We start from the raw sequence: 72,089 nt of genomic DNA, 5'->3' as shown, positions 1-72,089 counted from the left end.
TTCCTCCAGAATCGGCCAATGGACCGATGTTACCACCAGGATCTCAGTTTCCACCAGCATCTGCAAATGGACCTGTAGAGAATTCAGAATACTATTTCCCACCATTGAACGACAGTGTCCTAGTAGAAGGAATCAAGGAAGTATTCCACCAATCGTCAGGAGGTGCAAACCAAAGAGTTTATCACAGGAATCAGAGAAATCCCGAACCATTAACAACATCGATTCCTCCAAACAATTTTTCAACTCCACCGGATCCCCAAGCTAGCAACGTCCCTGAATATCCACAAAACACTCAAGAATACAGACAAAGAAGAAATATTTCACCTCCTGCGGGAAATGAAATGAAAAGATTGGCCGCCTTGGTATTGGATGAACTCAAGAAAGTCAAGGTGAGTTTACCACTCTATGAGTTGCTCAAAGTGTCTGAAATTAAAGAGGCAGTAATCAATAGTTTGAGTGAACCTAGTGCAACGAGGTCAAATATTCAAGCCACTATCAATGTGACTCAAGAGGAAGCCGATTCTCAAGAACAACCCGAGCAAAACGAGTGCATGGTTCAAACTATAACCTTCCCAGCTAAAAAGGAAGATATGTTAGAAGGAAAAGTATTACTCAAAAAAGGCGAAACCAAGAAAGCTCAGCCTACAGTCAAAGAGAACCTCACCATTAACTTGGTTCTGCCCGAGAAGGAAGTTACAATCAAGAAAGATGTAGTTAAAAAAGGAAAATCTGCAAACCAAGCCAGTCACTCAAAAGAGGAGAGCCCAGCAAAGGAAGATCACTCAAAGATCAATCAAATTAAACATCAAGAACCAAGTGAAGAAAATTCAGTGCCTTCTCAAGGAAAGGACGAACCGGCCCCGTTCCTACTATCAGTCAGAATATTTGGAAAATTATTACACAATTGCCTTTATGATTCCGGAGCCTCAAGCAATGTCATGCCCTTAGCCGTTTGTCAAAGACTGGGAATAACTCCCGCACCTACCAAAAGAAAAGTCACTCAGCTTGACAAGACAGAAGTTCCAGTCATGGGAGAATTGAACAACATTCACATGCAATTGGCCGCAGATCCAAGGATCCAGAATTTTATAGATATATCAGTAGTGGATATTCCAGATTCATATGGAATGCTCCTGAGTCGAGATTGGTCCCGAAAATTGAATGGGTATGTATCGACCGATTTCGCACACATGTGGCTACCATGGAGAGGAGTCCCGAACCAGATTAAAATTGATAGCACCCCAAGGTTGAGATTGATGATAACTGAATATGGAGAGGACAATGAAGTCCTATTTTTAGAATCCGACCTAGGAACATATAAACCCAAAGTGGAGGAGATCTTGATGATACAAGATATACAAGATGAAGATACCCAGCAAGAGGTCATGGAGTCAACTGAGATCGTCATTGAAAGCGATCAAGGATCCGACCAAGAGGACGAAGGGATGTTTGAAAACTTCAGAAGGTTTGTACAAAGAAACATCCAGCAAAGTGTACAACTTGGCAATATAGCATCCGTCCGAGATCTGCTTCTTCCGAATTGGTGTAGAATCCACAATGCCGTCCACTCAGAATTATCTTGTGCTTTATGCCAGACTGCATTGGAACAAGTATACAAAAGGGTCCCACAGACACCAACTATAGAAGAAATTCAAGACTCAGAGAATGAAAGCTCTACAGACACCGAAAGTTCTGTGGAAGATGAAGTTTCGTCCGATACAACAGATGAAAGTCATGAAAGTCCAGAAACAGACAATCAAGAAAATCAAATATGGACACTAAGGTTCGACGGATCTAAGTCCAAACAAGGATCCGGAGCTGGATATGAATTAATTAGTCCAAAAGGAGAAACATACCTTGCCGCTCACAGATTGCAGTTCCCTTGCACCAACAACGTAGCAGAATATGAATCTTTGGTTCATGGATTACTATTAGCCATCCAAAAGGGGGCAAAGATACTGCAAGTATACGGAGACTCAGAAATCGCAATAAGACAAATCAGGAAGCAATATGTCTGCCATGACAAAAGGCTAACTAAGTATAGAAATCGAGTCTGGGATCTAATTGAAAGTTTTGAAGCTTTCAATATCAATTCAATTTATAGACATCAGAATCAAGTGGCCAATTCACTTGCACAGGCCGCGAGCTCATTGATTCCATTAGCAATGGAAGGAGTAAAGAAGTTTACAATCGAGTTAATATCAGTTCCTTCAGTCCCAGATAACATTACCAATTTCCAAGTTTTCGAAGACGACAAGCACATTCTAGACTTCCTAACCAGCACGGACGTTTTCTTAACACAGATCATAGATGAAGATGAAGTGGGTGAAGCTGAGTTCGATGCCGAAGGAGTCCTGAACTTAAAGACAAACACTATTCCGAAAGGAATGGTTGAATTAGAAAGGATTTTTGATCCTGACAAGTTGAAAGAAAAGAAGAATCACAGCGTAGAAGGCAATATGTGTGACGCGATCAATCTAGGTGATGAGACACAAGTTAAAAATGTTTTCATTGGAAAGTCCTGCACAGCGACTGAAAAAGATGGAATCCTAAAGAACATGAGGGACTTCCCAGATGTCATTGCATGGAGCTATGAAGATCTCAAGACCTACGACACCGCAATTATCACTCACACAATCCCGTTGAAGCCAGGAAGCAAACCGTTCAGGCAAAGACAGAGACCCGTCAATCCTTTGTTGGAACCATTGATATACCAAGAAGTGAAGAAGTTACTCACTGCTAAAATCATCTTCCCAGTAAGACACTCGACGTGGGTCGCCAACCTGGTACCTGTTAGAAAGAAAAATGGAGAGATCAGATTGTGTGTTGATTTTAGAAATCTCAACAGAGCATCAGAGAAAGATAACTATCCGCTCCCATCATTAGATGAAGTACTGCAGATCGTCAATGGATCACAGATGATGTCCTTCCTAGACGGATATTCAGGATACAATCAAGTCCTAGTCGAACCTGAAGATCGAATAAAGACTGCTTTCACCACCAAATGGGGGACATTTGCTTATAAGAGAATGCCTTTTGGACTCATAAACGCCGGAGCCACATTCCAGAGAGCTATGGATATCGCTTTCAGAGATTTAATTGGTAAAAGCATTATTATATATATGGATGATATCACAGTTTTCTCTAGACAGAGAGAAGATCATGTGGACGATTTGAGAAGAGTCTTCCAAAGATGTAGAAGATACGGTGTCTCCCTTAATCCGAAGAAATGCATATTTGGAGTCACAGAAGGAAAGCTTTTAGGACATGTCATCTCAGAGAAAGGAATATCTATTGATCCTGAAAGGGTGAGGGCCATATCTACTATCAATTTGCCAGCAAGTAAGAAAGAGCTCAAATCATTTTTTGGCAAAATCAACTTCGTCCGAAAATTCATTACCGGATTTGCCGAGATTGTCAGGCCATTGAATGAAATGTTAAAAAAAGATGCAAAGGTCGAGTGGACTCCACAAGCCAGAAGGGCATTTGAAGAAATAAAGACCGCAATTATGGAGGCGCCAGTTTTGATTAGTCCTGATTATCTCAAACCATTTTATTTATATTCCTTCGCTTCCGAATACACTTGTGCCGCCATTCTCACCCAAAGAAGTGAAGAGAGGGATGAAAATCCCATTGCTTTCATGAGCACCCCGTTGAAAGATGCAGAACTCAGATATCCAAACATTGAAAAGCAAGCATACGCATTAGTAAAGGCAGTAAAGAAATTCAGACATTACCTCCTGAGAGCCAAGATTTATGCAATAGTGCCTGATGCGGCAGTCAAGACTCTTCTCATGCAAAATGAATTAGGAGAGAAAAGAGGAAAGTGGGTCGCCATTATCCAAGAATTTGATATTGAGATACAGCCCATGAAACTTGTCCGAGGACAAGCTTTGGCACAGACATTAGCAATAGATGGGCCAGGATTAGTCCAACAAATTTATGATTTAGAAGATGTCACACCTGATGAATGGTACAAAGACATTATGACATATTTGCTTAATCACAGATGTCCTGCTCATATGACACCTACACAAAAGAGAGCATTAAGATTAAAGTGTCAACATTACGTACTTCAAGGATCTGTTCTATACCGAAAAAATTATGAAGGAGTATACCTGAGGTGTGTTGGCAAAGACGAAGCAAAGCAGATAATTGAACATTTCCATTCCAAGTTTGGAACCGGACATGGAGCCAACCTCGCCACAGCTCACCAGATCCTAAGAGCAGGATATTACTGGCCTACGCTTTTTAAAGATACATTCAATCACATTAAGACTTGCCACACATGTCAAGTCGCAGCTATAAGAGAGAGAAATCCTGCCATGCCACTGAATCCCGTGATCGAAGCCAGACCATTTGCGAAATGGGGAATGGACTTTATTGGTGTTATCAACCCCGCATCCTCAGCACAACACAAGTACATCATTACAGCTACAGATTATTGTACCAGATGGTCAGAGGCACAGGCACTTAAGGTTTGTTCTACTGAAGTTGTAATCAAGTTTCTAGAGGAGAACATAATCACGAGGTTTGGATGTCCCTATGCGTTGGTTTGCGACAATGGATCGGCATTCACATCATTGAGATTCTCAAATTGGGCTTTTGAGTACGGAATAACCCTCAAGTTTTCATCAAATTATTATCCTCAGGGTAATGGATTAGCCGAATCTACAAACAAAAATTTGCTCAGTGTTATCAAGAAATTAATAGAGAGAAGCCCCAGAGAATGGCACACCCAGTTGAGATTTGCTTTATGGGCAGACAGAATCAGAACAAAGAACGCATTAGGCATTTCGCCTTATTTTCTAGTCTATGGCCAAGACCCAGTCTTCCCTATGCAACTCAGGATTCCAACCTTGAGATTCATTCAGGAGTACATGGAAGACACTGATGCAGTGCAGGCCAGGTTGACACAGTTGATGAACTTAGAAGAGAAAAGAGATCAAGCACTGGATAACTTTGCTAAACATCAAGGAGTGGTGAAGAGATGGTTTGATCGACAAGCAAGAGTCAAGGCGTTCCGAATTTCGGATCTCGTCCTGTATTGGGACAAAGCGCATGAGAAAAGAGGAGAACATGATAAGTTTGATAAGCTTTGGAAAGGTCCTTATCAAATTTCAGAGATATTGGGAGAAAATGCATTTAGGTTGCAGACTTTAACTGGAGAGGACATTCCGTTGCCTGTCAATGGGAGATATCTCAAACACTATTTCCAATCCTAAAATGCCAAGGCCTTCCCTTGTACATAGCTAGTTTAGTTTGCTTTCGTCGTTTTCCGTTTGTTTGTTTTTCTCGCGTTGGTTTGCCTTTTGTTTTTCTTAGTTTAGGTGCTTTTGTTTTTTTTAGGTTAGTTGTTTTTGTCCTGAGGGGTATCCATTTGACATTGGGTGATTTTGTTATATAACGCTCTGACTTCCTGCTGGATTGTTGGATGCATTTGGAAAATCATGAGGTCTTTTGGAATTACTGAGGGAGTTTCTTTTAATGAAGCTTTGAGTCAGGACGTATTTGCATTGAAGTAGATTAGCTTATTGAACTCACGTATTTTGTCCTTCAGTTATTATATTTTCATATACTTATAATCTCCGAGTCATTATGGTTTACAGGCGAAGCTGTGATCAGTGAAAAATCTAAAGTCTAGCTTCAGCGCCACCGCAATCCTCAAACCCTAGTGAGTTTCATTACTCACGAGCCAAAGAATTGACAGAACTAAAAAGCAGTATCAAAAGAAAAGATGAAAAAAATGAGAAAAATCAAAAGAAAAGAAATGAGCTAAGAGGAAATATCAAATTGGCTAAAGGGAATATGCGAGTAACTCCATCGGGGCTATAGACGCCTGGCTGGCAATGGAGCAATGTTCGTGAGCTTGCGGCGATAACCTCGTCGGGACTATAGACGTCTGACTGGCAGCGAGGCTCTATCCAGGATGCTTTTGGAGTTTAGACGAACTATGTAGCTTATCACAGGGGAACCTGGAGATCATGATTGTCTTGTTGAGGGGAATTAATGCATTTGCACACACATGGGTAACTGTGGACTTAATACTTTGTCTCAATATGATGGTCTCTTCTTGTAAGTGTTTCTTAACTCCTGGATTTGTTGAGGGAGGTTTTCTGAGTCTTCCTTTAGAAAGATTGATTCCCAAATGTTTTGCAACATTTCTCAGTGGTGTCGCCAGATGTTGTGACCATTTCACACATCGCCCCATCGCAAATGGGGACCCCCTCTTTTTCGCTTGTTTTCGCTTTCGTTTTTAGGGTTTTGTTAGTTAGTTAGTTGTCTGGATTTAGGGCTAAGCCTTAGGGTTTTAAATATTGCCTTTTCAAGCCAAAATCCAGTCGCTTTTGAGAGTTTTTTTGAGCTTTCTTTTCTAGAATGCAAATTTTGAATGCAATGAATTCGCCAAAATGGTCTAATTTTCAATTGGAATGTTCATGCAGAGCTTAAACTTGTCTAAATGATGACCGTCAATGTGAATTTTTGTCTGATTGAATATTTTGACCAAATTTTGACTTTTTTGAAGTTTGATCCTGGGCATTGGAATTGATTGGTTTTCGCCTCGTGAAGTGTTAAAATGTGAAAAATCTTGTTATTTTGGCCTGTAGGAGCAAAATCGCTCCTGTCCCTCAGTGAAGGACGGGAGCTCAATTTCAAATATCTCATTGTCCTTGCAGAGTCCAGACGAAGTTTACGTTTGAAGTAATGGAGAACGACAAGATCTTTCATTTGAATATAAATTGAAGATTTTCATGAGCGCGGAAAGGCCTCCAGAAGGAAAATCGCTCCTGTCCCTCAGTGAAGGACCGGAGCTACAATTCAAATTTCGCCATGTCCATGCAAGATTTTGATGACTCAGCAATTGGAGGACGTCCGAAGGAAGATACTTTGCCAAATGAATATAATTTGAGATGCAAAAACGAAGGAGAATGACCTATATTGACCAAATCGCTCCTGTCCCTCTCCAAGGGACCAGGGCGAGGTACCTTGTAGCTCCTGTCCCTCTCCCAGGGACCAGAGCGATTCCCTCCATTTTGCAAAAACCAGACAAGGGTCAAGGCAAGTTTACGTTCAAAAACGAAGGAGAACATGAGATGAACGCATTGAATATAAATTGAAGATTTTTGGGACGTCCATACCAGTGCTAAATGCCTAGTTCGCTCCTGTCCCTCAGGAAGGGACCAGAGCGATTTTTAATATAATTCCTCTTTTTGCAAAATTCCAAACAATGTCAAGGCATGGACGGATAGAGTAAAGAAGGACGAATCCGTTGAATATAAACTTAGCACATGGCAAGGTGAGATGAAAGCCACAAGGAAAAAATCGCTCCTGTCCCTCTCCAAGGGACCAGGGCGATACAATGGTGAAGATACGTCCCTCTCAAGTTCAAGGTCGTCCCTCCAAGGTTCAAGACCGATCCAAGCCAGGACAAAAGGTGGCGAGGACATTTCAAGGCGCTTTCATCATGCGCAAACACTCAAAGGACGTTAAAATGAAGAAATTGACACCCTATAACATAGATCGCTCCTGTCCCTTAGGAAGGGACCAAGGCGATGTTAGATGCATTGGCCATTTCATGCAAAATTTACGTAAGGACAAGACATTGCAATGTTTTAGAGGGTCCATGGTATGGTAAAAGGATGATAAACAAGAGTTTTGAACGTGAAATGATCATTATTTTGAGCATGGAGACTATATCGCTCCTGTCCCTCTCCAAGGGACCAGGGCGATTTGCTTTGGATTCCTTGTTTTGCTTCAAGATCAAGCTAAGTCAAGACGTCTTAAGATAGCATATGGTCCAAGGCATCGTTTGAAGATAATTTGCAAAAGTGTTGAACGTCCAAACATTGCCAAATAATGTAAAAGCCTCACATCGCTCCTGTCCTTTGGACAAGGACCAGGGCGATATCATCAAAAGCACGCACGTTCCTTCAAAGATCAAAGCGAAGCAAGGTTAGGTAAGGTGAAGGACGACGTTTGAAGGGCATTACAATGAAGATCGAAGTGCAAAGTTGACAAGGTCAAGGAAAGGACATGGATCGCTCCTGTCCCTCTCCAAGGGACAAGGGCGATGATCCTTATAACATCGAAGGAACCTTGCCAAAGCAAGTGGAAATAAGCGCAAAGGACACAAGCAATGATATTTCGAAGGTCAAAAATGCAAGGTGAACGCAAAAACATGGAGATCGCTCCTGTCCCTCTCCAAGGGACCAGGGCGATAATGGTCATGGGACGCACTTGCTCGCACAAGAGAGGCATTCAAATTCGAAGGACCACCAGATGATCGATTTTTAACGTGGAGATGAAGGAGTTGGACATAAGAAATGCAAAAGTCAAGACAAAATGGTAAATCGCTCCTGTCCCTCTCCAAGGGACCAGAGCGATGAGGTACGTCCCTTTCATTTTCATATTTTTGGCGCCAAATTAAACAAATTTAAATTTCCTTAAATGCTAAATCGATTAAAAAAATTGAAAATCCATTTTTATTTAGCATTTAAAATGGCGTTATCTTTTATTAATTATTTTTGCCTTTATTAAAAATCAAAATTCTCATTTAAAAAAACGCAAGGCATTAATAATTAATTATTTAATTAATATAAAAATCGATTTGAAGCGCCCAATTAGGCAAGTCGGCCTTGTTATTTTATTGCAAATCATTTAAAAAATGGTTTTATTTGTCAAGTCGGCCTAAGAGGTGAAAGGGTATGAGCGCTATTTATAAGGGGAGTGAAACGTTCATTTTTACATAATCATTTTTACCTTTCTTCATGCGAATCAAGAAGAGGCGAATATAGTGCGAAGTGTGTTTAAAGATAGTGCGAATATTATCCAAGGTGGTGCGAGTTTCATTCATCCAAGGGTGGCGCGCTTAGCTATCAAAGGTGGTGCGATTCCAAACCAAAGGTGGTGCGAATTTGAAGATCCATTTGAGACCACGTCCAAGGCGATAAGTGAAGATCACATTCTATCCAGAGGTGGCGAAGTCAATCTTGAGGGGATCATATTGAAGATTATTTATACCCCAATTTTGCTTAGGCAAATTTTGTTTTTGCATTCTAGAGTTAGCTCTCTATCGAGGTATGGCGACCCCAAAGGCGGGAGCATCCACCAGTCGCTCGGCTCTCATGAAAGAAGATCAGAAGACTGAAGAGGTGGAGACCAAGATCGTGTCCAAGTGGAGTAACATTGGAGATACAAACTTGGGGAACTTTAGCACGAAGAAGTTCCGAGAGGTCCCTTACATCGGCAAGCCATCACCTGTCGCCCGGAGAATAATAGAAAGTGGCATCATTAAGGCGGCCGGTTTTCCTCCAGCCATTCAGTGTCACGAATTGATGATCGAGTGTGCCCGTCATTACAATCCACAGTCCAGGACAATTGTGTCCAATGAGGGAAACATTTTGGCGTACCTTTCAGAGGAGGCCATAAGTGAAGCCTTCCATCTTCCAGAGCACAGGGACATGATATACAAGAGCATTGAAGGAGCCAGATCAGTGTACGATGATGATCCAGATGCTTGTCTAAGCATAATCAACAAGAACTGGCTACTCAAGAGTCGTCCCCGTCTGAGCAAAGTACCGAACACACCACACCGGATCGATTTCCAAGAGGAGTACAGAGATTTGATTACCATGCTCAACAGAGTTACAGGAGCACCTCATGCCTTCTATTTTGAGAAATGGATGTTTTATTTCATCCAGGTGATTGTTCAAGGAAAGGGTACAATACATTGGGCTAGGATAATTAGCCATTGCTTAGACGTACAGTTGAGAAGACTCAGGGCTACTAAGTCCTTCCACATGAGTTCATATGTCATCTATGCCTTAATCAGGAGCGTTGAGTACGCAGGATTACCTCACAGAGGAGTGATTGGAAGAGGACCCGGTGAGGTCAGAGTTTGCGAATCCTATACCTACTTGCATCATCCACCAGGGAAGAACTACAAGTTAATCAATGATACTTTCACGATGAACATCACAAGGACGTTGCAAGGAGGGATTCACAACAGATTATCTCAAGATGCCCAGGAATTAATCAAGAGGTACGGTGCCTGGTTCATTCAGTTTCCTAAGTTCACTTACATTAGAGTGTATGGATGTCCTTTACCTCCATATATGTTGCCGAGATACCCGACAGACAGGATTGTGTTACTTGAAGTAACAAGGCAGTTGGCAGCATATGTGAAGGCATTCAGACACAGACATCAGAATGGAGTTCAGGTACCTATTATTTTGGGTAATTCAGTTGAGGTATGTCCCAATGTCTCAGCCATGGATGATGCAGAGAGGGAGTTAGCCTTGTATCCTTTTTCATCTTTTGCTTGGAGGAATAGTTTTGATCCTCATGGACATTTAGAGGAGACAGTCGGTAGAAGATTTAGACATGAGTACCAGATTGAAGATTTTATGATGAATCTCCTAGATGATCTCGAAGTGAAACGAAAGATACATTCTAGATTGCCTCTGGATTTCATCAGGAAATGTAAGATTTACAGAGTAGCCGACCAAGCTCAGGACAACGGCAGGCACATCCAATCTTCATATGATAGAGAAAGCAAAACAATAAGTTTGAATTGGAATGAGCCCGAGGCCGTGGATTTAGATGAATTGATGGCACCAGTCTTGTCTTGTACTCGCAGATGGGTAGACATTCAACATCAGAGGTTGAGAGAACAAGGCATAGCCATGTCTTTTACTTTGGAAGAAAAGCCAGCCGAAGGTGGAGCCAGTGTTAGTGAAGGCAATCCTAATCCTAGGAATTCAGGTGAAGGTAACCTTCGATGTGCCAGTGAGGGCAATCTCCATTCGAGAGGTTCAAAGAGAAAGGAAAGATCAGAAAAGAAAGAGCCTTCCAAGAAAAAGCAAGGTGCTAACAAAGATCAAACACCAGGTACTTCTTCCAGGCCAGAAGATAGAACAGTTCGAATGGAAGAATCCATGGAATCGATGGTACAGAATGATAGACAGGAGGAAGAACAGGCACAGCATGTTTCATCCGATGGATCTCTCCAAGACTATGATTTAGATAATGATAATGAAGTAACATCTCCTCCCAGACAAGAAGAAGTAGTACACAAAGAAATTCAAGTTCAAGAGACAAGATCAAATATCCCAGACTGGTTGAAGGAGAGATTGACTAAGGTGATCGTAATTGAGGACGAGGACAATGCAATCGATCTAGAGAGCCTTGTTGGACGCTCACATATGACAACAGAGAAGAAGAAGGCTACAAAGATGTCCAAGATGATTCGAGATGAGACTGGATCTAGAAAACTGCAGATAGCTACACCGGCAGCAGACAAATATGAGGGTGAGATCCTAGCAGAGGACTATCATATACAGACCATTGAGTTAGGACCATCCACAGCAGAGCAGACTTTAGATGATGCCACCGACACATTTGAGGCATTGAAGGACAAATTCAGAGAAGAAGTAGAAAAGAATAGAAAGCTTGAGAAAGAGGTCGGTGCATGGAGAACATATTTCAGTCATATCAATGAACCTTTGGGACGTCAGGATCCAGTTAGATCGCCATTGCAGGCATTGCCCCTTCAATCAATCAATGAAGCAGAAAGATTCAGGAATATGGTCCAGCGTACATGTAATTGGATGGATAGATCTCACACGGTGGCCATTGAGTTTATTACAAGGATGTCGAAGATCACCCATCAGGCTAACCAAGTCCTTGAGATAATCCACAGATTGATGACAACAGTAGCTGCATTTGCCCATACCAAGGACGTTGTCATTCCTGTCTTGAAAGTTATAAGACATACATCCAGAAGAATTTTAGCACAAGAGAAGATCTTGGAGGGCGATTCTCACAGTTTGTTTCAGTGGTCAACCTTACTCCATATAAAGAGTGTTCTCTTTGAGGACATCAGTATTAGATGTGGTCAAGTTGAGGAGGTGATCAATCCGATCCAGGACAGAGTATTTGAGGTACTTCGTACCATTCTTGGCAGAAGGATCGAGGTCGAGACAGATGTGGATTTACAAGAATTTGAAGATAGAATCAAGATCATCTTTCGCAAGGACGCAGATGTTACAGATGAGCAGTATGATCAGATGTATGCCACCATGCTCCTAATTGATAGAACTAAGGAACTTGAACCTACTTGGGACACAGCTCTTCTAGATGCATTTGATCAGGTTATCCACTTAGAAGAGAGTATCAAGAATCTTCCCGAGATTCCAAGCACAGAAATCGAAGGAATTGTGACAAAATTCATCGCATATGCTAAGAAAGAGAATTGGAAGGGGAATAAGATTCTAGATGAAAGGTTGTTACAGATGACATGACATCTTAATTCTCATTGGCTGATACCTCCTAGATTTTTGTGCCAAATTTGATATTTGGCTATGCATTTAATATTGTTCAGTAAAAAGGAGGTCATTTGTAACAAACCCTAATTAGGGTTTAGGTGTCATGATCTTGTCCGTTGATTTGCTTTCGATCTGGACCTTTCATTGTAATTGGGGATGCTATTTATACCCCCATTTTCATTTCATTTGTAACAGAATAGTCAATAGAAAAATAGAGAATAGAGTTGAGAGATTAGAATTGTAAGCAATTTTCATTTTGTAGCAAGATTGAGTCTTGAAGAGAGAAGTTCAAGCAATTGTTGTATATGATGACTTGGAAATCAATAAAATATTGAAGTTATGGTGTTTTGTTGCAAGTTTCTTGAGTTATCTTCATGGTTGTTGGATGTACTTGAATCACGATCAATCAAAGTAGTTTGTTAATTAGAAAGACTAAGTGTGAAATTTGATATTTGGTAGGATTCGCAATCCAAACCACTAGCTTCTTGCTGATTGTAAGAACGCCTTGCGTGGTCGACTGGAAAACACCTTGAGTCCTTAACCTTCAAGCATTTCCGTATCTAGGATATGTACCTTCGTAGTAGTGTCCTTGATCTTGGATGCATTGAACATCATTATTACCTTAGAAGATCGCACTAATTTCAGTTGAGTTGTTGTCTCATGGCAAAATTGAAATTGGTTGAGTCTTGCCAGATCTCATTCATGCTAAGTCGTTCATAGGGTTAGGCTAGATTAGACCTCTTAAGCCCTGTCCTTTTTCCTTTTTTTTTTTTTTTTTGAAAGTTCCTTTTAGATTAGTAAAACCTTCGAACTATTGAATCTGTAAGAAGCCTTGAAGGAAACAGCAAATCACATCATACCACTAAAAAAGCTTGTCCACACGTGGAGACCCCACTAAAAGAACCTTGGAGTCCACCTAACTGATCCTTTTTGCAGATCTTCAGCAGTTAGAGACTATTTTCTCAAGAGAGGATAAGATGCCTAATGGTATTTTATTCTGTGTATGATTGTGTACAAAATACACGTCAACACCGCCACAGGTAGACCAAGCAGCCGCACGATTGGAGGTGCCAGTGCTGTTGTTGACCGAACAGGAAGGTTGTATGGCCGGGGTGCCATCGGGGACATTACAGTGCCTAGAAAAAAAGAAAAGAAAAAACGATGACGGACCCCGCGAGGGGCGCTGCCCCTCGACCCCGCTGGGGGCGTTGCCCCCAGACCCCCAGTTTATTTTGAGCTACAAAAGACCACGGGAAGTGTTGTGGTTGTCCGTATTGTGCGAAAGAAGCCCACAGCTAAGCATTGGCAAGGAAGCCATAAGCCGTAGAGGGAGACGGATTTCGAGGTTGCGAACAAACAGAGTTTGAGGGAAGGCATTGCAGGTCCATGCAGTTGTATGACACCAGGGAGTTATTCAGTTCAGTTTTTAGCCTTTGGGCAGTGTGATGGAGGATTTGAGGTGGCTCCTAGCATTTGTGCCAGCGGATTGTGGCCACCTCCAGGCATGACTGGTACGCTTTGAGGAACTCGGAGTATGTCTCGGCTGGACGTGAGGTTGCCTTGGTGGATGCACAGAGGGCTCGGGAGGAGCTGACCACCAGGTTGGAGGCAATAGTCGCGTGAGACTTAGTTCAGCGTACCCAGGAGTTGGATGTCGAGAGAGCAGCACGAGTGGCTATCGAGGACAAATTGGCTAGGGAGACAGAATCATTTGAGTAGCAGTTGGTGGAAGCTGAGACTGAAAAACGTGTTTTGCAGACAAGTTTGGGTTAGGCCCAGGAGAACTGTGATGGCAAAGGAAGCAATATTGGTGAAATCCGCACTTGAGCATCAGATGGTAGCAGAAAAGGGTTTTCAGGCGAGGACGCAGCAAGTGTATAAGATCCGGGCCCGACTGGCGTCAGTAGTTCCTGCCGTTCATCTCTATTTTGTATTAAGTCGTCGGAGTCGACTTCTTTTCTTGGGGGGGATGATGTTGACGGGAATAATCATTATGTTATGTTGGTATATTATGTTTATGTTGTCGTCGGTAATAATGAGTTACGGCGGTCAGTTAGTTAGCCGACGGGTAGGTAGTTGGAGTCGCGACGGTTGTGTCGCACCCCTTTGGCTATCATATATTGTACCACCTTCGGGTGTTGGAGGACATGTAATGTGGACGACAGATTATAATATGAACATCTTTTGACATTAATGGAAAGCTTATTCTGGTACTTCTTTTGTATTTGCATTGTGCATTGCTGTTCGATTTCTGTATTCTTCCTGTTTACCCAGTGAGGTAAACAAAGATTACCTTAAATCTGCAAACCATGGAGCTGAAATTCGTGTCTGATGGGAAGAAGGTGGTGTTGAGAGGAATGTCAAATGGGGGTCTCAAAGTTGTCTCATTGAAGAGAATGGAGAGGCTGATCCGCCACAACCAAGTGGAGTGGGCACCAGAATGTTTGATAATGCCGTCAAATCCACTAGAAGACAAGGGCAGTTACTCTGCAGACATTCAAGCATTAATCACAGAAAAGAGTAAGGTCTTTGGGAAACCACCTCTTGGTAGATCTCTTGAGTGTATGGTCATACAATCTAACTTACTTGAAGAGAAGAGAAGTTATCCTGATGACATTCAAGCTTTGCTTAAAAAAAGGAGTAAGGTGTTTGAGAATCCGCCTCTTGGTAGACTACCTAAGTGTGGTACTGAACACATCATTGAGTTGGAAGAAGGCACCAAGCCTATTATGACTACTCCCTATCGACAGCCAAAGAAGCAAAAGGATAAGATTGAGAAAGCCATTAAGGAGTTGTTGGACATGGGTTACATTAGGCCAAGCAAGAGCCCTTATGCTTCAACTATTGTATTGGTGAAAAAGAAGGATGGGACCATGCGTATGTGCGTGGATTACCATGCATTGAATCAGAAAACCATCAATAATCAGTACCCTATTCCGAGGATTGATGAGCTCATTAACGAGCTACATGGTGCAGTGTTCTTCTCCAAGATTGACCTCAAATCGAACTACCATCAAATCAGAATGAGAGCATTTGATATTGAGAAGACGGCTTTCAGATGCCACTTTGGGCATTTCAAATTTTTAGTCATGCCTTTTGGCTTGACTAATGCTCCTGCCACATTCCAGTCTTGTATGAACAAGATCTTTCAGAAGCAGATGAGGAAGTTTGTGCTTATATTCTTTGATGACATCCTCATTTTCAGCAAGTCTTGGAAGGAGCACTTGCAGCACTTGGATGAAGTGCTCAGCATATTAGAATTTGAATCCCTGTTTGCTAAAAAGTCCAAATGTGAATTTGGAATGAGAGAGTTGCTCTATCTTGGTCACATCATCAGTGTTGAAGGCATGAAGGTGGATCCTGAAAAAATTAGAGCTATCATTGATTGGCCACCACTTGAGAACATAACTCACTTTAAGGTATTCTTGGGTCTATGTGGATTTTACAGAAGGTTTGTGAAGGGATATTCTCAGTTGGCTGCCCCCCTCACAGATCGCACCAGGAAAGGAGCCTTTGAGTGGTCAGAAAAGGCACAAACAGTGTTTGATCGGTTCAAGGAGATTATGAGCTCATGCCCTGTTTTGGCCTTACTAGATTTCACCAAGCCTTTCGAACTACAGTGTGATGCATCGGGAGAAGGTGTTGGTGTAGTCCTTATGCAGGACAAACATCCTATTGTCTTTGAAAGTAGGAAGATGAGAGGACTTGAAAGATTGTATTCAATTTATGATAAAGAGATGCTTGCCATAATGCATGTTGACTCCAAGGTTTCTATAATCAAGTCTTGACATATGAAAAGCTCAATTGGTTGATGTATTTGCTGCTCCTCCAAGGGGTCTTACGGATTTTCTCTTTCAGAGATGAGATTTCTTGATTTCAAGGAATGTTTTGATCTTCCAAATGATATGTGATGTTGCTCTCTTACTTACTACTACTAATGGATGATTGATAAAAAACTACAAAGAGGTTGAAAAGTTGAAGGATACTATACTAATCCTAAGAATGCATGGACGAAGGGCAACTTTGATGAAACTCAACTAATCTTTGTTTTGACATACAAAGAACAACTTCACAAAGGCTAGTGCAAACTCCCAAGGGAATCGGATGAATTTCAAATTACCATTAACAAACATAAACACCATCACTTGAATGCATATCAACGATTGAATAGTAATTGAAGTTTGGATGAAAATTCAGTTGACTACACAAAGCACTTAACAATCAGCCAAATATAAGTAGTATGAATTGAGAGTTTTACCATGAATCAATCACAACGTTCTATCATTAAACTAAAATACTTAAAAGAAAATTTAAAGTTTTGAATTTGAGAAGATGAATTACCATGCAAATGGTCCAAAGATAGAATATAAAATCACCACACTTCAATGTCTTATATTAATCCAGCAGCAATGTAGCAACAATTATCTAAGTCTCTCTCATTAGTTACAATGAAAAAAATGGCACCTTATATAGAGAAATAAAATAGAGGGCCAAGATTTGCCCTAAAATGGATGGCTTAACGAACCAACTAATTTCTAAAATAAGCCAATAGGAAATGAACATCTTCCTTGGCACAAAATACGATGAAAAGGAATGAATGACAAAATTTCAAGCCAACTAAGATTGTAACAAATTTTATTCTAGGCCATTACCTTTGTCTCTCTCCTTGATGGCAAACGCAATGAGCCTGGACATGACTATATCGAGCTCCCCCATGGATATACTAGGCATGACGTCAAGTTTGAACTCAATGACATCCAGCATTTCAACACAAGTGGCAAAGACCTTTTTCCATTCTACCTTTTGTTTTCGAAAACCTTCCATGAAGACCATGAATGAATAAACACCATTCAAGAGAGCAACAGAAAAGCTTGCGACTAGGAATAAATAGATTTCACTTTGCTTTGCAAGTCATCAATGTTGAAACCATCTTCATCAAGCATGTCTTGTACAAACATCTCCCTGATTGACACAATGAATTGATCTTGGATTCCTTTGAGTATCTCCTCCATCCTAACACAATCATCTTTTGCATTCTCAAGAGTCTCCTTCCTTGTCACCAAGACACAATACCATTGATTAAAATCATATATTGCTTTTGCCTCCATGACTCCTCCATCTATTAATACTTGCTTGGGAACTTCTTTCAATACTTGCAAACATGGTATGGTCTTGTCCTGAATGCTTTGAAATTCTTCCCATAACTCCATGGTGTTGTGAATCCAGCATAGAAATGTTGTAACCCTTTCATATGTTCGCAAGAACTCCTTGGTAAATATGCTTGCTTGTTTGAAGGTATCCTTAATCCACCCTTTGGTCGTTTGGGCTATCACTCTTGTTTCTTCTACCCCTTCAATTGCTTCCTTGGAAAGTATCTGAGGCGAGACAGATGTCTCATCCTCTTGCTAAAATGGAAAGCATTGTATATAATTTAAGAACTGTTTGTTCTCTTCCTTCAATTGTCTCCTCTTTTCAGTCTCTATCCTTAATTGCTCTTCCATAATAAAGATTGAACCTCTCAGCTATTCAACTTCTTGAACCTGAGTGATAGGACCAAGATCAACTTCTCTTATGTCATAGTCTTTTGTTGGGATCCGATCTCTTGGTTCGTCAACATTTGGGGTTGGAACTTGTATCATCTGAGAACCAAAAGCCTCCTTCACAATCCTAGAATACCTTTTGCATTTCTTCTTTTCTTTAGTTTGATTTACCCGTGCTAACAAAGCATCCAAATCTTTCACTTCATCAATCACCATTACAGGCTTCTTCTTCATTCTCTCTCTCAACCAATCTGGTTCTTGGCAGATCTGCTCATCATCTTCTTCCAATTCAGGTTGCTGCTGATTTTACTTTGAGGTTGCAAATGTATCCTCTTGAAGTTCTTCCCTATGAACATCAGTGTGCATCCCTAGCATTTCTCCAACAGTGTTTACTTGCTGATCGTGTGGAGGCTCTTTATTGCGAGGTGGAGAATTGACTTCTACATGACTCATTCATGCTCCTCCCATCTTGCAAATTTTGAGTGACTCCTTCCCCTTCTTGTGATGTATACCTTTATTTTGAAGCTGCATTGATATCCGCAAAGAGATCTACTTCTCTCACGAAAGAGGTACTAGTAGTGGACTGAGTGGTTGCAGATTTGTGTCTCTTTTCCTGCACTGGGTCATAATGAATTCCTTTTCTTTTCCTTCCCTCAGATTGTGAACTCTCGGGAACATCTTTCTCTACATTATGCCTCCCTTCCTCTTGTGTGTTTACTCCATTTTCCATGCTTTCATCTTCAGATTCTTCTGAATATTCATATTTGGAGGATGATGATTCTTCATTATTCATTCGTTCATAAGTCAAAGAAATGTGTTTCTCATGTAATTTGTCAGCTTGCTGAAGTATCCATCTCTTAGTGTTTTCTATCACTGGCTGATCAATTACCTCAAGTTGAGTAATCTCGGGGATGAACCAATCTAATGAAGGAAGAGGTCTACCATTCTCCTTATCAAAATTATGCAATACAATTCTTTCATCCTCTTCAAGTTGATCAAGGACACGCACCACTTTTGTAAGCCTAACCATCTTAGGTGATAATCTTGAATACATCCTTTTTCTTATCTCATAATCATCAGTCCATAGATGAAAAACTTTGCGGGTTTATCACAGACTCGCGAGTACTTGTGGGTCAAAACCCTAGCCAAGTCACTCACCATTAAACTCGGCTCCGAGTTCTATAAAAACACACAGCATTTTTTAGGAAATACTCGCGAAATCTCGCAGATCAAACCATATTTTTTCGAGAAAAACTCGTCAGGAATTACAAATTTGATTCTTATATAAATGTGTATCTCTAAAGAATATTTTAAAAAATATTTTTCAAATGTTAGATAAAGTTACCAAGTTATTGCCAAATTTTTTCCCGATTTTTTGCAAGTCCCGAGTTTTTTAAAAATTTTGGGCTTGTCAAGTTATTGTCGAGTCCGAGTTTTTCAACTATGATCAGTCGCATTATCCCAATGATCCTCAATATGCACGAAACAATGGAACCTCTCCTTATTCACTGTCTTGATGTTGTGGTATGGATAGAAATTACTCCTTGTTGTGTGTGTCTTGAGATCATAATATTGCAACTCTTCCTATGATCCTTGTGCTGCTGATAAGGTGGAACATGTCTCAAGTGACTTCACTATCATAAAGGGGAAAGTTGTTCTTCCTTTCTTCCTTTTCTTCTGAATTTGATCATACTCCAGCAATTGTCTTGATACTTCTAACAACACCACCATATCTGTAGGATATCTACAAAGATGGTAAGCATATGATGAGCATCCTTGTATTCTCAAGTAAGTAAATTTCGAGTACTGAATATACCACGAGCCATACTTTTTGATCAAGTTCATAGCTTCTTTGCATAATCTGATATGAGTGCCTCCTTGTAACATTCTTACAATGTGCATAGTGAAGGCATCATTCACTCTCTTGTAGTGAGCAATGCTACTCAGTGTAGTTGAGGAAAGGCATCATATACCAACATTTGCCCATTAGCATGCCCAACTAGTGCTCTACAAGTTAGCCCTTTGTATCTGCCATATCTAGCTAAAATATACACCACATAGGAGCTCATATAAAAAGTCTTTGTATGCTCTAAGTCCCTCAACTATTCATTCAAGTTGTCACTTACCAGTTTAGCCCAATTAATGATCTTGACCCCCTTTGCAACCTCTTCAATGTAGTACCACATCCAGTGTTCATATGAAGAAGCTTGTGGTGACCCCATGACTCGGTTCAGCATCATGACTAACTCTCCAAATCCCTCCTTGAAGTTGGATTTCAGGAGCCTCTTCGGTAACCTCTTGTAATGATGTCTAGGCTCTTTGATCCACTCATTATCGAGGATCTTGTTGTGATCTCATCACACATCGCCCCATCAAAATGGGGACCCCCTTTTTTTGCGTTTTTTGGTTACTTAGTCTTGTCTCTCTCTCTCTGCTTTTTTTGATGAAATGAGTGAGTTTGTAAAGTTTGCATTCCATGTCAGTCTATCAAAGGTCTAGTTAAGGAGTTCATTGAGTCGCCCTCTTCATGTTGAATGATTGATGAGTAAATTTTCCTTGAGTCTTTTGCTTGAGAATTAGTGAAGAATGAGTTTGAGCATTTGAATGGGTAATGAAGTGATCATTTGTAATCCAGCTCATCTCTAAGTCTATCTTAGGTTTCAACTTCATGACTTCACAATTTAGAGTGAACTTCAGCTTCAAGGAGATTGGAAGCAAACTTCATGAAGGACGAGATTGGAGCAAATTTTACCTTCAAGACTTCCTGAGTGAGATAAAGAGAAAATTTACTTCATGTTCAAGCATTCACAAATCAACTTCATGAGTTGAGCCTTTGAAGCAAAATTCATACTTCAGGAGTTGATACTTCAAGACGAACTTCATCCTTGAAGGATTTGGAGCGAATTTCTCCATGATGAAGATGGAAGAATGGAGAAAGATGTGAACACTCATTTCATGTTGGGGAAATCAAGAATCAACTTCATGAGTTGTATATGTGAGGCGAATTTTACAATTTCATCAAGATGTAAAATGATCATAACAAACTTCATGCTTGACTTAATAACTTGAAACAAACTTCATATTTGGGCAAGTTGAAGCAAATCACTTGACAACTTCGTGACTTCACATTTTGGAGCAAATTGTTGAGACATGGACCAGCTAGGACTCGAACCTAGGACCTTCCATAGGCTGCTGGAGTGCTCTACCACTGAGCTACTGGCCCCTCTTGGACCAGTCCATCGTCGGTCTGGGTGTGGCTTATTTCCAGCACCAACACACCCCCTTAAGCCACACCTCTCGTGTGCTTGGGGCTCCTAGCCTGGACCTGGCTCTGATACCATGTAAAGTTATTTCAATTTCAATTAAAGAACAAGTTATGAACTATGAATGCTATATATGGATATGAGGAATTATGTCAATGTCTAATAATTCTGATTTTTATCTGCAGGTCTGAAGGAGAGAGATCATTTAATATTTTCTATGTCTTCTCCAAATGAATTCAATTGGCATATATATCATTTAGGCAACCGGTCAATTGGTGTATTGACCAGTCATGCCTTTTAGGCATGACCGATCAATGCACCCATTGATCGGTGCCTTTACAATTATACCATTAACACAATGCTGATTATCGGTTCAAAAACCCCCGATAGCATATTGTAATATCATAATATAATGACTGATCAATATAATGAATCGGTTCATATAAACACCGATGATTCAAAGTGCACGATGTATATAATCCAACCGGTGCATTTGTTAACCAATGTTAATGCCAAATGAAGCGGTGTATTCATTAAACCCGATAACAAATATGCCCAATATAATTAAGCCCGATAACAGATGTGAATCGGTGCCAATGTTTATGCACCCGATTGCAAGTATGTATCGGCGAATTTAACCCGATAACTATAGCATTTAATATGCTATCGGGTTAATACCCCGATAGCATATTAATGCCAATTAACAATTGACATTAATATGCTATCGGGTTGTTAGCCCGATAGCATAATGATAAGCAATATTTGTACATTCCGATAATCATATGCAATATAAATCAGACATGAAGCATGTAGATAAATAACAGAACAAGGAAGGTTAGGAAGATCTTATCTTGCATAAGCTACCGTGCATTAACACAAATCACCTATTTCATGAGTCAAGGAAACGAAGCGAACTTCAGGAGTGACATATTTGAAGCGAACTTCATGCTTGAAACTTATAAGAGAATCAACTTCATGACTTGACCAAGAAGAGCAAAGTTGATGATTTATGAGTTTGAGCTTTGGAGTGAAGTTTGTTATTTCATGAATCATCATTTTGGAGCGAAATCCTCAATTTCAGAACTTGAACAAGAGGAGCAGACTTCCTACTTCATGAATCATCACTTTGGAGTGAAGTTTCTCACTTCATGAATTCAAGTTTAGCAGCGAGGTTGTTACTTCATGACCTAAGATTTTGGAGCAAAGTTCATAATCTTGCAAAGTGAGGCAATTTTTAAGAGTGAAGTTGGGAACAAATAGGTGAAACAAATTGGAATTTGACAACTTCATGAATCATCATTTTGGAGCGAATTGATAACTTCGGGAGTTGCAAGAGATGAGCGAAGTTTCTTTCTTCATGAGTTTGAGTTTATGAGCGAAGTTGATAACTTCAGTAGTTGAAGGAATGGAGCAAAGTGTGAACTTCATGATCTCACCAAAAGGAGCGACTTTCATCTATGAATAAGCACAAACATGAGCGAAGTTGAGTGAAAGAAGAAAGATAATCGCCTTGAGCAGATGTAATGCCAAATGAACTTCATGAGTTGCTGGTTTGAAGCGATTTTACAACTTCATGACTTGAAGGATTGGAGCGAACTTCAGGTTCAAGCGTTTTGGAGTGAACTCTATACTTCATGAGTTGCACTTCTCGAGCGAACTTCACCAATTGACTTAGGAGAGCAAACTTGAACAAAAGAATGAAACAAATTCAAGAATATCAACTTCATGATCTCTTAAACTTCATGAGTTGAGTGATAGGAGCGAAATTCAAAAACTTCATGAGTTGAGTGATAGGAGCAAAGTTCTTACTTCAGGAGTTGAGTGATAGGAGCGAAGTTCATGTATCAAGAAGGAGCGAAGTTTATACAAGGTGAACTTCATGACTTAAGAAAGAGGAACAAAGTTCATGTTTTCAAAAACCAAATTAATTTGAATGCCCGAAACAAATTCGAAATTGATTTAAAAACAAGTCGGCCAGAGTAAGTTTTGATTTTTTTTATTTCATGGCAAAGTCGGCCTTAGAAAAAAAGGATACAACCTTTCACTTGATCGCCTATAAAGGAGGGTTTGAGATAACCATTTCAACATCAAAACAAACAAACTGTTTCCTCTCTCTTAAGAGAATTTCATCAGCAGCTAGCAGATTTTATTAGCAGTCAGCAAGTTTCATTAATACAGATTGGCGAATTTACCAAAAGGGCGAATTTTCATTAAGGCGAATTCACATGAAGATCAGCAAATGCATTCTTTACAGGGCGAATTTATTCATCTATACTCAACTCTTGCAGACGTATTTATCATTATTTAGTCTTCAAATAAGGTGAAATCAGTAAAAAATAAACTGAGGTGAAATATAACATTTTGCTTGATAAAAGAGTCATCTGAGGTCTGACTATAGTTAAATTTTGATTAAATCTCATTGAATCAGATCTACATTAATCACAAAATCAATCTTTTTCAGTCATTAAAATCATATCCAAGATTGATTTCAAATTTTATCTCATCTACCTTTCATTATTAATCTAACTTGAACATCTCTCATAGGTGAAAGATACCAGCTCCCAAACCAAATAAGACTCTTTCCCGCCAAGCGCTCATCAAGGAAGATATGAAGGGGAGTGCATTCGAGAGTAGGATCACATCGAATTGGAGCAAAATTGGAGACACTCGTCTCGGCAAGTTCAACACCAAGAAGTTTCGCCACCCATCATTCATCAATGAACCTGCGGCAACAGCCAAGAAGATGATCAAAAGTGGACAAATAAACGCAGCTGGCTTTCCTCCTCTGGTGCAATGCTACGAACTCATCATGGAGTGTGCTCAACACTATGATCTTGAATCAAGAAGAATAGAGATATGATATGTTGAGAGCTGAAATAGAGAAGAATAGAAGATTGGAAAAAGAGATACGTGCATGGAGAAACTACGTTCAGCAGTTTCAGCAGCCTTTGACACATAAAAGTCCAGCAACTACACCACCTCCCTTGCTTCCTGTAGAGTCAATTGATCACATGGATAAACAGAGGAATTCGACGCAGTTGATGGATACATGGATAGAAGATTCATATACTAGAGTGAGCAAGTTCATGAAGCGCATCATGCAAACAATTGATACAGTCATAAGATTCCTTGGAAGAACTCATGTACTTATAGAGGCCTCCGAAGCTTTTACTCATGCTAGAGATGTTATCATCCCAGTGCTTCAAGTAATAAGGAAGACACCAAGAGAGGTCTTATCAAGGGAGAAAGTAAGAAAAGAAGGAACTACACCCAATCTTCTGCAGTGGAGTAGCTTGCTTCACACAAAGAAGATTATCATTGAGGAAATTGGAAACAAATGTGGCCAAGTCCAAGATGAAATACATCAAATCCATGATAAGATAGTAGGAGTGGCGCAAGATGTCTTGAGACGAAAGATTGATCCAGGAACAGTCATAGAATCTAAAGAGTTACAAGAAAGAATAAAGGTTATCTTCTACGGTACTGATGGCATGATAACCAAGGAGCAAATGAATGATATGCTAGAGTTCGTAGTCCTGGCAAGCAAAACTCAAGAGCTCGAACCTGAATGGGAGGATGCCATTGTCAAGGCTTTCGATGAAGTCATGCACATGGAAGAGTAGTTGAAGTCTCTACCTGAGATCCCGATGAAGGAGATAGAAGAGTCGGTGACTAGATTCATTGAATATGCTAGGAAGGAACGTGAAAAGGGAAACAAGGTTCTAGAAGATAGTTTGTTATGATCACATGTAGCGTATAACGTTCCTATTGGAGGATGCTTCCTTGATTTCCATGCTGACTCATCCTATTTTTCTATTGGCTGATTCATAGTGATAATTATCTGATAGGGTTTTTATTTGTGTCAAACCCTAATTAGGTTGTAGGTGGCAAAAATCTTGGCCCTTGATCTCCATTCGATCTCATCCTTTCATTGTATTTGGATGCTCTATATAAGCTCCATTCATTTCATTTGGAATGGCGAATAGTTGGAGAATAGTGATTTTGATAGCAATAGCAATAGAGTAGAAGAGAGAGTAATAGTGGAAAGAGAAAGACTTGAAGAATTGTTATTATTTGGCAATTGGATTAATGAAACATTGAAGTTATGGTGTTTTTGATCAATCCTTGAAGCTCATTGCATGGTTCTTCTATCTTCTATCTTCTCAAGCTAATCTTTTGATGATAGTTTTAGCATTAGATTACATGAAGGAATGTTGTACTTGATATATTGTGGAGCTCATTATCCATACCACTAGCTTTCTTGTTGATTGTAAGCAAGCCTTGTGTGGTCAACTGGAGCATTTAAAAGTGTTTAAGTTTGATTATTGCTCAATCATTGATATGCATTCAATTGATGGTGTCTATGGTTGGCAGTGATTTGAAAATCTTCAAACATCCTTAGAAGATTGCACTAGTTCTAGTGTTCTTCATGTATGGCGATGCTATGACTAGTTGAGTTTCACTTGTGTCATTTCTTCATCCATTCATTTTAGAGTAGCTTAGAATTCCTCTAAACCCGATCTTTTGCCCTTTTTTTTGATAATCATTTAGTAGTTTTAGGAAGGAATTTCATTGCATACCACCTACTAATCAATTGTTAAAATCTTTTCGAACCATAAATGCCCCTTGATGAAACAGCAATCACAACGACCAACTAGGCTTATCCACACGTAGTGACCCTACATATTTGAACCTTGGAGTCTTTTTAGGGTGATCCTTAAGCAAATCTTCAACATCCAAAAGCTTTTGTTCAAGAGAGGATAAGATACTTTTGGTATTTTATTCAGAGTTTGCATGTGCCTAGTGAACACATCAACAAATCTCAATACACTTCTCAGGCTTGCTTTCATATAAAGCTAAGGCATCTTTCTTACTCTTGTAAGCCGTGGAATCATATATAGGTAGATTGAACACTTTAGAGTTTAGCCATTGGTATCTCGGATAGGTGGGCTAACACTTTACTATTCGGTGCTATGATTTGCCTTTTTTCAGAGTTATAATGCTCGGCACACTCTACAATCAGCTTACTGCATTGAACAGCAGTGGGGAAGCCAGCAATATGGGAGATGTCGCTTCTTGTCAACTTTCTTGCCATCTTGGAAGTGTTGTACTTTCCCTTCCCAAATACTCAATCCCGAAAAGCAATGATGTCAATATGCCCAAGGTTGGTGCACCAACCTTTCACCACTCTAAGGAGAGCTTGGATTCGAAGAGCACACCCCTGAATTCGTCCTTCATTTGCACTTGCCTTCAGTCCCTCCAGTCCTTGCTCCAGACATCTATCTGCAAAACAAATAGCCTTTTGTCACAAAATTGATATAGCTAAGAGTTTTGGTGATTGATTGATATGAAAATCAGATTGTCCTTCATGCTATGATATCTCCAGCTAGGACAGCACTATCAACCTCCCCACGTACCTTGATGAAGCTGAGAAATCTAAACTTGCTTTGAAAATCAGAAATTATAGCGTCTGGACAAGTCGGTCGGACCTGGAAATGACACAAATAAATCAGACCCTTTGATCTTATAATAAAATCTCAGCCCTAGGGTCTCTTGAAATTGACAATAAATGATGACCTTTTCACACCAACCCTAAGACCATAGGGTTTATTGTCAATTTTTGAATGTTAGGATGATGTTGTATCCTTTTTGAAAAAGAAAAATTGGGATTGAAAGGTTGTGAAGCCTGAATAAAATCGTGAGTTGTGATTTTTAAAAACAAAGGTGATGCCCGTTTTCCTTTAAAAACAGAGGTGATGCCCCTTGACCCCAACTTGGGGGCGCTGCCCCCAAACCCCTGTTGAAAAATATAGGGGAAACCGCGCCGATAGAAGTAGGGAAAATCTAGCCTCCTAGTCTGATTAGGCTCCATATAACAACACAACTTAGAAATCTTGGTATTTAGATTTAGTATTTCAAATTTCCTATAGTCTCATTTGAAATGTAATTCTTATACTGTAATACTGTCATACATCTTTTCAAAACTAGTTTTTCAAGTTCTATATGTATATGTATAACTATATCAGCACCACCACCCCGCCACCACCCCGTCGTCGTCCCCCTGTCGTCCCCAAACTTAGGCCCTTGGTCCCCCCGTCCCGGAAACACGTCCCCCCATCCCCAACGCCCGTGGAACACTAATAAAAACAGAAAGAGAACAACCATCAAGATGCAAACACCATATTTCTTGTGGAAAACCATTTCAGGTAAAAAACCATGGCATACAATAGCTTTCATTAAAAAAAATGGGCACCAACCCAGAATACAAGAGTGAGCACCAACTCACAGATTCTAGCTCTAATGTAACTTCTCTCTTCACCCCCTCTTGAGATTCTAGCTCTAATGTATCCTTCATTGTTTCAGGTTTCATCATCTTGCGTTCTCTCTCTTTAAAAATGATTATTTTGGCTTCAATTCTCTACACCTTCTCCTCCTCTGGCATTTCTTATTTTCATATCATAATACTCCTCAAAAGACATGTCACAATAGACGGCAGGATCCAAGACAATATAATGAGTGTGATATCTCTCCATTTTGTCCTCTTGTTGCAGGTGTATAGGTTTTTCTTCTTGCTTCTTGGTCACTATCGTAGGCATCTCCTTTAGATCTGTTCTTTCTTCCTTCAAAACCATTCTCTTTGCCTCTTGATGCTCCATCCTTACGATAAAATCCTTCCAATATTCCTACAATTCTCATAATTTTTCTGACACTTCTAATATGGATTCTTGAATTGTCTTCATCTTCTTGGCCTGCTAACATCAAACTTCAATATGCCACTACAGAAGAATAACATACAAGTCTATCATAAAATAATAAACTTTTGATGATTCACAGGCTGGCATGATTCTGCTCTGATACCAGTGAAATATTCTCAGTGCAATACCAACCCTAGGGTAGTACTGTTCTTTCAATGGACTAATATTATTTTAAATGCATACTCAGAATTAACTACTCAAAATTGAAACCACAGTATTGAAATAACATCAACTTGTAACTGCCCACGACATGCCCACCCCTGCTGTGCATTATAGATTTAAACAATAGCGCAGAAAGTGGACATAGGAAAAAACCAATAATTATTTGATTATTGTCTAACCTTGATTAAATGTAATCAAATTGGAAGATCTCAATTCTAATCATTGTTCAATTTTCAGAATTTCAGGCCTGTGGCCTTTAACAATAATAATACCAATCAACACAATGTTTTTGGAGTGACTTGGGAGTTCATAGGCATTGCATCATTATACATCTAATCATGCCTTGTGTCAAAGACATCTCCCTTGCTTCTACTATGTAATGGCAGCGTCAATTAATGCAGTCCAGCACTTCTTGCCTGATGCAGACCTCTGAACTGAGCACCTCTAACTGATGGTGAAGCCAATGTGTAATGTTGGTCGCTTAGAATTAAGTTGGGCTGCACATTAAATATTGATCGGTGTGTATGACAATTTTCAACCTGGGCATGATAGGAATGCAGTTAGTTCTAGTACACTAATCTAAAATAAACTTAGCAGTAATACAACAATTTGAGCAGGGTTTTGGTCCTACCCAAGGGCACTATAGTGGGCTTCATCCCAATGCCTCAGGTTGCAGAGCAACTTCAAATTGTTAACCTCTTCAACCTAAAACAAAGAGGAATGAAGCTACTTATATACTACAGTCCAAACCAAAAGTAAGTCGGCCTGGGAGTTTGAATTTCCTGCTTTGGCGCCAATGCAAACAAGAAGTCGGCCCAAAACATATATTATTTTATAGCATAGTGTTAATAAACACTCAGTTAATAAAAAAAACAATATTTATTTTCAAGGTAAATTGATTGTGAGTTGTTTGGTGAATGTTGACATTGGCTTTTGGGCCTTTTAGTTTTGCCTGTTGTTTTTAAGTGATTTGTAGAGCTCCCTAGGTCTGGCCATACACTTCATTAAGCAGGTCGTACACCTCCTTTTTGGATGCCTAGAGTCATGGATTGAGTTAATGGCTTTGGGTATTGCTCAAACTGATTCCTCAGTGCTAGGCGCCCCCCTTGCAAATTTTTGAGAGTGGTTATCAGCTGGTATTTATTTTCTAGTGAAGTCGCCCCTTCCAACTAGGCTGTCCAGGTTGCCCTTTCATGCCATGAGGGCTCATGATGGAAGCAAAGGGGTTTGGTTGCTTTTTTCAGACGTCCATGTTAAAGCTTGGTCTTGGTGTATATTTGCAGGTTTTTCAGACTGTAAGTATTCTCCCTTGGTGGATTTTGAATGATTTCTGAGGGTTTAATATCTGTTTTAATGGCTTGCAGCAGGAGTTTAACGCCTTGGGAGTTGATAAGATGATTTCAGACTTGCGAAAAATCCTTTTCTCTGCCTTGCCAGACAACATCAAACTAACTAGGCATAATTCAGTCCAACATAGCTGGGAATGCTTGGTTGTTGATGGAACTATTGACATTGAAGTTGTTGTTGGTCCACCACACCTGTCATGTTGCAAAAGCAGACCTGCAATCTGATATTCTCTGATTTTTAAGGTATTTAATAGCATTTTTTGGTTGTATGTTCAGTTCGGAATTATTTAGATTTCTTTGGACATCTATTTTGCCTTCAAAACAAACAGCAGATGGTTAAACACATAGTAAACAACTCATCGGACATTTGTAACAGCAAAGTATTACGTAATGCCAGAATAGTAAACTTGTGTCAGCAGAATATACTTTTTTCACATGCTCATTTGTTTGATTCTTGTTGGGTTTCGTTGTTAATAAATTTCAAAAAAAACTTATGGGGTGATATTTCAGTTGCTTGTCAACTTTTACATGCTGTCAGAGCTTCTAAAATCATACTATAGAAAGGAAAGTTAATGAAATGCTAAGATCGAGTACACATTTTCAAAAAAATAACTTCGTAACAAAGCACATGATATATTTGTTAAAAAAACCAACAAAGAGATTCTTAAACATAAGGAACCTGCATGTAGGAATTATTTCACTCTCTACATCACGTGTCCACAAAGACCATTCAAGTTGAACAGCTGTTATGGGATGCACTGCATAAGCTCGTCTAATAGTGTCCACACTAGCTTCAGAGAGCCCAATATATTTGATCTTTCCTTCTTCTACTAGTTTCTTGAGTTCCCCTACCTATAACAAAGTCCAGCAATTATCTTGCAAATTGTAAATGACTACCGAAAAAATGAGCAAATATAAAATATAAAATATTTGATTATCATATCAACTGTTGTAGTCAATAAATCAATAACCCCCAACAATAGCTAGTTTTATTGCTTAAAAATTTAACTGGACATACAATTATTAATTATACATAAACTATCAAAGGCATGGGAGGATATCATTTATACTAATGGAAGAAAATATGATTCAAAGATAGCTAACAACAAACATTAAATAATCACAAGCCTTCTATCATAAAAAAAAAATTTACAGAAGCCCTCCAACAATACAAAAGCTAAGGCATAGTTCAAAAATCAAAAAGAACTTGCTGGTTGAAATGTCAACTGAGAAACTCGATCTCAAACTCTGCATGCCAAAAAATGAAATGGACTGACAAGGAGAGTCTAATGATGACTAAGAATCCCAATAAATTTTAAAATAGTGTTAAAAAAACAAACCCGTCCGTAGCAATTAATATGTGTCTCCAAGGCGAGGTCCTATTATTGCCTTGACAACACAACCCAGTTCTTTTCGGACTCGAAGCCACTACAAGCTCCAATGGGTCTTTTGTGCTTTAATTTTGGTTCACAATGTGTCCCAACTGCCCTCTGATGAGTGTTTGTAAGCCCTATTGATAACAAATCTAGAAGTGTATTTTGGTTTATGAGGACCTTCAATGTTTCCTGTGTTTTGTGTATTTCATAATAGCCTCTAATTTGTCCTATTAGCCATCCATGGCAATCTAGTTTGTTTCAAACCTGTGTGGAAGGCCTCAAATCTTTTATTTTTGCTTGTCTTGTTGCCTAACCTCAAGCCCGTGCACTTTTTGTCTAATCACATGTTGACTTGCTATACTTGATCCCCATCACAAAGTGATTTTCTTTTTCATGCAAGTTGACCAGCAACCAATTTTGCAGCTTGTAAGCAAAAAATTTGGTAGTTGTGGTGTGTTTGTGTCATGTCCCCTTCTTGCATCTAGCTCAACGTGAGTTTTCCATTAGCCTACTCTAGGGTTCCTCTAGGTTAAGTGGATGTGGTTAGGGACACAGTGTCCTGAGGTGAACTCTTACAGTGATTTTCAGTGTCTCCGGCAAGTTTAGTATTTTTGGCATACTGTTAATTTTAGTAAGCGCTATTTTTAGCGCTTGGCCATTGTCTCAATTCCTTCCTCAGTTCAGTGCCATGGGTTTGAGTTGGATTTGGTGAGTTTTTATTGTTTTCAAAAGAGTTGTATTTTATTTCATTCACTAAGTCTTATTAAGTGATTTTTAAAATATCCCCCCTTGGCCTAGTAACACGATGTTGTTTTTAAAAGAGGGGCCATCTTGTCATCCTAAAGGGACACCTAAGTGAAGGAAATCTATTTAATTTTTATGAGTTTATATTACATGCCTAATGGGACATCTAGGGGTTATAAGAAGACAAAAGAAAATTAAAATGTTTTATTTGTGAAATCATAAAAAGTTTGAATTTCTATGGGGATTTCAAATTTTGATTTTGGAAGGAAAAGGTTTCAAACTGAAGGATGGCCTATATATACATGTTTTGAGCTCTCATTTTTATATGCTCGCTTTGAAAACTTACCAATATGGTGTTGGATTTCTTCCAAAGTTCACTTCTGCTGGTTGGAGGATGAAAACCCTCTACTGGTTAGCTGGTGTTGATGGTGAAAGACCTACCCTGGCTGGTTTTCTTCTGTTTGGTGTGATTTTAAAAGTGATTTAAGTTGTTTCCTAACTGCTGGTGTGAGTTTTCTGATTTCTGGAGGTATGCTTTTCTGAGTGGCTGATTTCATATTTTGCTCATATCTTCTGAAGGAAAGCATATTTGGTTCTGGGTATTGATTTATACGGTATACCTCTTTCCTAACCTGGACGATTCAGTTCGATAGGTTATTTGTAGCCATTGGTGAAAATTCGAATTTTCTAGAACAAATCATCCCTCAAAGAGGCCATACCAATCTACCCTAGGGTGTTTCAGACTGAGTCCAAAATCAGACATTTTGGAGGTCTGAAATCTGCACATTGTGGCATCATTATGTGAGAAATCTGATTTCAGTACTTATCTCTAAGCTGGAAACAGTTTGGTAGTCTTTGGAGACTTCGAGGAACTCATACTAATTGCCTGAGTTCATTTTATGCCTTGCCGTGGAGCTGGAAATATGTAATAACCCTATTGCTTATAGGCCAAAGGCCACTAATCATTACAAAGACACAAATGTCGACTCCCATGAGAGCAACATTTCTTCTTGACTGCAGAAAGCAGATTTAATGAAGATGATAATAGTAGTATGTTAAAAGACTTTAAACAATGATACGATAACACAGACAGTGTTGTTAAAGCAGCTATCATAATGTATGCAAGAATACACAAGGCAGCGACTCTTTAGAAGTTTCATTAAATATTAGAGAGCAGTGATAAACATAAAGACAACAATCATTATTTTTCTACAGATAGCAAGTTTCTTTCAAAATAAATGATGACTTCATTAAGATAGCAGTGGTGAGAAGAATGTTATTCCAAACAGCAATTAAAGTTATGTTAATATCAGCAGCAACTATGTTTACAATCGCGCAAATTTGAGTTCCTCATGTATGCAGATCATGAGATTGTTGATACTAATTAGAGACTGCATGCAATCACTATATTAATAAGTGGCAAGTGGCAATCATGATGAGATATGAAAAATTCACCAATGACTACACATACATCAGCAATTATACTGAAGTTCAGAATAGATTATTTAGGAGATATTAAAGACAAACTGTTGATATATATATATATACACGTTGAGTATTTGTTTATCAGTGACCTGATTAAGAGATTTGTTTGATTAAGACGACATCAATTATATTTAGTAGAGAAGCAGTGATTAAGAAAGAATGTGATCTTAATTAAAAGTTTGCTAATAATAAACAAAAGGCAGCTAACTTCTATGGAGGAGATGTGACTATTCATAAAGGAGGACTATATTCTATGTTCAAGAACACTAACTAAAAGAAGTAGCAATTCAGAAAGTGAAAGGACGTGATCAATATGCTGATCAATTTTCATCCCCAAATGGTGCGATTCATAAAGAAAATAAGACAATTATGTTAAAGAAAGTTCTTCCATAAGGTTCAGTTTTGAAGTTGATTATGATCAAGAGACGTGTTCTAAGGAATACATCCTTTTGTCAAAGGACATAAGGAAAGGTATAAGAATAAGATCGTTGAGGAATGGAAAGGTGGAGAAGGAAACATATTTGATTGTCGTTTCCCAGTGAGGATCACTCTAGTAGAGCAAAATTTTACAAAGTGGAAGCATATGTTTCAAATACATAAATCAGGAAAGGCTTCAGAACAGAACTGCATGATTATAAGGATATCAATCAGGAAAAGCATTCAAGTTTCAAGGCCTATAAATCTATCTTGCATAGGAAGACTTATCACAATTCCATGCATAGTTTAAGATTCATAAATCAGGAACAGCAATATCTCCAAGGTTGCATGGGTACTCGTACCCAGCCCCTGGGTACTCGTACCGGAGACTCGGACGCGTATCCTGCACCGGAAACTTGGTTGGAAACGTCTCCATAGAGAGGAGACTTCCCACTAACATATACGCCCATCTCCCACCGTCTCCAAACCAAACAAAAAAAAAGGAAACCTTAAAATGTTAAAAAACAAACAAACACAGGCAACAAAATAATCAAAATGTAGTACAAACGGAAGAAAAACAATGCTCAAAAGTCAAAACAAATGCAGGTCACAAGGATTTCTTAAAACGTTGCAACAACCATTACTAAATTATTATATTATATTTAATGTCATTATATTTTCAGAATTTCTATAAATTATTAAATTATATTTAAAAGAAATTGGGGTCTCCATGTACCCACATCTCCTATTTTGAAAAAATAGCCATACCAGTACCAGCACCAGTCTCCAAAGTCTCCAAGTACCCCCATACCCGTGCAACCTTGAATATCTCATATAAGCAGATTTATATCCAAGTTTATACATGGTTTTAAGGACATTATTCAGGAGAAGCAATCAGACATCATCTTCTTGTGCATACAAATCAGACTTTATATCAGAAATCCAAGAGAGTTGTAATCGTCCATAGTTATCTAATATTTTAATTATCCATTTTTTTCATTTGTTAAATAAATTACAATTTTAGTGAATATATTTAATTGTTTCTACAAGGGACATTACAAAATATTTCAGATCAATCCTCTCTTGTCTTTGAAGGCTATTTTGAGGTCTAATTATGTTTATAGCAGATTTACAATGATTTGTAAGTGTATGTTGAAGTTTGAATGAAGGCTTGTTTTCAATCAGCAATTTATCTTCTATGTATTGTTGCAAAAAATCTATGTTTATGCTCTTATACATTGATTTGCAAAACTGAAAGGAAAAACATCAGCAAACCTCTTAATTGGCAAGAAAACACTTGTAAGTAAACCATTTTCAAAAAAGAAATCAGGGGTTTAGACATTATAGTTTACCCATAAGCAAGTAATCACCCATAGGTGGCTACATGTCATCCATGAGATGAAATAGTTAAAACTTTCCTAGCCACATCTTCTCCTCTCAATTTAATCCCTAGTCATCCAATCTTACCCAAAATTTTTAAGCCATCAAATCGTATTCCCCATTAATAGTTTGGACCCACAATCAAAGAGTGCCAAGATATTTCAAGTCCATCAAGACAAAGGTGTCATTTTTCCATTATTAGTATATTGGAATGTATTAGTATTAGAAGTTATTAGATAAGATAGTTGTAGTTGTCAAAAATATTTAATGAGCTTGGTTTACTATCGTTTAACGAGGTCGATATACATATTGTTGTACAATTGGTGAATTTCTATACCTCTATAATATTGCGCTCTCTCCTTTAGACACCAAGCCATTTTCTCTTTTCTCATTTCTTTGCTTATGATTATAGCCACTTAGAATCACTCTCCTCTCCTTTCTCCCTTTAATCTTCTTGGCTCCTAGACTCAATAAAACCTCCCCCACCTTTCATTTTGCTTGGTCTCCTAACAATCTCACAATTCTCTTCTCTTGTCTTATTCTCTTCCTAAAGAAAGATCATAAAGTTTGATTTAAAGCGTTGAAGAAAAAAACATAGTCAAATCCAAAAACTACACATAGTCACACCCTTGTTGAACATTCTAGTAAAACATGGGATTGATCTCAAGATGTGGGAACTTGCAAATTTGATCAAACCTCAAAAAAAGAGTTGGATCCCTCCCTAACCTAGATGTAGCAATGTTGGTACAATTCAACATAGGATAAATCCATAACCTACTCATATTCTACTGATTCTCCATGGTAAAGGATAAGAAGGAATGCATAAATGGGAAAGGATGGTGTGCACCTAGATTAAATAAAATTCTTCTTGCCCACAACACCATAAATTTCAGGATAAACTTGGTGTAGTTAGTAGATTGACCATAAAGGGAGGATTTTAAAGTAATATTGTAATATTTAGCTTATAATGGTCAATTAAGTCTTCAAGATAAACCTAGTGTGGTTAGTAGATTGACCATTAAGGGATGGTATTAAAGTAATATTGTAATATTTAGTTTATGATGAACAATTATGTCTTTAAGATAAAATTTAGGAATATTTTTTTTATTCTTTTAGGAAGATCTTATCCTATTGCTTTATTAGTTGTCGATCTTATCCTTTATAGATAAATCATTTGTATCTCTTATTTAAAGAAACTTTTGCTCTTTAGTTTAATATTGAATATCTTGATAATCATTTTGTGTTCTATTTTTCATGATAATTGTCATGTCCCCAGTTCTGAGACCAAACATGGTGTGGTCCAAATAGGGCCTCCTAGTAGGGGACATTACAATAGTTGATACAAATTGTACTCTTTTTGTATTCAAACCCAATACATAACATTTCCCCTTCTTATGTTGTCTAACTTTTATTTTGTATGATATTTATCTTTGTTTAAGGAATTTAAGTGTTTTTAACTTTGTTGATTCTTTACTAAGTTAACAAATCCAATTCAAAATTAAATCTTCTGAGTTTTGGGAGTCACAAGTTTTTGAACTATGAGCTAGAGCAATAGAATATTATAAAATAACAGTATTAGTCAAACAGTATCTGAGCCTTGATGCCTTCGCACATGTATTGATGCCCAAATATTATATCTCAGCTATAAATAAACACAAATTCTAGCTGCACTGTACAGCTCTTGAATCTAATATATGCATTTCCATTTACATTCTAAAGTATCGCTAAAGTACAGAAACAAATCCTGTTGCATGAAGACCAGAGAAGTGTAGCTTGAACTCAAATAATCCAACAAACTCACACATGTATTAATGCCCAAATATTAAATATCAGCTACAAATAACAAGAATTTTAACTGCAATGGACAGCTCTACAATCCAATATGTGAATCTGCAATAGACATGCTGAAGTACAGCTGAAGTAGAGAAGCAGTTCCTGTTTCATGAAGACCAGAGAAGTGCAGCTTGAACTCAAATAATCTAACAAACTGCTTTTCCAAGCATCTATGTGCTGCTCTACAGACAGAGGAGAATACAAAGAACCAAATTGTCCGGTTTACCAGCTCAATTGGTGATGATGATGGTATACTCCTTGATTATGCCATCCACCAAGGTTCAAATTCCCCAATGGTCCAATTGGACCAGCTTCAACCCCTAGGTAATTTTTATGGACTTGGTCCCTGTTGATGTGTTTCATATGCACATGCGAACACAGAATAAAATACCAAGGTATCTTATCCTCTCTTGATCAAAATCTTTCCAAATGCTATACTATGTGATCAACTGGAAGACTCCAAGGGTCCTAATGTCGGGTCACGACATGTGGATAAGCTCAATGGTTGATGTGATTGCTGGTAATCCAAGGGGACTTACGTTGAATAATTGAATGCTTGAATTACTGGAAATTAGATTCTAACTACATGCTTGGAGAATAAAAAAAGGGCAAAAGAGGTGGGTTTAGGGAGACTACTCTACTCCTAAGAATGCAAGAGACAATGGACAACCTTTGGTGATACTCCACTAAGCCTTGCTTTGACATGCGAAGCAACAACTCCACAAAGCTTAGTGCAATCTTCTAAAGAAATTAGATGATTTTCAAATCATTATCAAGCATAGACACCATTAATTGAATGCATATCAATGATTGAATAACACTTGAACTTAAGCTCTTAAGCTCATTCAAGTATTCCAGCTGACCACACAAGGTGAATTTGCAATCAACAAATTGCTAGTGGTATGGATTAAGAGTTTCATCATGAAACCTGCACAACGCTCTATCATTCAACTAATTATCATGAAAGCAAATGAATTGAGAAGTAGAGACCATGCAACTTGTTGAAATAACACATAAATTCACCACAACTTCAATGAAATCATATGTTCTTTACAACAAGATCTTGGCAACAATCTTTGCCTTCTCCTAATAAAACTTCTATTCTAATTGCTAACTAGCTATTATCTATTGATCAACTACTCACTATTTCTAAACTATCAACCTTTACAAATGAGAGAGAGAGGCCTTTTATAGTGCTCCCTTTACAAATAAATGGCCCAGATTGATTCACAATCAATGGCCAAGATTACATGATAGAAACACCATTTAAGGTTTGTTGGAACAACTCCTAGCCAATGAGAAAATTACAATATTTGGACACGTCTTTATTTGACCAATAGATAGTGAGGGTAGGTACATTGGAGTTTGTGTCCCCATGGATGAGCTTGGTTCGTTGAATCCAGATATACTGATGTAGAACCCTCTTATTGGTGGAGTGGTGACTAGGATGACACCTTAGTTTGCTTGTCGACTTAATAGATTATTATGAAGGAATGTTGAGCAATATCTCTTGATACTCAACATCTCAAGCTCGCTCAATGTGGTGATGATGGGAAGCATCATCATGATTAAGTCAATCCTCCATCTTTGCTTGCTTATCTTACCTTGAGATAGTTGTATGCCCTCTCCTTTATACTTCAAGGGTTTGACCTCTTCATGTCCTCATGATGCAATGAGAGTTCTTGAATACCTCAAAATCCTTCTTGTTAAGTCACCTTCCTTGATACCCTTGTGCTTGCTGATGAAATATTTCCTCTTGAAGACATCTATTTCCATGTTTAACTTTGAAGTTGTGAGAATTGTTGATACACTTTATAACATAGACTTTCAAGTGGTAGAATTCTAATCTTCCTTGTATCTTGGACCTTGACCTTGATGTAGAAATTTCCTCCTTGGAGTACTGTGCTGATCTTCCTACAATCTATCCCTCTTTGATTTCCTCCTTTGCTGCCTGCAAAACAAACAAGTGGGCATCAAACACACATAACATATACTTAATTCCATCCATCTTTTAATCCTTAGAGCTCTGATTTTGTCTGAATTGTGTTTGCTACAAGTCTGATTTGAAAACCCTCAACTTGATCTTAAGCACCCTAATTTAAGGATCACCTCTTTTGATCAATGGAATGATGAAAGAATTTGCTGACCTTGCTGATGAAATCCGCCTCCTTCCTGATGAAATTCGTTGTTCTGCTATTTAGAAGAAGAATTCGTTTTTGTATTTGCGATTAAATGACTGATTTGACTTAGCATTTATATGCCCTTGAAGGAAAAGATGTGTCTTTTGGGTTATAGGCCGACTTCTAAAGGCTTAAATAAAATTAATATCATTTCCCTAAGTGGCCAACTTGTTTGGCATTTAGACATTTTCTTTTTAAATCCAAATTTTGGCGCCAAAACGTGTTTTTCGTGCTTCTGGGCGTGGTTATTGGAAGTTCGCTCCCTTCCATTGGCAAAGGAAGCAAGTTCGCTCCCTTCCATCGGAAAAGGAATATCCAGCTTGCTCTTAGCAACTTTTTCATCAATTTGTCCCTTTTCATCAATTCATGCCTTACGGTTTTGTTCTCCATGCGTGTAAATTCATCAAATTGTCTTCAAAGAATGCCTTGGAAGCCATGTCACTCCTTTTCATTGGCAAAGGAAGTAGGTTCGCTCCCTTCCATTGGCAAAGGAAGCAAATTTGCTGTAATGAGAGAGCAAGGGAAATGACTTAAACTTCAAACTTTCCAGCATCATTCCATCATGTCTTCATCAATTTGTTCCTTCATTGTTCAAGTTCACCAAATTACCCTCAAGCATGCAAAGGAAGTCACTTTGCTCCGTTCCATTGGCAAAGGAAGTCACTTTGCTCTGTTCCATTGGCAAAGGAAGTAGGTTCGCTCCCTTCCATTGGCAAAGGAAGCAAGTTTGCTCCAATGAGGGAGCAATGGAAGTGTAGCCTTTCCTGCCTGGGAGCAAAGGAAGTTTTCATATACTTAACCAAATTTTGCCCTATGCGACCTGCCTTTTGACAAAGTACAATCAACCCTCTTGGATGACAAGAAAATCTTGCATACTTAGTGAACTTCAATCTAAGGGATTCATCCATCAAAATTCCCTCTAATCTTGTTTGAATTGACCTTACTTGACACCTCATCTCACATCGCCTCACTTCACATCTCCCATGAAGGGCAAAGGAAGGCAGTCAATGCCAAGGAAGGGCAAAGGAAGTGACTGTTAATGCCATGGAAGAGCAAAGGAAGTCACTGTCAGTGCCTTAGTCATTCATTTCATTCCTCACCTTGCAAGCAAAAGATGAGTGATCCATTCCAAAAGCCTCGACAACTGATTGACTTCATTTGAAAGAGAGAGACTTAACCTGATTTCCTCCTGGTCACTTTAAAAACTACACCTCATACAAATGAAAGGTTAATAGCAAAAGACTCCACCACAATCCTAGAAAGCGAGAAAAAAAGTAGGGGTCCCCATTTGCAATGGGACGATGTGTGAAAACATCACAACAGTCCCCTACTCATGGCAACTTAGCAAAAGATGACTTCTGGTTGAAATGCTCCATGGTGTTGCCGTCTGCTATGTAAGAGCAGAGATGCTGATCTCAACATCTAGTTTAAAAGTTGGCTCATTTCTAAAAATCAAGTAACTTTGAAGTTTGAACTTCAGTACAACTCAGTGATTCCAATTAACAGAGCAAATTTTTCAGTTAGTTTAAGCCTTAAGGAATATAAGCATGGTATCTCATGTTTAACTGCTTCCAGAATTGAGGCCATTTAAATTTGTATAATTTCCATTAAGTATATCACAGTTAATTGCTTTTAAAATATATATCAGATTTCATTTGATTACTTCAAATGCAATCACAATTTATACATTTATAAGACAGCACATAATATATAGGTATCCTGAAAATTTCCAGCCATTTGTCATCAAGTTATTATAGAAATATTTGGCTTGAAGAGTTCAAAATTAAATTAAGGTCATTTCTCATTTGACTGAATTTTTGAAGACTATCTAATACTGACTGGAACCAAAGGTCCATAGATTTGTCCTGTGCTAAGCCTGTGGTGAGAACAATTCATGATATGGCAATGTTGCACGTGTGTGTCTGTGTGTCTGTGTGTCTGTCTATGTATATGCACACACATGTGTGTTCGCGTGCATGTATGTGTGTGTGTGTGTTATATAAGATCTTTATGTTCTAGCTTCCACTAACATACATCTGTTCAATGAACTATTTTGTGAATCTCATCTTGCCATGTTAAAGTGTCACTCGGAAAGACATATATAATGGAAGTGAAATTCTACTAATCCTTAAGTGTTTTTGTGTCATCATTCATGCTTGTCATAGTTCAGATTAGCGGCAAAATCTCCAGTAGTTGGCATCTACTCTCTTTCAAGCAATTTGCAATGACAATAAAACAGGATTCAAAATAGTAAAATAATTAAGAAACAATATTTCTCATTGGAACATATTCATGCACATTATGTAGTCATGAAAACAGCAAACAGAACATTGTACAAACAAACTTGAGTACATTTAAGAACCATGTATGACACATTAAAAACTTAAAAATTTGAGTACATTTAAGAACTATGTATGACACATTAAAAACTTACAGTTTCTTCTATTGGAACTGTAGTGTCCACCCGATGCTGGTAATAAAGATCAATATATTCTACATCAAGACGCTTAAGACTGTCCTCACAAGCTTTTCGGACATAGTCTGGTGAACCTTTAACTTTTATAACACCATCTATAAAGACATTGCCAAACTTTGTAGCAAGTTGAACTTTCTCCCGAGGCAATCTTTTCAGGGCCTGTTAAAGAGAAGAAAAAACAGTTAAATCACCATTTAAAAAAAGGATCATTACTATCTTTAACATTATTTCACTGTACTTCTGCGCAATGACAAGTAGTATGGTTCCCCTGATATGAATCATGTGCACTGCATCACAAGCCCTTCTGTACTCAGGCCCTTTACACTGTTTTATTCCCTCCCTACTTCACTAATTTTCTTGCAGATTGTTTTGGCCCAACCCCAAGAAGTCACGTATGCCTAATTACAGTCATATAGCCCTGGAAATAGTAAGGCCTGATTACCAACCATTCAGTTTTGACTAATTTCCTTGCAGCTTGTTTTGGCTTGACCCAAGAAGTTACATATGCCTAATTATATACATACAAGTTTGGACATGGTTAGACCTTGTGCCTAACCATTTCATTCATACCAAGGGAAAATGATGAAGTTCAGGCTGCCCCCAGATGAACCCAAGGAGAACCTGGGTAAAAATGAGAAATTTAAACTTAAAAACAAACATAACTAAATCAAAATGTGTTTTTTTCACTTTGAAAATTTTGGAACTTGGTTAAAAGCAACAAAATTATGAAAAATGGCATGTGCCATGAAGGTTCATGTGGCCTTGACAACTTCAATTCTATGTTACCTGAAACAGCCAAAAACCTAGGCATACCCATGCACAATTGTTTAGAATCAAAATCAAGTTCAATTCACCTATGGATCTGTCTAGGACACAGTTTTTTGTGCAGGAATCTGTTTGGAATTGTTCATGAGCATACCCAAGCAGTTCCAACAGTGAGCAACAGTTTCAATGCATTTTGTTTGACTTTTGACCATCAAATTTTGTTAGTTTTTACTTTCAGATTAATAATGAGAAACAGAAAGTAGATTTATAACTAGAATTGAATTAATTTCTGTTAAGTTATTCAACTTAGTGAATGACAGAGAGCAATCAAAATAGATGTAAAATGAGACAAGACAATATTACCCTGGGAAAACCTCTTATAAGGAAAAACCCAGCAAGAATAGATCCTCAGATCTGATTATGAATTAGACAATATTCTGATTACAACACTTATATCTTTAGGAGGTCTGATATGGCCACACTTTAGGGCTGATATAGATGGTAGATCAGTATCAGGTCTGCACCTCAGATCTGCACTCTTGTCTCCATCAGACAGCAACCTGATCTCCACTTTTGATGCCTAACTCTTGACAGCAGTTCGCCCCTTTTACTGGAGATGATCACACCTAACGTTTTACCCCTTGACAGCAGATGTGAATCGCTTTATGCACACCAGATGACTGACTAAGTTAGCTATACTTCAGAGCAGATTCGCATATGAGAGAGTAGATATCTTGAAAGATCCCTGATGGATCTCTTTTACCAATCTGCTGTAATTTTTATTTATTTAAATTGATTTTTCCTGCTTATTAATATTTTCTTTCAGAAATAGACAGAAGTTGCAGAAGGGTTGAATTCTTTTTGTATTTTGATGATTTTTCAACAAGTATTTGATGATTTTTCAACAAGTAAATAATGAAGTACAAGTACATGAACAAAGTACTGAAAATGAAGTTCATATACAGCCAAAACAAATTTGATTCAAGGCAGATTTCTGAATATAAAATCAAATATTTGACCAGATGAAGATTTCCAATAATTTCAGGAAGATTACAATCAGGAATAATTCCAACCTGGATGCTGAAAGAGTAACATAACTAGGAATGAAGTTGTGGCAAGATTCCAGCCCTCCAAGTGCTGCACGTGGGAAAGAAGGTGGCTGCCAGGTACAGCCGTACGGCTGCCAAGTACACCCAACTAGTTAGAAACCCCAAACCCCACGCTGAACTCTGTCAGAATTGCTGAACCTCCAGAAAGAATGCCGTACAATCTCCAAGATGCTAATAGCTGCAAACAAATCCAAACCACTGTATTGGGGGCTACGTCCCAAACAGGCAAGGCATTGGGGTTGGCGTCCCAGATGCTGAAAAGCTCTTCCAGAGCCAAATCTCAAATCCAAGATGTAAAATGTGTAAAAGATAATCATAGAATGAAGCTCCTATCCCCTTATAACCCCTCTCAATTGCAAATCGAACCCTAATTGTCTCCAAGTGGCGTGGTCTAGTGGAAATGTTATAATTTCTTATTTTAAAGTGGTCATGTTACTAGAAAATGACCTTTTTCCCCATAGACAGAAATCCGCTCACTGAATTGCCCTGAGACCAAAGAGAAAGATTTAAAGAATTTCAAGATCTTTCCAACGAGCTATCACACAATAGGATGTGCATCCAGATGAGACCAAAAATCCCCTTATTACTCCAAAATGGCTAACAACTTAGCCTTATTTAATTATTAAACGCTAACTTAGGAAATATTAAAAATATAACCCAAATAGCCACAAAATGCCCAACTGACATTACAAACCCTAAAATCATCTTGTCACCTGTCTGTGACTGAAGTCGGAAATCAAGGATTCACTGGTAGTCTCATCCCTAAAATCTAGGGATGTTCCTAAAATTTAGGAAACAAGCCCAATCTCTTTGAAACTGAAACCATCTAAAAGGTCATGAATAACCTCACGACTGGCAACTGTCACGACCTCCTAAAATTTAGGGATACCCCCTAAAATCTAGGAACTGCTCCAAACTGGCTCCAAACTGCCTGTAAAGCCAAAATCCAATCACTATATGCACTGAATGAGTCCCAATCAACCTCTGCTAGCCTACGAGACTCCAATTATAGGCCAACTCCTCCGTCTCCGATGTCCACTCTAGAAAGGGGACATGACATATCTTATGTTATAAATGAGGTCAAGTTGTTCTTTATTTATGTGAGGCAAGGGACCTATTTAAGGTCAGCTTGACATCAATTCTTTTATTCCTTTTTCTTTTGTGCGAATTGTCTTTTGTAATATAGGGTCGGCCCTATTAGAGAGTGGTGTGTGAGAAGGGGCCAGCCCTAAAGGATACACGTTATCCTTAGAAGAGATAAAGGGGCCCAGCCCTTAAGGGCGGATTCCAATGTTGCCTTAGGCAATTGGAATCTGCTCTTCACCCTAATTAAAACTAACAAATTTAACCCTAAACGCTAAACCAACAGTCATTTTCACTTGCATTTTCTTTGATGAGTAACATGAAAAAAAAATTGCATTTTGTTTCACAAGTAGGTAGTGCCAATGTAAGATCCACAGTTACCAAAGTAAGCAGCACCATGAATTTCCTATAATTCTGCAGCCATTTTCACTTTTTGAGGCATCAGATTGCTAGCTTACTTTTAATACAATTGGTGGTGGGGCTGCTTGCAGTTCTTCTAACCTTCCTCCATCATCTAAAGTTGATGATGACTATGAAGTTGGTCTTGATGAAAACCTATATGACACTGATTATTGATCGTATTATTTTAATATTGAAGAATGATCACAACATTCAAATTCTACAAATTGATATACTGTTTGTATATATTTTCAGATTGTGATATTTATGGTAATTTTGTTAAGCATCTGCATGATATGTGGTATTCTGAACTTAATTTCTGTTTTAAGGCTGCAAATATGTAGATATTTATGATTTTTATTTGTTTTTTGTACAGACGTACCCAAAACACGACTAGACACAACCAGCCAGCCAAAAGTTCATCATACCAGCAAACCTTATCTATACCTGATTCAAATTCCAATTCAGCAACTTAGCTTTAACTTGGTCTTGATGACTTAGGCTCCACCCTTGGGCCCTCACTTTGACTTTAAAAGGAAAAGAAAAAAATTGTTTTGGTTTGCACTGAATTGAAAAGTAGCATGTTTTTAGTTTTTTTCCAATTAAATCCAAGTAAATGAATCCATTTATACTTTTAGTTTTGGTTTGCCGAATCAATCCCAATTACGTATAATGCTACTATGGCATATGCAAATTTGATTTATCTTAACATTTATGTTTTGCCAATTAACAAACCATTATCAATTATTAGCTGTGTTCTCCACTCTGTAATCAATTTTGTACATTCTGTGAAAGCTTTAGTTATTTTTATATAACTTTATCATATAATTGTCGAAAGAGTACAGCTAAACCCAGTAAAAAAAATCCCGAACCCAAACCAGCAACATAGTAGAAAGTATTTATGGAAAATAAAGGAAATGAGGGATGCTTCTCTATATCCTTTAATAAAGGTAAAACTAGATGGGAAATGGAACAAACTTAACATGCCTCTAACTGTACAGCCTATGCTCTAAATTCAAAGCAATACAATGAAAATTTCACCGAGAAGAGGCTTCAACATGCAGATAGCAAGGTACTGAAAGGATTTTGGACTACAGTAAGGAAGATTTACAACAAAGGAGAGGTTGGTTCCATTATAAGTACATAGTTGACAAGATAAGTTTTCTACCATGGAAGCCTTGTATTCTGCATGCAAAGAAAGACCCTATACAATGGTGGTGGAACCATGGTGGTGAAGCACCAGAGTTGCAATCATTTGCAATGTAATTACTTTCACAAGTAGCATGTAATTACTTTCACAAGTCACATGTTTTTCATCATGTGAGAAATTGGAATTCTTGTGCTTTCATTTGTTCTCTATAGAGAAACCAACATGAGTCAAAGAAGGAAGAGGACATGGGATACATTCATCGTATGCATCAATCAATCACCATCCTATCTACTGCATTAATCACTGTCCCCATCTCCTGATAAATCATAAGACTGCTACTAAAAATGAATCATGTTTTCTTTGTCAACATTATCATAAAAAAAAACAGCCTCAATTGTAGAGCTGATATTAATCCAGTCCAAGAAATGACATTATAACAAGACAAGAGTTCCTACATCTGTGTACTTTAATTTATAAAAGATGGTTCATGTATAATTCAAAAGATCACACTACATGTATTGATAGAATGCAACTTGTGCAGAGTGTTATAAGCTTCACAACAACGTCAATTGAAAGTCACTAGTTGCAATTTGTCATTATATTACAATAGAATTGGAATAAGTATATACCTTACCAACCAAGACCTCATTTGTGAAAGGTCCATACATGTCTGCAGTATCGAAGAAAGTGATGCCTTTGTTAAAAGCATGCTCAATTAAAGCAATACCATCTTCCTCAGCAGTGGGTTCACCATAAAAGGCTGACAGCCCCATACATCCCAAACCAAGTTGAGAAACCTGTTAGCATTGTACAATTCAGCATTAATATTAAAGAATAGGATGTGTGACAGAAACATACCCCTAATAAAAATTGTTTAATAATACAAAATATAAATACCCAGGAAGAGTTAGATAGTTCAAATTCTTATAATCCAGATAGCTGTTGACACTTAAATCATTTAGTTCACATTTGAGATTGATTTGGTTGAACGTGAGGAAGTTTCACAATGGGAAAACTTTAGTTAAAATTATCGGACAGAAATAGGTGTGTTTTATTATAGCTTTATATTTCCAAATTAAACACAAGAACGACAGCAAACATCAAATGCTCAAATTCCAAGAGATCAAAGTTGGGCAACAGCAATGGTTATTACAAGAGTTTAGTTTATAGATTGCTCATTCATGGTGTCGGTGATCAACACTCAGCAAAATTTATCAACACAAATTCCATGTCAAGTAGTTTAACATTTATTTTTTAATTTACTTATTCTTGAAAATAACATTTTTGAAGGAATCCTTCTAAACAGGATAATATAAAAAAAAAAAATTATAAAAATGGCTAAACTTTCTCACAGATTATGTTTATGCTTACATAAAAAAACAAAGAGGATATTGTAACTGATACATTGAAGATCAATAGAAAAGAGATGAAAATTAAATTAATAGTTTATGGTGAGTCTCCCTTTTAACATACTCCATATAGATTGTAAGAACCTTAAAAGGTCCTCAACTGAGCCAACTGACGTTTAACTGAACCTGTTGTGTTTCAAGTGTGTTCTTTGCAAATTTGTAACAGCAAATATAATTTTGACAAACTTAAGCACAAAAAAGCAACTATGGGTATTTGCTGGAAATTAATTTATAACTCAACAATACTAATCAAACCCTTATTACATCTGTTCATCATTTATTAATGCTCAATACATAAACAAACAAAGCTAGAGAAGAACTGATAAATACCAGGACATTCTGTTAAAACCCTTATTTCCTTATTGCTGGTCATACACAGTTTTTATGACAGCAAGCTATAATTTATTCCCAATTGACCCGCATCACTTGCATGTTAGCCCGATGGAGAGAGATAGGCAAGGTGTCCCTTCTGCTGTTCTTTTATATTTTTTTGGTTCCTCCAATATGAAAATCGTAGCCCTTCTGGTGTTTGGCGCTACTTTCCAGGCAGCCGTACAGCCACTGATAAAAAATCCCTCATGGATGCCTTTGTTTCCCTCTTGTTGCTGCAGCCTAATACTGGAGAAAAGGCGGTGCCTCTCTGATTACTAAGCACAAATTTGGCTCCTGAATGAAACCAACTAGAAGAGCAAGATCAGCTGATATTTCACAACCTCTGATGCTATTGCACAAGAATCCCACGTTTTCCTGTACCAATACCTCTGATCACTGCAGAAGAATTTTCTGTTGAAACCCTAGGCCAAAACTCCTCTCAGAGCTCCAAAGCAAATTATCCAAAACTTAGCATAATGAAAGAAGACCTAAAATCTTCTTTAATCATCTACATTTAGGGTTGGTGCAATTCCCAAGAAAGGTGCGATTTGGCCTTTAATAATGTTTTAACTTTTATTATTTATTTTTGACTATTGAAGTGTCAAAAAATAAATCATTTTCCATTTAATATAAAACTGGCCCCATCTGATGAGAAATAGACCCTCACTTAAGTTATAACTTAAAGTGACTTTTAAAACATTAAAGTTCGCCATTTAATATTAAATTAAAATAATTAAATATTAATATCTTTCTAAGTATTCATTAGAAATGCCTGTCGTCTGAACTGGAGACTGCCAAACTATAATCTGTCCTTGCCCAACCTACTGGCTATAAATAGTAGGACTGCTAAAAATAGAAAGTATCTCAAACGGGAGACCTCAAACGAAAACCAGACCTGGAGTGCTCGCTTTGAAGATGGTGAATCAAACTCTGGAGGACCCTCTACCCAACCTCATCAACCTACGAGGGTCAGTGATAGGCTAATCTACTCAACTGACAGATGTCAACTAGAAGGGGGCATCACAGTCCGCCCCTCCTGAAATTGCTTGTCCTCAAGCAATCTCAACTCCAGATGCTGTAAAATTTCCTCGCTTTCCCAAGTAGCATCCTCTACCGGCAAATCCTTCCATTTCACCAGGTATTCTATGATAGTTTGTCTACTGAAATTCCTCTCCCTGAACTCAATGATAGCCTCAGGTACGAGTATCAACTTCCCCTCATCATCCAAGGGTGGTAAGACCGTGGAAGGAACAATACGGTGTCCCAACGCTTTTTTGAGACATGACACATGAAACACATCGTGTACTCTGCTATCTGCCGGTAAATCCAACTCATAAGCCACCTCACCTATACGCCTGGTTACTCTGAAAGGGCCAAAATATCGAGGCTTGAGCTTCTCTGCTCCACTCCTCCTAAGAGTAGATTGTCGATAAGGCTGCAACATCAAATACACCATGTCTCCAACCTCAAATGACCTTTCTGTCCTCTTCTGATCAGCATATTGTTTTTGCTGATTTTGTCCCTTGGCTATATTTTCCTTAAGAGTCTTCACAATGTCCCGACTCTCCTGTATCATGTCTCCCACACTAGGCACCCTACTGTCACTCAGCAATAAATCAATGAAACTGGGAGGTTCATACCCGTACAGTGCTGTAAATGGAGTCATCTGAATGGACATGTGGTGAGTGGTATTGTAACAGTACTCACAGAGGTAAATCCACTTCACCCACACCTTTTGCTGCCCTGAAATATAGTTCCTAAGGTATCCCTCCACCCATTTGTTAACTATCTCAGTCTGGCCATCAGTCTGAGGGTGGTAACTGGTGCTCGGTGTAAGCTCGATCCCACAAAGTCTGAAAAGCTCCTGCCAAAAGTGGCTCAAAAACAGCGTGTCCCTATCATTGACAATAGTCCGAGGCAACCCATGTAATCTGAATACCTCTCTGAAGAATAACTCTGCTACCTAAATAGTTGAATAAGTGGTGGTGATCAGATAGAAGTGAGCATACTTTGTCAAACGATCCACAACCACAAATATGCAATCACGTCCCTGCGCTCTCGGCAACCCTGTGATGAAATCCATAGACAAACATTCCCACTTCCTGTCAAGAATTGGAAGTGGCTGAAGTAAACCAGCAGGGTATGTATGCTCCTGTTTATTCTGCTGACAAACAAGGCACTCTCTAACATACTGTAGAACATCCACCTTGAGCCCTTTCCACGTGAAGTGCTCACGAACCTGTCTGTAGGTTTTGAAAAACCCGGGATGTCCTGCTATCGGTTCATCATGACAAAACTGCAGTACCCTACTCCTCAACTCCGATCCTATGATCAAGTACACTCTCCCCTTGTAAATGATCAATTCATTTACAATTGTATACCTGTTGTCCACTACTGACCCCTCTATCACACCTGCAGCCCAGATGTCTTTGGCGTACTCTGCCACTATAATATGCCACCAATCCTCTGCTATCTGGACCATTGAATTCAGGTGGGGACGATGTGACAAGGCATCTGCAACTACATTCTGTGTGCCTTTGATATATGAAATATCAAAGTTGTAAGCCTGAAGTTTGCTGACCCACTTTTGTTGCCTGTCATTTAAGTCACGCTACCCAAGGAAATGTCTCAAACTATTGTGGTCAGTCTTAATGCAGAACTTGCTGCCCACTAAGTACTATCTAAACTTGGCCAGTGCATGCATTATGGCCAACATTTCCTTATCATAAATGCTGTAAATTCTCTCAAGTCCACGGAGTTTCCTACTCTCATAAGCAATAGGGTGCTTGTCCTGCATAAGCACCGCCCCAATGCCCTCACCAGAGGCATCACATTGTAACTCAAATGACTTCGAGAAGTCAGGTGTAGCAAGTACTGGACATGAAGTCATGAGCTCCTTGAACCTCTCAAAACACTCTTGGGCCTCAGGAGTCCATAAGAAGGCACGCTTTTTCATCAAGTATGTCAAAGGTGCCGCATGGCGCGAATAACCGTTAACAAAACGGCGATACAAACCACATAGGCCCAAGAACCCACGCAACTGAGTGAGGTTCACTGGACCAAATCTGTGTCTCCCATCTGAACCACATAGAAATCAGTCTTGAATTCATAATTGTTTACACGTAATGGGAGTTGTGTAATCATCCTATTACACTTTAAAGTGTAACCATCTGCCACTCTCACACGAATGCCCTCAAACTCCTTTGTTTGGATTCCTCTCTTCTCCACCAACCTGGCATCAATAAAGTTATGTGTGGCTCCAATATCTAGCAGTGTAATAACTTTCTGACCAGCAAGTACTCCTCTCATTCTAAATGACCCTTCCTGCTGAATACTTGTGAGAAGTGCCTCCTTAAGGTGCTCATCACCTTTTGCATCCATTTTGTCAAGTCTCGGAAGACCCTGTGTGTCATCTTCAGCCTCTAAATTCTCATAACCAGCAGGCTGACCTTCATGATCAGATTCAAAATCTTCATAATATGCACACATTACTCTGTTCGCCCTGCCCTTAGGCCTCAAAGGACAATCATGGTTGGCATCATATGGACCTTTGCAATAAAAACAGAGATTCTTTTGCCTTAAATCGTTAAGTGTCTCCCGATCTAAGGGAGGCGTTGTTGGCTTTGGCTTGTAATTATTTCTAAAGTCTGATTTTTCTTTCCCTTTGCTGAAATTCCTATTATCTTTGAAAGATGTTGACCCTTTTGTCCCAAATTTATTTTGAGTGGCTGTCACATCCATACTCCGTGCCTTTTTAATGGTGAGTAGAAGTGTTGGGGGATCAAATGCCTTTACCCAACCTCTCAAAGGCTCCATGAGTCCCTCTATAAACAAAACTACTAATCGCTAATTTGACATGTTATTTACCATGCATGAGAGCTTCAAAAACTCTGAAACATACACCTCCAAGTTCCCTGTTTGTTTCAGCTGTGCTAACTCGCGGAAGTATGACTCAGGGTCTTTCTTATCAAACCTCTCTACTAACAAATCAGCGAACTCCTGGTAGGTGGTAATCCCATCATGTTGGAGAGTGATGAGTCCATTATGCCACCACTCATGTGCAGTACCGTCCAAGTGTAAGGTTGCAAACTTAATTGCATCCCTTTCAATCATGGGTCTCAGTGTGAAGTATGTATCCAGTTTATGGATCCAAGATCTAGCTGTAACTGCACCGCTGCCATCATAATAAGGTAGGGTGAGCTTGCTTGTGGCAAACTCAAGATCTCTATGTTGGAAACGAGGCCTCCTCTCTTGCCTGTTTCTCTCTAGCTCCCATTTTTGCCTCATGAACTGATCAAAATTCAGATTCAGCCTCACATCAGGTGGAAGAAGACCACTCATCATGTACCGTCATAACATTATCAACAAAGACAGGCTTTGCCTCAGCTCTGGCAACATCCTCAGGTTCTTCTGCCAAGAAATTAGGCCTTGAAGGCTTGTCAATTGTGCGTGTAGCTACCCTGTGAGGTCTAGGAATATTGGCTACACTCCTATTGTCCTCTGGTTCTTGATTGTTTTGGTTTGGAGGATTCATACGCTCCATCATGGTGGTGAGTGCCTGTAAAGCCTGAGCAACCTGCTGCTGCCCTGTAGCCATAGTCCTAAAAAAATCTCGTCTCCTCATCCTCAACTCTGTGACCTCTGGTTGGGCTGCCTGTATGCCTTTGACCCATGGTATTTGACTACCTGTTAAGACTCTGTTCTCCTTCACAAAAGGCTCTGTTGCGCATGTAATACCTGTGTGAACCTATTTCCTGTGACTGCATGTAATTGCTAAACCCTTAGGATGGCAGGATTTAGCTCTGATACCACTGTAAGAACCTTAAAAGGTCCTCAACTGAGACAACTGGCGTTTAACTGAACCTGTTGCGTTTCAAGTGTGTTCTTTGCAAATTTGTGACAGCAAATATAATTTTGACAAAATTAAGCACAAAAAGCAACTATGGGTATTTGCTGGAAATCAATTTATAACTCAACAATACTGATCAAACCCTTATTACATCTGTTCATCATTTATTAATGCTTAATACATAAACAAACAAAGCTAGAGAAGAACTAATAAATACCAAGACATTCTGTTAAAACCCTTATTTTCTTATTGCTAGTCATACACAATTTTTATAACAGCAAACTATAATTTATTCCCAATTGACCCGAATCACTTGCATGTTAGCCCGATGGAGAGAGATAGGCTAGGCATCCCTTTTGTTGTTCTTTTATATATTTTTGGTTCCTCCAATATGAAAATCGTAGCCCTTCTAGTGTTTGGCGCTACTTTCCAGGCAGCCGTACAGCCACTGATAAAAAAATCCCTCATGGATGCCTCTGTTTCCCTCTTGCTACTGCAGCCTAATACTGGAGAAAAGGCGGTGCCTCTCTGATTAATAAGCACAAATTTGGCTCCTGAGTGAAACCAACTGGAAGAGCAAGATCAGCTGATATTTCACAACCTCTGATGTTGTTGCACAAGAATCCCACGTTTTCCTATACCGATACCTCTGATCACTGCAGAAGAATTTTCTGCTGAAACCCTAAGCCAAAACTCCTCTCAGAGCTCCAAAGCAAATTATCCAAAACTTAGCATAATGAAAGAAGACCTAAAACCTTCTTTAATCATCTCCATTTAAGGTTGGCACGATTCCCGAAGAAAGGTGCGATTTGGCCTTTAATAATGTTTTAACTTTTATTATTTATTTTTGACTATTGAAGTGTCAAAAAATAAATCATTTTCCATTTAATATAAAACTAGCCCCATCTGATGAGAAATAGACCCTCACTTAAGTTATAACTTAAAGTGACTTTTAAAACATTAAAACATTAAAGTTCGCCATTTAATATTTAATTAAAATAATTAAATATTAATATCTTTCTAAGTATTCATCAGAAATGCCTGCCGTCTGAACTGGAGACTGCCAAACCATAATCTGTCCTTGCCCAACCTACTGGCTATAAATAGCAGGACTGCTAAAAATAGAAAGTATCTCAAACGGAGTCCTGGAGACCTCAAACGAAAACTAGACCTGGAGTGCTCGCTCTGAAGATGGTGAATCAAACTCTGGAGGACCCTCTACCCAACCTAATCAGCCTACGAGGGTCAGTGATAGGCTAATCTACTCAGCTGACAGATGTCAACTCGAAGGGGACATCACATAAATGTTTTGCTCGACAATCAAAGATAATTAGGCAGATAGTTATAATGAACTAGTAGTCTCAAGTAGTATTAAAAAACTGCCAAAAACTCTTTTGACTCACAAGTAGTCGTTTCAAAATGATAGGTGAGTTACTTACCCAAAAACTCTCCAACAACTTTTTGAAAAACTCATGGCAATTTTTTCTTATAAAACTCTTGAGTAAATGCAAAAAATAATGGATTTTTGTATTAAAAACTCATCCAAATTCATATAATTTATTTTTTCCTGTTTGTAGTTTAAAAACGTGATTTTCGTTGGTGGGAAAGGTTTCAAAGGCCTTAATTTGGGAGTGCGCCAAGGGTGTTGCCCCACAACCCTTTTGGGAGGTTGCCCTCAAACCCCCACAAGGGGCACTCCCCCTTGACCCCATTGGGTGTGTTGCCCCCAAACCCCCACAAGAGGCACTACCCCTTGACTTTCTTGGTGGCATTGCCTCCAAATCTCCATGAGGGGCACTACCTCTCAACCTCATTGGGGTCTCACCAAAGCCCCATTAGTTATTGGAATCTGTCAAATAAAAAACTTGATTATGAGGGGGTAACAAGTAATTGGGATATAACTCTTTAGGGTGCCTACTTAGACATTATTATTACACAACTTGCCAAAAATCTCTTTAGACAAGGCAACACATATGACATGGCTAGTGGAAGTGGCATTATAACTAATTTAAAGTTGAACTTGTTTTTTGATGTATGGTATGTATTTACTATTAAATTCTAATTTTGATTTATATATGATGAAAATTAGTAATATGCTCAACAAATTTAGTAATTTGTCTTTGTGAATAATATGTAAAATGTTCGATAGAATTGTCGAGTTATTGGCGAGTTTGAGTTATTCAACTATGGTCTCAAGTATATGCCATATGAGTAACTAATCAGGTGAAAGCCGAGGTCAAAACATATTTTTAATACTAAAATCATAGAAATAACAAAGCTTTAATCTTGACTCTCTACCCTAACAGAGATTTAGTCTTGATCCTCTACCCTAAAATATACATTCAGAGTTCTAAAACATAAAAAGGTGCAGTCGTAAAATAGGGAACAGGCTGATTGGAGGACAATTTTTTAGTTGATCGCTTACAATTTCTTAAAGATGAATGGAAAGTGGCCGTTGCTCTCACTCCTCTACCATCTTCCTTATAGCCTGGCTAGGTTTTGCTGATGTTTTGTGCTACTGCTGGGTTCTAGACTTCTTTCAACTTTGTTGCAGCATTGTTTGTTCTGCCTATTTCCTCGCTAGGCTTCTCTTTTGGCGGCTTTTCTGCTGTTTTTACTTTTGTTAGTGGTACAAGGGATTGGGACTTTTCAAAAAAAGTACAGAACTGCAGCAAACAATAAGGTACAAACAAGTACATTTATGCACATAATTTCATCAATGTCAATAGGGAATGCTATTTCCTAACGTTGCAAAGCATTATTAGTTCATTGACTGCTTTGAAACAAATGTTTATGAGTCAAGCATGGCTAGACTCATCTTATTCAAAGAAGCTTGAAGGAGAGAGGGTTGTAAGCACAATCTTTGATAACCTTTTTGCACAAAGAGCTATAGAGATCATGAAGGTGACTTCAAAACTTCAAATTTAAATTCAAAATGAATTTTAAAAAAAATTTAAGTCTTTCATTATAAATTTTATACTTTAATCTGTATTTGTAAATTGTAGGTGCTAGAACCCTTGGTTAGAGTTCTTCATTTGGTAGATGGGAATCAAAACCTAATGGGGTACATTTATGAGGCCATAGATAGGGCCAAAGAGTCCATCAGAAATTATTACAGGGGAGACAGCCTCAAATTTGATCTCATATGGAAGATTATTGATAGGAGGTGGAACAATCAATTCCACCAACCTATCCATGCAGCAAGATACTTCTTCACCCCCCGTTTTTCCATTCAAATACCTTCTCAAATCCTCAAGCAGAGGTCATGGAGGGCCTCACAACATGTATTCAAAGGATGACACTCCAAGTTGAGGTGAGAGACCTCATTGACAAAGAATTGGAAAGTTACAAGGAAGGAAGAGGTACGCTCTTTTCTTCAAAGCAAGCTGTCCAAAAAAGAACCACTCAAACAAGTAGTATAAAATTTGGAGTCTTTCACAATGCATCTTACAAGTTACAATTTTACAACTATTGATGAATCGATAAAATATGTTTTGACTTTGCTATCTAACTCTTAAAAAATTTATTTTGTAGTCTCAAAGGACAAATTGGGGTGCAAATACCCCAAATCTCCAAAGATTAGCCCTCTGCATTTTGTGCCAACCTTGTAGTTGTGAGTGCAGCTAGAGGTTGTTCAAAGCCATCCATGCAAAGAAGAGGAACAAATTAACTTAAAAACACCTCAATGACCTCGCCTTTGTGCAGTAAAACCTTTGACTACACACAAGAAGGGTAGAGGACAAATCAAATGATCCCATTGATTTGGATGAGACAGATCCTTACAGCGATTGAACAAGGTGGGACAAGTAGTCTCCACTATTTATTAATGATGACATTCTTGATTTTGCGAGGCACGCACTGGAGGAGTTGGGTGCAGCAAGAGATGAAGGAATAGATGACATTGATGAGGATGAGTAGTCATTGCCATCGACATCTACTACCAAGGTGGAGGTCAAGCCACTGCCTTTCTATTAGAATAATATTATTTATTATTATTTAATGGTCAATTATGTAAATATATTGTAATTTTAGTTTCTTTCTATTTTACGATTGTTTCTTTTTAGAAACATCGTTGTTGTAATTCTATATAATGATCTTTCGATCATTCTGTAAAAATCAATTAAGATTTTACCAAAGCGCGTTTTAAAGTTTTTGTTTCAAAAATTTCGAATGAAATTTTTTAGATTTTGAAACAAATTTTTTAACGTCTTCTCTATGGACGCAACCTACAATCTTTGTTGTTTTGAAGGGTTTTTTCGTCTGCGTGCCACATTTTTGCCCTCAACCTGTGTCTACATTTTTCAATTTTGGGCACATTTGTTTTTTGAGGGCTTTGTGTGACAGATTCTGCAGAGAAATTCGTGATTTTTCGAACTACATCTGTCTGGTTGGCTCCACGACCTCCCGTCTCTGCGCACGTTTGCATCACGCGACCTCTCGCACCTCTCTTTGCGCGATTTTAAAAATCATGACGCGCGGTGTTTCCTTCTGCTCGCGTGATGGCAGTAGCCCGTTTTATTTCGCACCTTTTTGATTGCGCGATTTCTTCTATTTTAAATCCGTGTTATTCTGTGACGAGATTTTTTTTGGTGATAGGTCTTCTTTTCTCTGCAACGGAAGCATTTTTAGCGACGGATTTCCCCACTTCTGCTCTTAGCCACGACTTTCTGATAAACATAAAAAACCCACGACCTCTGTGAAATCCACGACTTCTTTTCGCGTCTGCATTTTTTTCCAACATGGTTTCGGCAATATCGGCTAGGGTGTTGATCCTTCATTTCCAACCAAAAATTATTTTAATTGCAGATTCTTGGTGGGTTTTTCAAGTAGTTTTTTGGGTCTTCATCAGTTTTTTCTGGGCCAACAATTTTTTTCTCGAAATTCATGTCGATCGTACTTCATCTATTTTTTGAAGTTTGTACCTACAGCTACCTCCATTTTCTGCATTGGGATTCGTGCCTCGGATTTAGTGCTACCGCATCTTTGTTTTTCGTTTTTCGTTTTTCATGCATTGGGAAGTGTGCAAGATGGCGTAATTAACCAAATTAATGTTGGAAGGCAATCAGAGATTCAACGGCAAGAATTATAACACCTAGAAGCAGCGCATGCTAACAATCTTCAAATATCACCGCCTTGATGATCTTGTTTTGGGAAAAAGAGTCTCGTCCTACCACAGCCGGATCAGATTAGGACAAGTTTGATGACCGGAATCGAGAAGCCGTCATGCTCCTTAAGCTCTCTATCACAGATGACCAGTTGCCTCAAATTCCCTCTAGCAAATCAGCATCAAAAATCTCGAAGCATTTGAAGGAATTGCATGAGACATCCAACAAAAGTTGAGCGTTCTTCCTAAAGAACCAGTTGTTCTCCATCATGATGGATGAACGTGTGTCCTTACAGGAGCATCTCATGAAGATTAAAGACATTTGAGATCAGCTCGAAGCTATTGGTCGGAAAAAGGAGGAAGAGGATATGGTAGTAATAACCCTGAAAAGTCTACCTAAATCCTATGAGAACTTTATAGAAACTCTCAACATTACTTCAACGAATGTTGATTTGAAGTTTCCAAAGTTATGCACCAAACTTCTACAGTAGGAGCATTGGAAAAAACAGTTTGGTAGCAGTGCCACATCATCCTCCTCAGAACAAACCTTTGCAGCCAAATCCTTTCACAAGGATAAAGGCAAAGCTCAATCCTCTCAGTCATCTCAACAGAAGGCTCCAGTCAGTCTCAGGATGGTTCAAAGAAGAAGGTTCAATATAATACTGTCATAAATATGGCCATATGATCAAGGATTGTCGCAATCAGATAGCTTCCGAACAGTGGAAGCAGGGGGGGTCTCAGCCTAAAGCCAATGTCATTGAGCACACAGAGCAGAAAGAGTCTGCCTTTTACACCTTCATGGCTAAAAGACATTCAAATCATGTGAAATCTTATGCCTAGTATATAGATTCTGGTGCTTCTAGGCATTTCACTCACAGGCGTGATTGGTTTACAGAATTCTCTCCCTATAATGATTCAACCATATTTGGAGGAGGTGAAGAGTATACCGTTGTTGGTAAGGGCAACATTCAGATACAATCTTGTTGGAGGAATCTCATATTCCTCAATGTATACTATGTTCGTGGCGTGGAACTAAACCTACTCTCAATGAGTCAGATCATGCGGCATTCTCAACTTGATGTCATCTTCAATTCACACAAGTGTTCGATTGTTGATTGTGCAACATGCACTACTGTAGTTGTTGGCATTGAGGATCATGGTCTTTACAGACTTGTGGATATGGTGATTCTCTTGAGCATGCCTTCGTAGCTAAATCATCCTCTATCACCAGTATCTGGCATCAGTGATATGGTCACCTGAGCATTCACTACCTTGCTCAACTTGTTCGGGAAGATTTAGTACATGGCCTACCTGAAGTTCAAACTCAGAATCAGCGAGTTTGTGAAGCTTGTCAGGCTAGGAAGCAACACAGGACACTGTTCAAGGATGATGACTCATGGCAAGCCTCTAATGTACTACAGTTGGTCCACGCTAATGTATGTGGTCCAATGAATACTCCAGTTACTAGGTGCAGGTATTTCTTGCTTTTATTTTATGATTTCAGTCGAAAAATGTGGGTGTACTTTCTTAGAAAGAAATCAGATGTGTTTCTCGTATTTCAGAAATTTAAGGCCTTAGTAGAAAGAGTCTGGTTGTTCTATTATTTCACTTAGGTCTGATAATGGGGGGGTGGAATTTTGTTCTACTGCTTTCTCCACTTTTTGTGATATACATGGCATAAAACATCAATTAACCACACCATACACCCCTCAACAAAACGGCATTGTAGAACGTCGCAACTATTGGTATTATTGTCACTGAGGTCAACAAGTGTTGCAGGGATGCCAAAGAGGATGTAGAGAAACAAGTGTTGTAGGTTGCAGAAGTGATCATATTGGGATAACTCAACCGATCAAGTGTTGTGTAGGTGAAGTTATCATATCTGGATAACTTAGCCGATCAAGTGTTGTGCGGGTGAAGTTATCTCATCGGGATAGCTGACAAAGGCGGAGTAACAATATTGTGTAATACCGATAGAACAAACTACTCCGACATCATTGTATCAGAATAGCTATGCCAACCAAGAGACCGAGGATGTGTATCGGAGTAGCTATTGAAGGCAGAATGACAAATTCCCACTATGCCGATAGTGTGAGCTATTCCGACAGAGGAAAATGAAGACTAGACCCCTTGGTAAGATCATCAGAATAACATATGCCGATATGTTGAAGGACTGTGGCGTTGTGATTTCGGAATAACTATGTCGATGCATACTCATGTTGGGTCATTGGAATAAGTTTGTATTGACGGGTTAGTGTCCAGATGTTAATCCGATAGTGTTGGTTGTTCTAATGGAGTTGTGTTCGAGGTAACTTATGCCGATAAGGTGTGTCAACATGGAGATTGTGTTTCGAGATAGCTTATGGCGATAAGTGAAATCAAAGATGATTTTGCATTTCGGATAACCTATGCCAATGAAGTTTGTCACCGTGGAGTTTGAGTTTCGAAATACCTATGCCGATAAAGGGAGGTTGACAGTATAACATCAGAATAACTTATATTGTTGTTCTAGCACATTTTTCTTATGCCGATAGTTAATGGTAATTCTGATATGTGGTCGATTGGCTTGGAGGATCTTGTTCGGGATAACTATGGCAATGAACTTGAGGAAAGAGAAATCCAAATGACAAAGTGGATCGGCATAAGTCCTTATTGTAAACCCGATGTGTTTGCAAACCGTATAACACAAAGGTTAGTCACAGCATGGAGATCAACCGATCTGTGCAGCCCAATTGTCCACATGAAATTTGAACGACCTTGACCATCTAATCTGGACAAAGACTATGAAGACATGTGGCTCCTTGGTGGACAAAACAAATCAGATAAGCAGAAGTTGGTGACGGTGGATCTCAATATGGTAGTTGTCGATCCTGTCTGGGTAGATCGACAAAGGATAGTAATCTCATTAATGGCAAACCTGTTGCAGTCTGTTGATGGGCTCGAGATGATTGATAGAGGTAGGATCAAATCTGCTAGATAGATCAAACTTGCTAAAAATAGCAACCTAGTACAAAGACTAAAAAGAAGAAAACAGAGCAAGGTCAGTTGATTCAGAAGATCAATTCCAATCTACTGCAAACCGTATTTTAGAAGGGCAGATTGAGATTACCAAGTTTAGTAATCTATGTACAGAATGACTTGAAGACAGATAAAACACATTTAATGTGAACGGCTAGTCTAAGATCATACTGAAGACAAAGAATAAAATCTTGTTGATACAGAGAGCTAACTATAGGCAGAGGCAATTTGATGTGATTCAACAGGAGTAGATGAGATAGAGATAGAGGTGAAAATAAAGACAACTCCACTAGTTGATAGGTTATGTGTGTGAAGTGTTGAAAAGGTGTAGCTATCGAGTGAAGAAATGAGAGTGTAGACAGAGAGAGTCAGATAGAGAGCAGTTGCATAAACAGAGTAGAGAGGGTAGTTGTAGTAGCAGAAAATTGAGAGCAAAGTAGTCTGAGAAAGGTGAAGCTGAGGCAGAGAGAAGAAGACAATCAGACAGAGGGAGAAGAAAGAAACAGAGGAAGAAAACCAGTAGGCAGAGAGATCCTTTCTGAAAGTGTGAAAGATTTGTAAGTGTTACAAAACACATTTGTAACAAGGTTTTATCATGGCATTGTAACAACTAAATATTATTGTATTTCTCTGAGTGCGTGCTCAGAGTAGGGGTAGGTGCTCCTTTGAGTAGGTGCTCATAAAACTAGAGGTTGGTGCTCCTTGAGTTGGTTCTCCTTGGGTTGGTGCCCTAAAACATATTGTTAACTGTTATTTACTGTGAGGCTGGATTGGAGCAGTAGACTCCAATGGCTATTCTCACCGAGGTTTTTCCCACATTGGGTTTTCCTCCTACATCTGGTGTTATGTGATGTGCTCTTGTGTGTGTGTGTTTATGTTTGCATTACATCCATAAAATCTGCACACTGAACTTAAAGTTTTGAATTACAATGATTCACCCCACCCCTCTCGGTGTCCATTTGTGTTCTTCAACAACCGCACCATTACAAAAATGGCTAGGTCAATGTTGGAACATAGAAATGTTCCTAAGAAATATTGGGCAAAAGCAGTGTTTACTGCAGTCTATCTCCTTAATAGGTCTCCCACTCATGTTGTTAAGGGGAAGACTCCCGAGGAAACCTGGACTGGTCACAAACCCAGGATCAATCATTTAAATGTTTTTGGCTCCCAAGCATATGTATGGATTCTAGATGCCAAGCACTCCAAATTGGCTTCCAAGAGTCACAAGCTTATGTTCACAAGGTACAGTGACAACCACAAAGCTTACCGGCTGATTGATGTAGACACTGGTTGTCTTATCTTCAGTCGTGATGTTGTCTTTGATGAAGAACAAGGAACATTTCAGCTTTCCTCGTCTAAGCAGCATTCTGAGGATCAACCTTTGACTTTGAAGGCTTCTGATTTGGGTGTTCGTCTTCCATTTGGTTCACCTGATGGGAGGGATGATGCACTACCTAAATTTCCTCCAGATGATGCTAATCTTCCACCTATTCCCGATTCTGTCCCACCTATTCCTCCTGCACCTGATGTTGGTTCTTCTACTCTTTGGCCTAAATGGTGGGCTAAGACCATCAATGATCTTCGTCCTAAGGAGCTCATTGAGGGTAGATCTTCTAGAAACAAGAGCAAACAGCAATCTACAGTCAATTTTGCTCTCATGGCCAACATTCATAGCATTTATGAGCCTCAGACATATGTAGAGGTAAAAGGGATTCTAGAGTGGGAACAGGCAATGGACGCAAAATACCAAAGCCTTCAAAAGAACAACACCTAGGTTCTCTCTGTTCTTCCTCCAAGGAAGAAGCCCATTAGCTGAAAATGGATGTATGAGGTCAAGTATCATGCAAATGGTACCTTCCTTGGATAAATACAAGGCCATATTGGTTTCTCGAGGATTCACACAGCAGGAGGGCATTGATTATGAGGAGACTTTTGCTCCTACTGCCAAGATGAGTACCATTCGTCTTCTTCTCGCTATTGCGGCTCAGTTTGGATGGAAAGTCCATCAAATGGATGTTAAGAGTGCCTTCCTCAACATTGAGTTGCAAGAAGAAGTCTATATGATGCAGCCTCCTGGTTTCAAGGTTGCCAGCAAAGAACATCAAGTATGTAGACTCATGAAAGCACTCTATGGACTCAAACAAGCTCCTCGAGCATGGTACATCAAAATTGATCAGTACTTGGTTGCTCATGGTTTTCAGCATAGCCCTTATGACAGTAATTTGTATATCAAACACTCTTGTGATGATGTTCTGTTTCTTGTTGTCTATGTGGATGACTTGATTATTACTGGCAGTTCAGCACATTTGACTGTTGAAATCAAACAAGACCTGTGCAAGGCTTTTGATATGACAGATTTGGGGCTTTTCCAATATTGTTTAGGTGTTGAGGTTTGGCAAACTAATGGTAGCATTTTTTATTTCTCAGTTTAAGTATGCCAGGAACTTGCTTGACAGGTTTCGAATGCAGGATTGTAAATCTACTTCCACGCCTATGGAGACAAGACTAAAGTTGTCAACCAAGTCTGATTCTCCTCTTATAGATGAAACAACATTCAGGCAACTAGTGGGTAGTCTCATCTATCTCACTACCACTAGACCTGATCTCAATTTTGCAGTGAGCTACATTTGATGATTCATGACAGCCCCCAAGGCTGATCATTGGGTAGTAGCAAAGCGTGTGCTGCGTTATGTGAAGGGCACTTCTGACTATGGACTTCTTTAAACTAGGAGTCACGATCCTAGACTCAGTGGTTACACAGATTTAGATTGGGCAGGTTCGGTTGATGACAGGAAATCAACATTTGGGTATGTGTTTAGTTTGGGATCTGGTGCAGTCACATGGACTAGTAAAAAGCAGCATGCAGTGGCTCTCTCCTCGACAGAAGTAGAGTATTGAGGAGCTGTTAAAGCAGCTTTATGAGGTAGTTTGGCTTCACCGAATGCTTGCGGATATGCAAATATCTCAAGCAAGTCTGACTCCCTTGTTCTGTGATAATCAAGGAGTTCTCAAACTTGCCAAGAATCTCGTCTTCCATGAAAGAACCAAGCATGTGGAAACTCGTTGTCATTTTATTCGGAAGCTTGTTTAAGACGGCTCAGTTCAGTTGCAGTATGTTCCAACTGCGGATCAAACTACACATATTCTCACCAAGTCTCTCAGTGCAGATAAGTTTGCTAAATTCAGGGGATAGCTTGGTGTTGTTGACAAATTAACCATTAAAGGAGGGTATTAGAATAATATTATTTATTATTATTTAATGGTCAATTATGTAAATATATTGTAATTTTAGTTTCTTTTTGTTTTACGATTGTTTCTTTTTAGAAACATCGTTGTTGTAATTCTATATAATGATCTTTCAATCATTCTATAAAAATCAATTAAGTTTTTACCAATTACTTCTAAATAATACTTTCATGCCAAGTGAGGAGCCACAATAGATTCCAAGGAGTAGACCGTAGTTTTCAATAGATCAAGGAAGAGGAATATGTAAAATGTTGTATTTACATTTAGTTTTTCTATTTACATTTTGTTTGCTATCTATTGTATCAAACTATCAGCCATCGGGATTTTGCATGAGGATGCAATTTTGTACTTGATTTGCATTCAAATCAATCAAATTTAATAGAAAATATTTTTGCACTCATTTATGGACTCATTGGGTACATCTTGTCATTATATTTTACAAAAAACATGTGTTTCTAATGAAATTTAAGCAATTTTTAAGTTGCTGAGTTTTTGCCAAGTCGAGTTTTTTGGGTCTAGCAAGTTTTTGCCGATATCAAGTTTCCAACTATGCATTAAACACAAGTAGATGATAGTGTTCTTTGCCTATATCATTAGGGGGGATTAGATTTCTTCAAATCATCTCAATGTTCTTATCCTTCTCATCAAGAACATATTGTGCTCTTTCATCAAATATGATATCTCTAATCATGATCAATTTCTTGTTGGCAAGATCATATAATCTATAAGCTTTGTTTTCAATACAATAACCAATAAAGATGCATTTAAGGCTTTTGTCATCCAACTTTGTTCTTTTTTCTCTAGGTATGGTGCATAAGCAATAAAACCAAACAGCTTTAGATGAGCAACAAATGGTATGAAACTAGACCAAGCTTGTTTAGTAGTCTTTCTATAAACTGCTTTTGTGGGACTCATGTTCAACGAATGGATTGTAGTAGTGACTACCTCTATCCAAAAACTTTTAAATCTACATTCTTTTCTTTCATAATGCTTCTAGCCATTTCAACAATAGTTCTTTTTGTCCTCACACAAATCATTAGATTTTACCAAAGTTTATATACATGTACTCCAATAAGCAAAATTCGTCCCATCAAAAATAACAATCAATAATCCCAATATAACCAGAAAATTTGTCATCAAACTCCAAACAATTACAAAGAATATTCTCCCTTCTACAAATATATCAAAAAGATCTCTCACCTATTGCTAGGAGAAGAGCACCACTAGCCATGCGCGTTCCAATAACCGTGCACTCCTTGTGAACCCAACCCCCTAGTTACAAACTTTACAAAAACCAAAAAGATGACAACTAAAATCCCATTAATAAATTTCACATCTACCAATAGCCGCTCACTTTTTAGCTTTTTAGCTCCATAATTGGCCCATTTGTGCATGACTACTAGGGCGTTTATGCACAACCGCTAGGTCATTTGTGCATAAGTATTGGCAATTTTAAGTGCACAGTTATTGAGGCATCTTTAAGTAGGATTCAAGAAACACTTTGAAATGTGTACTTTTTGACCCTTGCGTGCATAACGGATCCTACATGGTACATATTTACTAGCCAAAAGCCAAAACAATAGCTATAAGCAGTTAAGTCGCATACAAAGACAACCAAAAAAAATTGTCAAAACCTGATGTACAATTTAAGATCTGTGGGTGTGTTAAGTTAGCTATAACGACTACTAGTACGCTACCCCTATTACCTTTCTTTTTCATTCATGTAACCTTTAATTAAAAATTACCTTTGAAAATCAACTTCATCTCTTGTATTAAAAAACTCGTTTTCCCATGTAATATATTCCCTCTATAATCACATAAAAATTAACAATTTCCAGGTTCCAACAATATTTCATCCAAATCCAAAAAAATACTTATCTAAAAAAAATTGTACTCCTTGCCAAGCAATGTTTCAATAAATTGACTGTCCTCCTTTCCACAAATCGACTGGCTATTGTGAAGCTGACTATTCTTTAAACAGCGATCAAATGAAGCTTAAAACATTTTTTTTTTAATTTTGCACTTCGCCTCTCAATTCTTCCATGCTCCCAGCAAAAGTTGTGGTCTATTTGGAAGTTTGACTCAAATGCCCTCACATCCACACTTCCAGCAATGAAACATTATTGTGTCTACAAACAACAACCAAACCCCTTTGTCTGCACCGACTTTTGTTCCAGACAAGATTCTCCTCACAATTACCACCAATCAGCAACAAAATACATTCAGCAGCTCCTTAGGGGAGTGATCTAAACCCTGCCGAGACAACAGTGAGCAACTTTTCACGCTTCTCCTGCCTCCTAGTGTTCTAATACCAATTGAAGGTGTCAAACAATCACGTACAGAATCTTAATGATCATCAACATAAAAATATAAAGATATGGAGGGCACACCAAAATTCCTTCGTTGATATTGACTTTTTTTTTAAATCTTCATCCATTCATTCATTGGGTGCAACTAATCCGATAATCAGACAGCTAATCACTACAGTTACCTTCTAACAAACAACTAATGAACTAACAATATTCATTAAAAGTAATTCCTTTCGCTACTGTGGGCATTTCACTATCCAGGCGGCCATTTCATTCGAAGAGGGCACCACTCCCTTGCCCTAATACTAGCAACGGCTACACTATATATAAAGAATTTTTTTAAAATTTCAAACTTCTTTAATTATATTCTATTTTATAATGTAATGGTTAAAATATAAAAAGAAGTGAATGGTTAAAAAATGGGAAAAAACAATTTAAGAAAGTCCCATTCCTTGATCACGTACTAACTGCGAGTAACCTTTATAATAATAATAAAAATAATATAAAGAAATTTTAAGGGAAAAACAAGAAGTATCACAGGAAAACGATATAAGAAATGTTTAAGGGAAAAACGGAATGAATCCAAAAGAACATCGATATTTTCTGTAAATATGTTGCAGAGGATAGAATCGCCTATGAAATGCCCGAGAAAGACTTTGTCCGCCATTTATAATTGGGAATCTGTCTAATCGTGCTCATAAAACCTCGACGATGAAGAAGGGAATCATTTAAAACAATCGAACGTCTCCCTGCCACATGGTTAAAACGCTATTTCGACAAAACAAATCACCTATTGAAAATTAAATTGGTTTAGCATGATCAAAAATAGCATGTTTTTCGCCATTTTGGGGGGAAACCTAGTTTAAAAAAAAATTAGTAAATACCCTGATTTATTCAAACATTTCCAGCATTTTTAGGCTAAAAAATTCGAAACCTGACAATTCATGAATTTAATGACTTATCAGGGTTTTTTCACAATTTCTGCTTCTTTAGGTAATGCTTTCCAGTTCCGAAAATAATAATAATGAGAGTACTATTGAGAAGTAGCTATGTTCTGTCTCTAAGTGTAGCTATGGATAAACTAAGATTTCTCGAGGGCTTTAATTCCTCGAGAACCCTAAGCAAGGACTGATGGAAGTATAAACAACCCATGAAAGATGATAATGAAACTAGGAGATCAAGAGAGGAAAGAGTACACTGTTATTCAAGCCCTTGAAATCCAGTTTTCTAATTTCGAGAAATAAAGCTGATGGTAGGACTCTAAACTCAATTCGCTCAGGAAGGAATTGAGTCCTGAAAATTTGCACCAAGCAATCAATTTTGGACATCTTCAATACAATCAAACATATGACCAATGAGGTGGCACTGAGAGATCCAATTGCGAGGATTTGAGGATAAAAAATACACAATAATTAACCAAAGGAAAATCTGATATATACCAAAATAAAGCGAATTACATCACTCCAATTTCCAAGATTTAAAGAAACAGTAAAAGTTCGGCAGAGAAGGAAAAGGCTACTTAGAAAGACATAACAAACTGTAATTGCTCTTGAATATTGCTAATTTATGTACGTATAAACTAAGAGTTCAAGCAGGCAATGAAGGTAACTGATAAAAGTTAAAAATGGTCACCTGGAGGCCTTGTGTGCCAAGGCTAATGGATGGAATGGACGCCATATTTTTCCCTAAAGCTCTGAACAAGTGTGAATAAAGCTTGATGGGAGTAATTTTGGACGTCAAAAGGCTGGAGTTTAAATGTTTGGGAAGAGAAAACTGAGTTCACATAGTTTGGGAAAGAAGTTGTTGCGACTGATATTCCTGTGTTTACATCATTCAATGTTGAAATTGTTGGGATGCCCACGCCAACTATGATTGACCTTTTTGGCCTCTATTTTGATGGAATGGATCAATACCACAATTAGAAGAAATATCTTGATTAGACATTCAATATTGTTAGGTGCAAGAGTTAAGTGGATGATGACTATATGGTATTAGTCGATGATAGGTAAGTATAAGGTTATAGGGGTTCATCTTGTAAATTGTGAAGTTTTCGATCGTTAGATTAAATTTTCGATTTTCCTAAGTAAAAAAGAAAAAGTATAATATTATTTACAAGGTCATTTAACAAGGGATATTTTGTTGTGTAATTTGTATTTTCATAGACAATTGGTAACTTTATATGGTTTGTTTTTTAAGTGTCATATATTAATGTAGAATTAAATTATAGATATTTTGAAATTGTAAATGATAGATATTTTGAAATTGTAAATGAGAAACTTTCAATTTAGAATGTTCATCATATTTAAAAACTATTAAAAATTATATAGAAAATAAAAAGTATGTGCCATTGCAAAATTGAGATTGTTATAAATAAGGCTATTTAAGAAGAGGTTTTTGTGTAACTAATATAAGTTTTCTTTACACCTTTAAAAATTCTCTAAAGAAATGTGCTCATAATTTTCACATAAATTTCTCAAGTTGCTTGAAATATTAAAAATAGAAGTACATAAAAGAAATTCAAAATTTTCAAATGCAAAGGAAAAGCAATCATTTGTAATCATGAATTGATTGAAGAAAATTTAGTTGTATATTTTCTTTCACGAGGAATGTGAGTGTATTGTGGGGCATACAAATAACTAGCAATTGCACCTTGGTGTGCAATGGGTATGTCGAAGAGGTGTGGAAGGTTAGTTAGAAAAAATGTTGGTCTACTTTTGCATATATGTGTAGTATATGAGGTCAATTGATATGTCATTTAGAAAAACCTTTAAATTGGGAAGATAATTGGGCTCCATTACCAATAGGATCATGTTATTTTTGCAGTAGGTAGAGAGAGAGAGAGAGAGAGAGAGAGAGAGATAATTGGGCTCCATTACCAATAGGATCATGTTATTTTTGCAGTAGGTAGAGAGAGAGAGAGAGAGAGAGAGAGAGAGTCAAATAGGTATAAATATAGAAGTTCAATAAGTGAGAAAGGGAATTAAAGAGGAGAGAGATGGATGGATAGTGAGAGGGAGAAATGTCTAGCAATAGAGAGGGAGAGATGAATATATAGAGGTAAAGATGAAGATAGAGCGAGAGGGAAAGATGGAGATAAATAGATGTAGAGACAAAGAGAAGTAGAGTGAAAGATAAAGAAAGAGATATGGATGGTGGGATAGAGTGATAGAGAGATAGATATATAAGGATATATAGAACACGGTAGAGGGAGAGATGGACAAAGAGATTAAAAAAATAGAGAGAAGTGGAAATAAACAAATATATATATATATATATATATAGAGAGAGAGAGAGAGAGAGAGAGACCTATGGATAGAAAGAGAGAGAGGAGTGTGAGGGAGATATATAGAGAAGTAAAGAGTTAGAGACAGAGTGGATAAGAGAGAGAGGTAAAGATAATGAGAATAGATAGAGAGGGGGGAGGGATAAGGTATTGTAGAGAGAGAGAGGATCGAGACAATAAATAGGTCTTAAAGGTGAATTATTATATCTTTAATAAATGACATGCTACATTGAGCATAACTCCCTAGGGAAACATCATATCCTTGAACTGTTGGCACAAAACAATTAATCAAAAATTACTCTCTCTCTCTCTCCCTCTCCCTCTCCCTCTCCCCCTCTCTCTCTCTCTCTCTCTCTCTCTCTCTCTCTCTCTCTCTCTCTCTCTCTCTCTCTCTCTCTCTCTCTCTCTCTCTCTCTCTCTCACTCTCACTCTCTCTCTCTCTCTCACACACACACACACACACACACACTCTATAACTTTTGATTTAGATTTTAAGTTTGAAATTTAATTTATTATAAATTAAAAATAAATTTTAAAACATTATTATTCTATAATTATAAGAGATAGTTATAGTCCAAGGGGTTGAGCTTAACTAGTTAAAACACTGGGTTCTCACTGTGGAGATCCAAGTTCAATTCCCAATAGGGACATCTGAAGTGGAATTCTAAGTTGTGACTCTTGGCCTTCCATAGGATGGGGAAGGTCTTGGGGTCAATCTAATCAAACATAATAATAATAATAATTCATAGATATGTAATGGGGATGGGGCCCCCTACTGTGTCCCCACTGGTTCATAGCTCTAGTCAAAAGCTATTCAGGCTTCGGCCAATTACCGATCAAAAAAATAAAAAATAAGAGATAGTTATAAATTAAATTGACTCTAAAATCTTTTCATTATTATTTATAATTTTATAAATAGACATAATAATTCAAATAAATTTTAATTTTAATCTAAGTAAAATATAAAAGTAGAATATAAACTAAATGCAAAGTCAAAATATATCAAAATCTAAATATTAATAAAAATAATAATATAAACAATCAATAATAAATAATAAACTAATTTTTTGACTAATTACAATTGAAATATTAATAAAATATGCACCTGAAAAATATAATTAATACATTACTAACAATATTAACATTAATTGAAAGATAAAAAATATTATAACATTAAATGTCTATATAGTTAAATTATCTTAAATAAATTAAATTTTAAAATTAAAATCATATTTCAAATAAAATATAATTAAATAAATATAACTATTTTAAAATTGTATTATATTAAAAATTACAAGTAAAACCAAACTTAAAAATTAAAAATTAAATGAAACCTATTTAAAAGATAAAAAGCCAATTGTAATTTATGATATAACTTTATTAGAACTATATTTAAGAAGGGTATATGCAAATAATTTTCATATTTCAATATTTTTTTCTTTAGAAAAGTTTAAATTATTGTCTTGTGTGGGTCCAAATTTTAATAAGGTAACAAGGGCATTAATTTATTTAAGAAAATAACCACAACATTTAAGTTGGGATGGGTTGAGGTTAAAATAAATTTATATGTTTTTCTTTAACTTGTTCGCACTCCAACAATATTATCAAGATTATAATTGATAGATGATTCATATGCATTAAAAAGTGTTTGAATTTGAATTTGAATGATAATGCAAAAAATGCTATCAAATATTTATGTAATAGAGGCAATTGAGTGCATGATTCAAAAATTCATTAAGACTTGATGGGACTCTTGAATTGAATGTGATGAATTTTCTTTTATACATAAACTATATCAAATTGTATAATATTTGTGCAAAGTTATTCATGAACCAAAGTGTAAGATGGGATATGTTAGGGCTTGATGAGACTCTTTAATTGAGTGTGATGAATTAAATTGTAGAATATTTGTGCAAATTTAGTTACCAAAGTGTAAGATGGGATATATTAGTTAAATGTTTGGCTTTGATTTTTTTTCATTTAATTGCATTAGGGTAGTGGTCTTAAGGATAACTTTACACTTGTAAACATAACAAAGTAAAATAATCAAGTTGGATTTGTGTTTAATGGGATTGCATTATGGATAAAAATTTGATTAATCATAAAAAATATACAAATAAGTCAATTGGATTAGAATTTTGTGTCCATAAAAAAACCGATAAATAATAAGACTAAGTACTTGAATCCAAATGCATATAAAAGTATATTTTTTGTAACTATATAGTTTCAAATATTAACCCAAGTTAAATGAAAAACACATCAAAATTTTATTTTTCATCTTCACAATATAATAAATTTATTGAATATTACTTTAATTCCATTAATTTTTTATATAATTCATTTTAAAATATCCTTTTTAATTGTTCACTTACAAAAACCTAATTGTTTAATTGATCTTTTTTATTTTTTATAACCAAATTATTATAAATCTAACTTATAAATATATTAGAATTTATTAAAATTGTACTATATAATTTTTGTTTTTAATAAGTAAATAGTTGTAGAGGGGCAGCACCCTTGTATTAATCAAAATAAGAGAATACAAGGCCTGATTCAGTGAGAGCGGTAGGGGGAAAGAACCAGGAAGAAAACCCCCTACCCTAGCTCTATTCCTTAAACAAAAAAACTAGCAATGGAGGCTGGATGAGTACAAGACATCAGATGCTAACCTCTAGAAGTAGATAATGGAGGCCTTTAAACAAAAAAAGAC

General features: G+C 37.9%; 1 protein-coding gene across 1 annotated transcript; it reads right to left on the bottom strand.

Annotated features, from left to right (window-relative positions):
- Positions 1 to 29,977: 29,977 nt before the first annotated feature.
- LOC131855784 (probable aldo-keto reductase 1) lies at positions 29,978 to 68,017 on the bottom strand. Its single transcript, XM_059221683.1, has 4 exons — positions 67,729 to 68,017; positions 46,419 to 46,586; positions 41,242 to 41,442; positions 29,978 to 30,244 (listed from the first exon to the last, which is right to left on the bottom strand). The coding sequence occupies exons 1-4, from the start codon at positions 67,771 to 67,773 to the stop codon at positions 29,993 to 29,995; spliced, it is 666 nt and encodes a 221-aa protein (XP_059077666.1). The 5' UTR covers positions 67,774 to 68,017; the 3' UTR covers positions 29,978 to 29,992.
- Between the last annotated feature and the right edge of the window lie 4,072 nt (positions 68,018 to 72,089).

The sequence above is a fragment of the Cryptomeria japonica genome, chromosome 5, assembly GCF_030272615.1.
Source record: "Cryptomeria japonica chromosome 5, Sugi_1.0, whole genome shotgun sequence".
NCBI lineage: Eukaryota > Viridiplantae > Streptophyta > Pinopsida > Cupressales > Cupressaceae > Cryptomeria > Cryptomeria japonica.
The sequence above is the reverse complement of the archived record's forward strand: the minus strand, read 5'-3'. Positions and strand labels throughout refer to the sequence as shown.

Excerpts from the sequence above, each read along its gene's own strand:
- LOC131855784 (XM_059221683.1), bottom strand. The coding sequence starts at position 67,773 with ATGGCGTCCATTCCATCCATTAGCCTTGGCACACAAGGCCTCCAG. Across the intron at positions 46,587-67,728 it reads TTGGCACACAAGGCCTCCAG|GTTTCTCAACTTGGTTTGGG; the intron begins GTGACCATTTTT and ends CAATGCTAACAG. Across the intron at positions 30,245-41,241 it reads CAGTTCCAATAGAAGAAACT|GTAGGGGAACTCAAGAAACT; the intron begins GTAAGTTTTTAA and ends ACTTTGTTATAG.